The following is a 72,089-nucleotide window of genomic DNA, read 5'->3' as shown; positions in this document are numbered from 1 at the left end:
TGAGACACGGGTAATTACAACGTCACCTACTGGTTCAGAGTAAACTGCCACCACCGCGGTTACCATGGGACCGTGGAGCCCACTAACTGACTGACTAGTCCTGCGAATAAAACGGTTAAACACACGGTATTCTGTCTAGCCAACAACAAACAAACAGTAGCGTATCTTCAGAGACCCGGGATCAGTTCTGTGTGTGGTGATAAGCAGGGTAGCGGACAGTGAATGACTTGGAGAAAGTCGTTTATTCACGCAATATAAATAATTAATATATACAGACAATTATTAAAATCACAATTATTAAGACAGTAATAGCCAGTATAAAAAATAAAAGAAGGGAGAAAAATACTTAGTTCCTGGAAAGATGTCCTTTTTGTGGGAAAACAGAGTTCTGGGTTTCAATTTGAGTTCAGAGTTCAGACCAGGTGGATGCCAGCTAATCCTCAAGCTGGCATCTGAGGAGTTCAAGATGTTTCAGTGTGGAGGACACTGAGTTTGGGTCCTCTGCCATTCTTATGCCCCTGCTTCAGTAGGAGGGAGTGAGGGCGGGGAGCCATACACCCCCTTAGAAGATGAGATGAGCCCTCCCCTTGTCCTGGGGGCTAGAAATCATATCTACCCATATATGGGCTCTATCTCACAGAACCGTACAGGTCAGGGCAGATTTATTAACATTTTCAGGTCTGTCTCGATTTACCCAGCGCCCTGATACCAGACATGAGGGGTGGGACCCCTGTGGTATCATCAGGGCATTTTCAAACTGCCTAACTGGCAGTCCTTACCTCAGAATGTTCTGAAACTTCCTCAGAACCAGCACCGGGGCTCATGCTACACTTCCCCCACGTTTGGCGAAGCTGCCATCTCAGGAACCCCAGAAATATGACAGATCTGGGAAGTTATGGATTATGCTATGAGACTCAGGTTTATTCAGGATGTGTTCTAGCTGCTAACAGCTGACTCCCCTTTGATCTTTACCAGTGAGCAAGGTGTCAAGACCTCCCGGAGATTTGTAGCCTGCCTGGCTGCACCTAGGCATCCTGATCACCCCTTGGTTAATTAACCTCTACATGAGATCAGCTAGGTGTCACCTTATACCTGATGGATGGGCCATCCGCACAGCTTGAAGCCAGGGACTCTCTGGGCCCAGGCTCATTAGCATATCAAAAGAGCCATCCAGCCTTTAGGATGGTGCTCTCTCTCTGCTAAGAAAAGGACTTCAGCTGCCCCTACACACTCAACCCAGATTGTATCGATTTGAAGCGCAATCGATGCAGGGAATCGAGTGCGATCGCTTTTTCTTCACGGGCGGTTCCAGGACGCGCCTGCGGCCCCGCAACCGTCCGTGACAGCCCTCCCTGGGGAGAAGGCAGATAGACATTCATCAGCAAGATGTGTGTCGTTGCCGTTAACCTGCGAGATCTGATCTAGTTCCCCGTTGGCGTTCTGGGGTCGGCTGCCCGCTGCGTGTCGGCCAACCTGGCTGACGGGTCTCGGGTTGCCGGTGCGGCGGGAAAACCTATTGGAGCCTGTGGCTCGGTTCCCCTGGACCGGTCGCGGTCTGCTACCCTCAGGGTTGACCCGACATGGACCGTTCTGGACAGGGCGTTTGCGCCACTGCAGTCGGACGTGGTGTCTGCCGGGACTGCTGACAACGGGCAGTGGGTTGGTTAGGTCAACAGCCAGCCCACGCGGGGTTCCCCTGCTAAGTGGCTGTGGACCTAAGGGAACCCCGCGGGGATCCCTGGACCTTCCCAGCTCCTGACAGACGGCACATGCTCTGCAGTAGTTTGCTACATCCCTGTTCATCCGGGGCCAATAAAACTGTTTCCGAATACCGGCAAGTGTCTTGCGGACCCCTGAGTGCCCTGTCAGAGGATTACCATGTGCGGATTTCAGCACATGTCCCCTGAACGCACTCGGGACCACAAGCCATTTGGTATTCGCATGGGATCTACCTGTAGGGGGCTGTACAGACTCACTGTACAGTCTCCCACCTTCCCAGTACACCTTGAAAGCGGCCCCGTCTGCGAGGGGCTCAGCGGCTTGCTGCCTGAGCACCTCCAGGCTTGGGTCACGTTGTAGTGCGGCTGAGAATACGGCGCTGTCAGTTTCAGCCAACTGGCTCATGTCACACGAGGCCAGCGGCTGAAAGGTCTCATCCCTGCGGTCAGAGGAGGGGGAGGAGGCCGGAACCCCCTCCACCTGTTCTGAGCTCGGGTTCTGAGCAGTGCAGCTGCGCGGTACTGCTAGCACAGGTACACTGTCAGAATGGCACAGACGGACATTACTCAAATCATCATTGCATGCAGTAATAACATTGACAGGTATAGACATTTTTTCATTACAGACAGGTTGTACAGTAAACTCAGGTACAGTTACAGCATCATCACAACAGACAGTCTGTACATTAAACTCAGGTGCCTTTGAAGCAGGCACTATTGAACCTGGTACCCTTGAACTGTGCACATTCAACCCACCTCCCCCTGGTGCTCCCCCAAGTGTATAAAGTACCTGGTGGTGGGTGGAGAGTCCGTCTCCTTCCGTGAGCGACAAGGCGGTCGTGGCAGGTTCATAGTAGGACACAAGCTTGCCCAAATCAGTCCCCAGCAACACAGGGACTGGGAGATCCTTCATAACCCCAACAACCCTTTCTTGGATTCCTCCCACTCCCCAATCCAGCTTCACTGTCGCGTGGGCTATGTGAAAAAGGGTGCCCTCTACTCCAGTAAGGGCAAGGGATCGGCTGGAGCTGATGCTCTCCTTTGGCACAAGATGTGAGTGAACTAACGTGATGTCAGCTCCGGTGTCTCGAAATCCGGTGACAACTTTGCCGTTCACTCTAACAAGTTGCTGCTGGTCGGTTCGGTCGCGGATTTCCTTTCCGCGTGCAAACAGGACAAAATCTGATGATCCAGGCTGTGGTTCGCTGGCGGGTTGCCTCTGCTGTGGGTGAGGTGCAGGTGATGCAGATGATCCAGGTGCTGGTGGTGTCTGTCTCCGCTCCGGACAGTCGAATTTCATGTGTCCGGGCTGGCGGCAGTAGTGACAGGTGACGCTGCAGGCCTGGGTGCAGCAGCTGCGCTGGGTGGCCTCTGTGGCGGACGGCTCACAGGGGCAGGAGAGTCTGCCAAGGTATTGGACTGACCTCCCCTCCAGCTGGATGGTGCGGTTCTGCGTGCATCAGACACCCGGGTAGTTGCAAAGGTCTCCGCGAGGTCTGCAGCGACAGTTGCTGATGCAGGCTTGCGCTCCAACACAAACTGCCGTACATCAGCAGGGCAAATGTTCAGAAATTGTTCGAGGACTATCAAGTCCTCCAGGATGCCATAAGACCCTTTGGTGAGGCCTAGAGTCCACTGCCGTAGTGTGGTGAGCAAGCTGCTGGCCACATCTCGGTACGAATCAGAAGACTTTTTCTGCCAAGCCCTGAACTTTTTCCGATAGGCTTCTGGCGTCAGCTGGTACTTAGTAATGATAGCGTCTTTTATAGCAGCATAATCATTATCCTTCTCCGCAGGCAATTCTGCAAAGGCATCAAGCGCTTTGTAGCGCAGCAAAGGTGTCAGATGTCTGGCCCACTGGTCTTGGGACAGACGATACTGACGGCACGCTTTTTCAAAAGACCGCAAAAACAAGTCAATGTCTGTGTCTTTTTCAATATTAGCAAATTTAAATTTTGCACTTACGGGTGGTGCAGCTCCCTCAGCAGGGAGGCTGGGCGGTGAACTCCGGCTGGCCTGTTGAACCTTTGCCATGTTGAGCTCATGCTGTCGTCTCTCCCGCGCCTCTGCAGATTGGCGCTCCTGTTCTCGCTCAGCGGCATCCCTCTCCGCGTGGCGTTCAGCAGATTGGCGCTCCCGTTCCTCTCGTGCCTCTCGCTTTTGCTCCGCCATGTACTGCAGGTACTTGTCCAGGTCAGTCTCCATCAGCTTTTGTAATGCCTGCTGCATTACCGGGTCAGCACCCATGGACAGTCCAGTACTGGCCGGTTTCAGGCGAGTACTTTCAGAAACTCTGGGATTGGGGTCCATACTGACAGTCTCTGGCGTAACTGTTGCAACAGGGCCCGCAGGATGCTCAACCTCTGTACGCCTGGGATCTTCAGCCTCTGGATCCCCTTGCCTTGAGTCAGATGGGTCAGCGTCTACCTCAGCAGCCACATCCAGCTCCTGCAGTTGCTGGGTATCCCATTGAAACAATTCCGTTACCAGGTCCCCTTGTTTCTTGCGGCCGACATCAATGCCTCTCTCTTGGCAAAGATTTTGCAGGTCCGCCTGGCACATTTTCTTGTAGTTCCCGGACATTTCCACGCCAAATAAAATAAAACTTTTGGGGAGGGGTACTGGCTACACAGTCTCTCTGTATATATAAAAAATATATTGCCTTCCAGCTACACCAACGAATTAGTTCGTTTCTGGATAGCGCTAGCGCTATCTTAGATACTTTCAGCACAACACAGGTCCCAACCGCTGCCTAACACTGTCACAGGAGCCCTAGTGGCTGACCGCACTTAGCCTTCTAAACGGTGCCAGCGCACAGATCGTGCGAACTCTGGTCGCAGTCAATGCGCAGGAACCGTTAAGAATTAGCCGCAGACAACTCAGAAGGGAGCCTGTGAGACACGGGTAATTAAAACGTCACCTACTGGTTCAGAGTAAACTGCCACCACCGCGGTTACCATGGGACCGTGGAGCCCACTAACTGACTGACTAGTCCTGCGAATAAAATGGTTAAACACACGGTATTCTGTCTAGCCAACAACAAACAAACAGTAGCGTACCTTCAGAGACCCGGGATCAGTTCTGTGTGTTCATGATAAGCAGGGTAGCGGACAGCAGGGCCGGGCCGAGGCATAGGCTGGAGAGGCTCCAGCCTCAGGGCGCAGTGTAGGAGGGGGCGCACAATTCATTCAGCTGTCATTCCTAATTGTGTTTGAAGCACAACGAAATAAGAAAAGGGGATACATAGCAGTGACTGCAAGCCAGATAACTAGATATTAAGGTGTTGGGGAGGTTGTGGGCTCTGTGGCACCTCTTAGTCTAAAAGCAATCAGTGTGTGACAGCTGGGGTGGCAGGGATGGAGGGGCGCACTTTGGTGTCTCAGCCTTGGGTGCTGGAGGACCTTGTCCCACCTCTGGCGGACAGTGAATGACTTGGAGAAAGTCGTTTATTCACGCAATATAAATAATTAATATATACAGACAATTATTAAAATCACAATTATTAAGACAGTAATAGCCAGTATAAAAAATAAAAGAAGAGAGAAAAATACTTAGTTCCTGGAAAGATGTCCTTTTTGTGGGAAAACAGAGTTCTGGGTTTCAATTTGAGTTCAGAGTTCAGACCAGGTGGATGCCAGCATATCCTCAAGCTGGCATCTGAGGAGTTCAAGATGTTTCAGTGTGGAGGACACTGAGTTTGGGTCCTCTGCCATTCTTATGCCCCTGCTTCAGTAGGAGGGAGTGAGGGCGGGGAGCCATACACCCCCTTAGAAGATGAGATGAGCCCTCCCCTTGTCCTGGGGGCTAGAAATCATATCTACCCATATATGGGCTCTATCTCACAGAACCGTACAGGTCAGGGCAGATTTATTAACATTTTCAGGTCTGTCTCGATTTACCCAGCACCCTGATACCAGACATGAGGGGTGGGACCCCTGTGGTATCATCAGGGCATTTTCAAACTGCCTAACTGGCAGTCCTTACCTCAGAATGTTCTGAAACTTCCTCAGAACCAGCACCGGGGCTCATGCTACACTTCCCCCACGTTTGGCGAAGCTGCCATCTCAGGAACCCCAGAAATATGACAGATCTGGGAAGTTATGGATTATGCTATGAGACTCAGGTTTATTCAGGATGTGTTCTAGCTGCTAACAGCTGACTCCCCTTTGATCTTTACCAGTGAGCAAGGTGTCAAGACCTCCCGGAGATTTGTAGCCTGCCTGGCTGCACCTAGGCATCCTGATCACCCCTTGGTTAATTAACATCTACATGAGATCAGCTAGGTGTCACCTTATACCTGATGGATGGGCCATCCGCACAGCTTGAAGCCAGGGACTCTCTGGGCCCAGGCTCATTAGCATATCAAAAGAGCCATCCAGCCTTTAGGATGGTGCTCTCTCTCTGCTAAGAAAAGGACTTCAGCTGCCCCTACACACTCAACCCAGATTGTATCGATTTGAAGCGCAATCGATGCAGGGAATCGAGTGCGATCGCTTTTTCTTCACGGGCGGTTCCAGGACGCGCCTGCGGCCCCGCAACCGTCCGTGACAGCCCTCCCTGGGGAGAAGGCAGATAGACATTCATCAGCAAGATGTGTGTCGTTGCCGCTAACCTGCGAGATCTGATCTAGTTCCCCGTTGGCGTTCTGGGGTCGGCTGCCCGCTGCGTGTCGGCCAACCTGGCTGACAGGTCTCGGGTTGCCGGTGCGGCGGGAAAACCTATTGGAGCCTGTGGCTCGGTTCCCCTGGACCGGTCGCGGTCTGCTACCCTCAGGGTTGACCCGACATGGACCGTTCTGGACAGGGCGTTTGCGCCACTGCAGTCGGACGTGGTGTCTGCCGGGACTGCTGACAACGGGCAGTGGGTTGGTTAGGTCAACAGCCAGCCCACGCGGGGTTCCCCTGCTAAGTGGCTGTGGACCTAAGGGAACCCCGCGGGGATCCCTGGACCTTCCCAGCTCCTGACAGATGGCACATGCTCTGCAGTAGTTTGCTACATCCCTGTTCATCCGGGGCCAATAAAACTGTTTCCGAATACCGGCAAGTGTCTTGCGGACCCCTGAGTGCCCTGTCAAAGGATTACCATGTGCGGATTTCAGCACATGTCCCCTGAACGCACTCGGGACCACAAGCCATTTGGTATTCGCGTGGGATCTCCCTTTAGGGGGCTGTACAGACTCACTGTACAGTCTCCCACCTTCCCAGTACACCTTGAAAGCGGCCCCGTCTGCGAGGGGCTCAGCGGCTTGCTGCCTGAGCACCTCCAGGCTTGGGTCACGTTGTAGTGCGGCTGAGAATACGGCGCTGTCAGTTTCAGCCAACTGGCTCATGTCACACGAGGCCAGCGGCTGAAAGGTCTCATCCCTGCGGTCAGAGGAGGGGGAGGAGGCCGGAACCCCCTCCACCTGTTCTGAGCTCGGGTTCTGAGCAGTGCAGCTGCGCGGTACTGCTAGCACAGGTACACTGTCAGAATGGCACAGACGGACATTACTCAAATCATCATTGCATGCAGTAATGACATTGACAGGTATAGACATTTTTTTCATTACAGAGAGGTTGTACAGTAAACTCAGGTACAGTTACAGCATCATCACAACAGACAGTCTGTACATTAAACTCAGGTGCCTTTGAAGCAGGCACTATTGAACCTGGTACCCTTGAACTGGGCACATTCAACCCACCTCCCCCTGGTGCTCCCCCAAGTGTATAAAGTACCTGGTGGTGGGTGGAGAGTCCGTCTCCTTCCGTGAGCGACAAGGCGGTCGTGGCAGGTTCATAGTAGGACACAAGCTTGCCCAAATCAGTCCCCAGCAACACAGGGACTGGGAGATCCTTCATAACCCCAACAACCCTTTCTTGGATTCCTCCCACTCCCCAATCCAGCTTCACTGTCGCGTGGGCTATGTGAAAAAGGGTGCCCTCTACTCCAGTAAGGGCAAGGGATCGGCTGGAGCTGATGCTCTCCTTTGGCACAAGATGTGAGTGAACTAACGTGATGTCAGCTCCGGTGTCTCGAAATCCGGTGACAACTTTGCCGTTCACTCTAACAAGTTGCTGCTGGTCGGTTCGGTCGCGGATTTCCTTTCCGCGTGCAAACAGGACAAAATCTGATGATCCAGGCTGTGGTTCGCTGGCGGGTTGCCTCTGCTGTGGGTGAGGTGCAGGTGATGCAGATGATCCAGGTGCTGGTGGTGTCTGTCTCCGCTCCGGACAGTCGAATTTCATGTGTCCGGGCTGGCGGCAGTAGTGACAGGTGACCTCTCCAGGCGCTGCAGGCCTGGGTGCAGCAGCTGCGCTGGGTGGCCTCTGTGGCGGACGGCTCACAGGGGCAGGAGAGTCTGCCAAGGTATTGGACTGACCTCCCCTCCAGCTGGATGGTGCGGTTCTGCGTGCATCAGACACCCGGGTAGTTGCAAAGGTCTCCGCGAGGTCTGCAGCGACAGTTGCTGATGCAGGCTTGCGCTCCAACACAAACTGCCGTACATCAGCAGGGCAAATGTTCAGAAATTGTTTGAGGACTATCAAGTCCTCCAGGATGCCATAAGACCCTTTGGTGAGGCCTAGAGTCCACTGCCGTAGTGTGGTGAGCAAGCTGCTGGCCACATCTCGGTACGAATCAGAAGACTTTTTCTGCCAGGCCCTGAACTTTTTCCGATAGGCTTCTGGCGTCAGCTGGTACTTAGTAATGATAGCGTCTTTTATAGCAGCATAATCATTATCCTTCTCCGCAGGCAATTCTGCGAAGGCATCAAGCGCTTTGTAGCGCAGCAAAGGTGTCAGATGTCTGGCCCACTGGTCTTGGGACAGACGATACTGACGGCACGCTTTTTCAAAAGACCGCAAAAACAAGTCAATGTCTGTGTCTTTTTCAATATTAGCAAATTTAAATTTTGCACTTACGGGTGGTGCAGCTCCCTCAGCAGGGAGGCTGGGCGGTGAACTCCGGCTGGCCTGTTGAACCTTTGCCATGTTGAGCTCATGCTGTCGTCTCTCCCACGCCTCTGCAGATTGGCGCTCCTGTTCTCGCTCAGCGGCATTACTCTCCGCGTGGCGTTCAGCAGATTGGCGCTCCCGTTCCTCTCGTGCCTCTCGCTTTTGCTCCGCCATGTACTGCAGGTACTTGTCCAGGTCAGTCTCCATCAGCTTTTGTAATGCCTGCTGCATTACCGGGTCAGCACCCATGGACAGTCCAGTACTGGCCGGTTCCAGGCGAGTACTTTCAGAAACTCTGGGATTGGGGTCCATACTGACAGTCTCTGGCGTAACTGTTGCAACAGGGCCCGCAGGATGCTCAACCTCTGTACGCCTAGGATCTTCAGCCTCTGGATCCCCTTGCCTTGAGTCAGATGGGTCAGCGTCTACCTCAGCAGCCACATCCAGCTCCTGCAGTTGCTGGGTATCCCATTGAAACAATTCCGTTACCAGGTCCCCTTGTTTCTTGCGGCCGACATCAATGCCTCTCTCTTGGCAAAGATTTTGCAGGTCCGCCAGGCACATTTTCTTGTAGTTCCCGGACATTTCCACGCCAAATAAAATAAAACTTTTGGGGAGGGGTACTGGCTACACAGTCTCTCTGTATATATAAAAAATATATTGCCTTCCAGCTACACCAACGAATTAGTTCGTTTCTGGATAGCGCTAGCGCTATCTTAGATACTTTCAGCACAACACAGGTCCCAACCGCTGCCTAACACTGTCACAGGAGCCCTAGTGACTGACCGCACTTAGCCTTCTAAACGGTGCCAGCGCACAGATCGTGCGAACTCTGGTCGCAGTCAATGCACAGGAACCGTTAAGAATTAGCCGCAGACAACTCAGAAGGGAGCCTGTGAGACACGGGTAATTACAACGTCACCTACTGGTTCAGAGTAAACTGCCACCACCGCGGTTACCATGGGACCGTGGAGCCCACTAACTGACTGACTAGTCCTGCGAATAAAACGGTTAAACACACGGTATTCTGTCTAGTCAACAACAAACAAACAGTAGCGTATCTTCAGAGACCCGGGATCAGTTCTGTGTGTTCATGATAAGCAGGGTAGCGGACAGTGAATGACTTGGAGAAAGTCGTTTATTCACGCAATATAAATAATTAATATATACAGACAATTATTAAAATCACAATTATTAAGACAGTAATAGCCAGTATAAAAAATAAAAGAAGGGAGAAAAATACTTAGTTCCTGGAAAGATGTCCTTTTTGTGGGAAAACAGAGTTCTGGGTTTCAATTTGAGTTCAGAGTTCAGACCAGGTGGATGCCAGCATATCCTCAAGCTGGCATCTGAGGAGTTCAAGATGTTTCAGTGTGGAGGACACTGAGTTTGGGTCCTCAGCCATTCTTATGCCCCTGCTTCAGTAGGAGGGAGTGAGGGCGGGGAGCCATACACCCCCTTAGAAGATGAGATGAGCCCTCCCCTTGTCCTGGGGGCTAGAAATCATATCTACCCATATATGGGCTCTATCTCACAGAAAAGTACAGGTCAGGGCAGATTTATTAACATTTTCAGGTCTGTCTCGATTTACCCAGCGCCCTGATACCAGACATGAGGGGTGGGACCCCTGTGGTATCATCAGGGCATTTTCAAACTGCCTAACTGGCAGTCTTTACCTCAGAATGTTCTGAAACTTCCTCAGAACCAGCACCGGGGCTCATGCTACACTTCCCCCACGTTTGGCGAAGCTGCCATCTCAGGAACCCCAGAAATATGACAGATCTGGGAAGTTATGGATTATGCTATGAGACTCAGGTTTATTCAGGATGTGTTCTAGCTGCTAACAGCTGACTCCCCTTTGATCTTTACCAGTGAGCAAGGTGTCAAGACCTCCCGGAGATTTGTAGCCTGCCTGGCTGCACCTAGGCATCCTGATCACCCCTTGGTTAATTAACCTCTACATGAGATCAGCTAGGTGTCACCTTATACCTGATGGATGGGCCATCCGCACAGCTTGAAGCCAGGGACTCTCTGGGCCCAGGCTCATTAGCATATCAAAAGAGCCATCCAGCCTTTAGGATGGTGCTCTCTCTCTGCTAAGAAAAGGACTTCAGCTGCCCCTACACACTCAACCCAGATTGTATCGATTTGAAGCGCAATCGATGCAGGGAATCGAGTGCGATCGCTTTTTCTTCACGGGCGGTTCCAGGACGCGCCTGCGGCCCCGCAACTGTCCGTGACAGCCCTCCCTGGGGAGAAGGCAGATAGACATTCATCAGCAAGATGTGTGTCGTTGCTGCTAACCTGCGAGATCTGATCTAGTTCCCCGTTGGCGTTCTGGGGTCGGCTGCCCGCTGCGTGTCGGCCAACCTGGCTGACGGGTCTCGGGTTGCCGGTGCGGCGGGAAAACCTATTGGAGCCTGTGGCTCGGTTCCCCTGGACCGGTCGCGGTCTGCTACCCTCAGGGTTGACCCGACATGGACTGTTCTGGACAGGGCGTTTGCGCCACTGCAGTCCGACGTGGTGTCTGCCGGGACTGCTGACAACGGGCAGTGGGTTGGTTAGGTCAACAGCCAGCCCACGCGGGGTTCCCCTGCTAAGTGGCTGTGGATCTAAGGGAACCCCGCGGGGATCCCTGGACCTTCCCAGCTCCTGACAGACGGCACATGCTCTGCAGTAGTTTGCTACATCCCTGTTCATCCGGGGCCAATAAAACTGTTTCCGAATACCGGCAAGTGTCTTGCGGACCCCTGAGTGCCCTGTCAGAGGATTACCATGTGCGGATTTCAGCACATGTCCCCTGAACGCACTCGGGACCACAAGCCATTTGGTATTCGCGTGGGATCTACCTGTAGGGGGCTGTACAGACTCACTGTACAGTCTCCCACCTTCCCAGTACACCTTGAAAGCGGCCCCGTCTGCGAGGGGCTCAGCGGCTTGCTGCCTGAGCACCTCCAGGCTTGGGTCACGTTGTAGTGCGGCTGAGAATACGGCGCTGTCAGTTTCAGCCAACTGGCTCATGTCACACGAGGCCAGCGGCTGAAAGGTCTCATCCCTGCGGTCAGAGGAGGGGGAGGAGGCCGGAACCCCCTCCACCTGTTCTGAGCTCGGGTTCTGAGCAGTGCAGCTGCGCGGTACTGCTAGCACAGGTACACTGTCAGAATGGCACAGACGGACATTACTCAAATCATCATTGCATGCAGTAATGACATTGACAGGTATAGACATTTTTTCATTACAGACAGGTTGTACAGTAAACTCAGGTACAGTTACAGCATCATCACAACAGACAGTCTGTACATTAAACTCAGGTGCCTTTGAAGCAGGCACTATTGAACCTGGTACCCTTGAACTGGGCACATTCAACCCACCTCCCCCTGGTGCTCCCCCAAGTGTATAAAGTACCTGGTGGTGGGTGGAGAGTCCGTCTCCTTCCGTGAGCGACAAGGCGGTCGTGGCAGGTTCATAGTAGGACACAAGCTTGCCCAAATCAGTCCCCAGCAACACAGGGACTGGGAGATCCTTCATAACCCCAACAACCCTTTCTTGGATTCCTCCCACTCCCCAATCCAGCTTCACTGTCGCGTGGGCTATGTGAAAAAGGGTGCCCTCTACTCCAGTAAGGGCAAGGGATCGGCTGGAGCTGATGCTCTCCTTTGGCACAAGATGTGAGTGAACTAACGTGATGTCAGCTCCTTTGCCGTTCACTCTAACAAGTTGCTGCTGGTCGGTTCGGTCGCGGATTTCCTTTCCGCGTGCAAACAGGACAAAATCTGATGATCCAGGCTGTGGTTCGCTGGCGGGTTGCCTCTGCTGTGGGTGAGGTGCAGGTGATGCAGATGATCCAGGTGCTGGTGGTGTCTGTCTCCGCTCCGGACAGTCGAATTTCATGTGTCCGGGCTGGCGGCAGTAGTGACAGGTGACCTCTCCAGGCGCTGCAGGCCTGGGTGCAGCAGCTGCGCTGGGTGGCCTCTGTGGCGGACGGCTCACAGGGGCAGGAGAGTCTGCCAAGGTATTGGACTGACCTCCCCTCCAGCTGGATGGTGCGGTTCTGCGTGCATCAGACACCCGGGTAGTTGCAAAGGTCTCCGCGAGGTCTGCAGCGACAGTTGCTGATGCAGGCTTGCGCTTCAACACAAACTGCCGTACATCAGCAGGGCAAATGTTCAGAAATTGTTCGAGGACTATCAAGTCCTCCAGGATGCCATAAGATCCTTTGGTGAGGCCTAGAGTCCACTGCCGTAGTGTGGTGAGCAAGCTGCTGGCCACATCTCGGTACGAATCAGAAGACTTTTTCTGCCAGGCCCTGAACTTTTTCCGATAGGCTTCTGGCGTCAGCTGGTACTTAGTAATGATAGCGTCTTTTATAGCAGCATAATCATTATCCTTCTCCGCAGGCAATTCTGCGAAGGCATCAAGCGCTTTGTAGCGCAGCAAAGGTGTCAGATGTCTGGCCCACTGGTCTTGGGACAGACGATACTGACGGCACGCTTTTTCAAAAGACCGCAAAAACAAGTCAATGTCTGTGTCTTTTTCAATATTAGCAAATTTAAATTTTGCACTTACGGGTGGTGCAGCTCCCTCAGCAGGGAGGCTGGGCGGTGAACTCCAGCTGGCCTGTTGAACCTTTGCCATGTTGAGCTCATGCTGTCGTCTCTCCCACGCCTCTGCAGATTGGCGCTCCTGTTCTCGCTCAGCGGCATCCCTCTCCGCGTGGCGTTCAGCAGATTGGCGCTCCCGTTCCTCTCGTGCCTCTCGCTTTTGCTCCGCCATGTACTGCAGGTACTTTTCCAGGTCAGTCTCCATCAGCTTTTGTAATGCCTGCTGCATTACCGGGTCAGCACCCATGGACAGTCCAGTACTGGCCGGTTCCAGGCGAGTACTTTCAGAAACTCTGGGATTGGGGTCCATACTGACAGTCTCTGGTGTAACTGTTGCAACAGGGCCCGCAGGATGCTCAACCTCTGTACGCCTAGGATCTTCAGCCTCTGGATCCCCTTGCCTTGAGTCAGATGGGTCAGCGTCTACCTCAGCAGCCACATCCAGCTCCTGCAGTTGCTGGGTATCCCATTGAAACAATTCCGTTACCAGGTCCCCTTGTTTCTTGCGGCCGACATCAATGCCTCTCTCTTGGCAAAGATTTTGCAGGTCCGCCAGGCACATTTTCTTGTAGTTCCCGGACATTTCCACGCCAAATAAAATAAAACTTTTGGGGGGGGGGGGGTACTGGCTACACAGTCTCTCTGTATATATAAAAAATATATTGCCTTCCAGCTACACCAACAAATTAGTTCGTTTCTGGATAGCGCTAGCGCTATCTTAGATACTTTCAGCACAACACAGGTCCTAACCGCTGCCTAACACTGTCACAGGAGCCCTAGTGGCTGACCGCACTTAGCCTTCTAAACGGTGCCAGCGCACAGATCGTGCGAACTCTGGTCGCAGTCAATGCGCAGGAACCGTTAAGAATTAGCCGCAGACAACTCAGAAGGGAGCCTGTGAGACACGGGTAATTACAACGTCACCTACTGGTTCAGAGTAAACTGCCACCACCGTGGTTACCATGGGACCGTGGAGCCCACTAACTGACTGACTAGTCCTGCGAATAAAACGGTTAAACACACGGTATTCTGTCTAGCCAACAACAAACAAACAGTAGCGTATCTTCAGAGACCCGGGATCAGTTCTGTGTGTGGTGATAAGCAGGGTAGCGGACAGTGAATGACTTGGAGAAAGTCGTTTATTCACGCAATATAAATAATTAATATATACAGACAATTATTAAAATCACAATTATTAAGACAGTAATAGCCAGTATAAAAAATAAAAGAAGGGAGAAAAATACTTAGTTCCTGGAAAGATGTCCTTTTTGTGGGAAAACAGAGTTCTGGGTTTCAATTTGAGTTCAGAGTTCAGACCAGGTGGATGCCAGCATATCCTCAAGCTGGCATCTGAGGAGTTCAAGATGTTTCAGTGTGGAGGACACTGAGTTTGGGTCCTCAGCCATTCTTATGCCCCTGCTTCAGTAGGAGGGAGTGAGGGCGGGGAGCCATACACCCCCTTAGAAGATGAGATGAGCCCTCCCCTTGTCCTGGGGGCTAGAAATCATATCTACCCATATATGGGCTCTATCTCACAGAACCGTACAGGTCAGATTTATTAACATTTTCAGGTCTGTCTCGATTTACCCAGCGCCCTGATACCAGACATGAGGGGTGGGACCCCTGTGGTATCATCAGGGCATTTTCAAACTGCCTAACTGGCAGTCCTTACCTCAGAATGTTCTGAAACTTCCTCAGAACCAGCACCGGGGCTCATGCTACACTTCCCCCACGTTTGGCGAAGCTGCCATCTCAGGAACCCCAGAAATATGACAGATCTGGGAAGTTATGGATTATGCTATGAGACTCAGGTTTATTCAGGATGTGTTCTAGCTGCTAACAGCTGACTCCCCTTTGATCTTTACCAGTGAGCAAGGTGTCAAGACCTCCCGGAGATTTGTAGCCTGCCTGGCTGCACCTAGGCATCCTGATCACCCCTTGGTTAATTAACATCTACATGAGATCAGCTAGGTGTCACCTTATACCTGATGGATGGGCCATCCGCACAGCTTAAAGCCAGGGACTCTCTGGGCCCAGGCTCATTAGCATATCAAAAGAGCCATCCAGCCTTTAGGATGGTGCTCTCTCTCTGCTAAGAAAAGGACTTCAGCTGCCCCTACACACTCAACCCAGATTGTATCGATTTGAAGCGCAATCGATGCAGGGAATCGAGTGCGATCGCTTTTTCTTCACGGGCGGTTCCAGGACGCGCCTGCGGCCCGCAACCGTCCGTGACAGTACCCTCTCCATTCCCTAGTGTATTCTACATGATCGTGTGCTCCTTTCCTATGGCTGCCTTGTACTTGTATTACTGGGCCTACCTAAGCAGCCCAAATCACATGATCATGTATCTTGTACCCTCTCCCTTCCCTAGTGTATTCTACATGGTCGTGTGCTCCTTTCCAATGACCACCTTGTACTTGTCTTACCGGACCTACCTTACCAGCCCCAAATCACATGATCATGTATCTTGTACCCTCTCCCTTCCCTAGTGTATTCTACATGATCGTGTGCTCCTTTCCTATGACCACCTGTACTTGTATTACTGGGACTACCTAACAAGCCCATAATCACATGATCATGTATCTTGTACCCTCTCCCTTCCCTAGTGTATTCTACATGATCCTGTGCTCATTTCCTATGACAGCCTCATACTTGTATTACTGGGCCTACCTAACCAGCCCATATTGCATGATCATGTATTTTGTACCCTCTCCCTTCCCTAGTGTATTGTACATGATCCTGTGCTCCTTTTCTATGACAGCCTCGTACTTGTATTACTAGGTCTACCTAACCAGCCCAAATCACATGATCATGTATCTTGTACCCTCTCCCTTCCCTAGCGTATTCTACATGATCGTGTGCTCCTTTCCTATGACAGTCTTGTACTTGTATTACTAGGTCTACCTAACCAGCCCCAAATCACATGATCATGTATCTTGTACCCCCTCCCTTCCCTAGTGTATTCTACATGATCAAGTGCTCCTTTCCTATGACAGCCAGTACTTGTATTACTGGGCCTACCTAACCAGCCCAAATCACATGATCATGTATCTTGTACCCCCTCCCTTCCCTAGTGTATTCTACATGATCATGTGCTCCTTTCCTATGACAGCCTGTACTTGTATAACTGGGCCTACCTAACCAGCCCAAATCACATGATCATGTATCTTGTACCCTCTCCCTTCCCTAGTGTATTCTACATGATCGTGTGCTCCTTTCCTATGACCACCTGTACTTGTATTACTGGGACTACCTAACAAGCCCATAATCACATGATCATGTATCTTGTACCCTCTCCCTTCCCTAGTGTATTCTACATGATCCTGTGCTCATTTCCTATGACAGCCTCATACTTGTATTACTGGGCCTACCTAACCAGCCCATATTGCATGATCATGTATTTTGTACCCTCTCCCTTCCCTAGTGTATTGTACATGATCCTGTGCTCCTTTTCTATGACAGCCTCGTACTTGTATTACTAGGTCTACCTAACCAGCCCAAATCACATGATCATGTATCTTGTACCCTCTCCCTTCCCTAGCGTATTCTACATGATCGTGTGCTCCTTTCCTATGACAGTCTTGTACTTGTATTACTAGGTCTACCTAACCAGCCCCAAATCACATGATCATGTATCTTGTACCCCCTCCCTTCCCTAGTGTATTCTACATGATCAAGTGCTCCTTTCCTATGACAGCCAGTACTTGTATTACTGGGCCTACCTAACCAGCCCAAATCACATGATCATGTATCTTGTACCCCCTCCCTTCCCTAGTGTATTCTACATGATCATGTGCTCCTTTCCTATGACAGCCTGTACTTGTATAACTGGGCCTACCTAACCAGCCCAAATCACATGATCATGTATCTTGTACCCTCTCCCTTCCCTAGTGTATTCTACAGGATCGTGTGCTCCTTTCCTATGACAGCCTCGTACTTGTATTACTAGGTCTACCTAACCAGCCCAAATCACATGATCATGTATCTTGTACCCTCTCCCTTCCCTAGTGTATTCTACATGATCGTGTGCTCCTTTCCTATGACAGCCTTGTACTTGTATTACTAGGTCTACCTAACCAGCCCAAATCACATGATCATGTATCTTGTACCCTCTCCCTTCCCAAGCGTATTCTACATGATCGTGTGCTCCTTTCCTATGACAGCCTCGTACTTGTATTACTAGATCTACCTAACCAGCCCCAAATCACATGATCATGTATCTTGTACCCTCTCCCTTCCCTAGTGTATTCTACATGATCGTGTGCTCCTTTCCTATGACAGCCTCGTACTTGTATTACTGGGCCTACCTAACCAGCCCAAATCACATGATCATGTATCTTGTACCCTCTCCCTTCCCTAGTGTATTCTACATGATCGTGTGCTCCTTTCCTATGACAGCCTTGTACTTGTATTACTAGGTCTACCTAACCAGCCCAAATCACATGATCATGTATCTTGTACCCTCTCCCTTCCCTAGTGTATTCTACATGATCGTGTGCTCCTTTCCTATGGCTGCCTTGTACTTGTATTACTGGGCCTACCTAACCAGCCCAAATCACATGATCATGTATCTTGCACCCTCTCCCTTCCCTAGTGTATTCTACATGATTGGGTGCTCCTTTCCTATGACAGCCTTGTACTTGTATTACTGGACCTACCTAACCAGCCCATAATCACATGATCATGTATCTTGTACCCTCTCCCTTCCCTAGTGTATTCTACATGATTGTGTGCTCCTTTCCTATGACAGCCTTGTACTTGTATTACTAGGTCTACCTAACCAGCCCAAATCACATGATCATGTATCTTGTACCCTCTCCCTTCCCTAGTGTAATCTACATGATCCTGTGCTCCTTTCCTATGATCGCCTCATACTTGTATTACTGGGCCTACCTAACCAGCCCAAATCACATGATCATGTATCTTTTACCATCTCCCTTCTCTAATGTATTCTACATGATTGTGTGCTCCTTTCCTTTGACCGCCTCGTACTTGTATTACTAGGTCTACCTAACCAGCCCCAAATCACATGATCATGTATCTTGTACCCGCTCCCTTCCCTAGTGTATTCTACATGATCGTGTGCTCCTTTCCTATGACCACCTGTACTTGTATTACTGGGCCTACCTAACCAGCCCATAATCACATGATCATGTATCTTGTACCCTCTCCCTTCCCTAGTGTATTCTACATGATCATGTGCTCATTTCCTATGACAGCCTCATACTTGTATTACTGGAACTACCTAACCAGCCCATATTGCATGATCATGTATTTTGTACCCTCTCCCTTCCCTAGTGTATTGTACATGATCCTGTGCTCCTTTCCTATGACCACCTTGTACTTGTATTACCGGAACTACCTAACCACCCCAAATCACATGATCATGTATCTTGTACCCTCTCCCTTCCCTAGTGCATTCTACAGGATCGTGTGCTCCTTTCCTATGACAGCCTCGTACTTGTATTACTAGGTCTACCTAACCAGCCCAAATCACATGATCATGTATCTTGTACCCTCTCCCTTCCCCAGTGTATTCTACATGATCGTGTGCTCCTTTCCTATGACAGCCTCGTACTTGTATTACTAGGTCTACCTAACCAGCCCAAATCACATGATCATGTATCTTGTACCCTCTCCCTTCCCTAGCGTATTCTACATGATCGTGTGCTCCTTTCCTAAGACAGTCTCGTACTTGTATAACTAGGTCTACCTAACCAGCCCCAAATCACATGATCATGTATCTTGTACCCTCTCCCTTCCCTAGTGTATTCTACATGATCGTGTGCTCCTTTCCTATGACAGCCTCGTACTTGTATTACTGGGCCTACCTAACCAGCCCAAATCACATGATCATGTATCTTGTACCCTCTCCCTTCCCTAGTGTATTCTACATGATCGTGTGCTCCTTTCCTATGACAGCCTCGTAGTTGTATTACTGGGCCTACCTAACCAGCCCAAATCACATGATCATGTATCTTGTAGTACCCTCTCCCTTCCCTAGTGTATTCTACATGATCGTGTGCTCCTTTCCAATGACTGCCTCGTACTTGTATTACTGGGCCTACCTAACCAGCCCAAATCACATGATCATGTATCTTGTACCCTCTCCCTTCCCTAGTGTTTTGTACATGATCGTGTTCTCCTTTCCAATGACAGCCTCGTACTTGTATTACCGGACCTACCTAACCAGCCCAAATCACATGATCATGTATCTTGTACCCTCTCCCTTCCCTAGTGTATTCCACATGGTCGTGTGCTCCTTTACTATGACAGCCTCGTACTTGTATTACTAGGTCTACCTAACCAGCCCAAATCACATGATCATGTATCTTGTACCCTCTCCGTTCCCTAGTGTATTCTACATGATCGTGTGCTCCTTTCCAATGACTGCCTCGTACTTGTATTACTGGACCTACCTAACCAGCCCCAAATCACATGATCATGTATCTTGTACCCTCTCTTTTCCCTAGTGTATTCTACATGATCGTGTGCTCCTTTCCTATGACAGCCTTGTACTTGTATTACTAGGTCTACCTAACCAGCCCAAATCACATGATCATGTATCTTGTACCCTCTCCCTTCCCTAGTGTATTCTACATGATCGTGTGCTCCTTTCCTATGGCTGCCTTGTACTTGTATTACTGGGCCTACCTAACCAGCCCAAATCACATGATCATGTATCTTGCACCCTCTCCCTTCCCTAGTGTATTCTACATGATTGGGTGCTCCTTTCCTATGACAGCCTTGTACTTGTATTACTGGACCTACCTAACCAGCCCATAATCACATGATCATGTATCTTGTACCCTCTCCCTTCCCTAGTGTATTCTACATGATTGTGTGCTCCTTTCCTATGACAGCCTTGTACTTGTATTACTAGGTCTACCTAACCAGCCCAAATCACATGATCATGTATCTTGTACCCTCTCCCTTCCCTAGTGTAATCTACATGATCCTGTGCTCCTTTCCTATGATCGCCTCATACTTGTATTACTGGGCCTACCTAACCAGCCCAAATCACATGATCATGTATCTTTTACCATCTCCCTTCTCTAATGTATTCTACATGATTGTGTGCTCCTTTCCTATGACCGCCTCGTACTTGTATTACTAGGTCTACCTAACCAGCCCCAAATCACATGATCATGTATCTTGTACCCGCTCCCTTCCCTAGTGTATTCTACATGATCGTGTGCTCCTTTCCTATGACCACCTGTACTTGTATTACTGGGCCTACCTAACCAGCCCATAATCACATGATCATGTATCTTGTACCCTCTCCCTTCCCTAGTGTATTCTACATGATCATGTGCTCATTTCCTATGACAGCCTCATACTTGTATTACTGGAACTACCTAACCAGCCCATATTGCATGATCATGTATTTTGTACCCTCTCCCTTCCCTAGTGTATTGTACATGATCCTGTGCTCCTTTCCTATGACCACCTTGTACTTGTATTACCGGAACTACCTAACCACCCCAAATCACATGATCATGTATCTTGTACCCTCTCCCTTCCCTAGTGCATTCTACAGGATCGTGTTCTCCTTTCCTATGACAGCCTCGTACTTGTATTACTAGGTCTACCTAACCAGCCCAAATCACATGATCATATATCTTGTACCCTCTCCCTTCCCCAGTGTATTCTACATGATCGTGTGCTCCTTTCCTATGACAGCCTCGTACTTGTATTACTAGGTCTACCTAACCAGCCCAAATCACATGATCATGTATCTTGTACCCTCTCCCTTCCCTAGCGTATTCTACATGATCGTGTGCTCCTTTCCTAAGACAGTCTCGTACTTGTATAACTAGGTCTACCTAACCAGCCCCAAATCACATGATCATGTATCTTGTACCCTCTCCCTTCCCTAGTGTATTCTACATGATCGTGTGCTCCTTTCCTATGACAGCCTCGTACTTGTATTACTGGGCCTACCTAACCAGCCCAAATCACATGATCATGTATCTTGTACCCTCTCCCTTCCCTAGTGTATTCTACATGATCGTGTGCTCCTTTCCTATGACAGCCTCGTAGTTGTATTACTGGGCCTACCTAACCAGCCCAAATCACATGATCATGTATCTTGTAGTACCCTCTCCCTTCCCTAGTGTATTCTACATGATCGTGTGCTCCTTTCCAATGACTGCCTCGTACTTGTATTACTGGGCCTACCTAACCAGCCCAAATCACATGATCATGTATCTTGTACCCTCTCCCTTCCCTAGTGTTTTGTACATGATCGTGTTCTCCTTTCCTATGACAGCCTCGTACTTGTATTACCGGACCTACCTAACCAGCCCAAATCACATGATCATGTATCTTGTACCCTCTCCCTTCCCTAGTGTATTCCACATGGTCGTGTGCTCCTTTACTATGACAGCCTCGTACTTGTATTACTAGGTCTACCTAACCAGCCCAAATCACATGATCATGTATCTTGTACCCTCTCCGTTCCCTAGTGTATTCTACATGATCGTGTGCTCCTTTCCAATGACTGCCTCGTACTTGTATTACTGGACCTACCTAACCAGCCCCAAATCACATGATCATGTATCTTGTACCCTCTCTTTTCCCTAGTGTATTCTACATGATCGTGTGCTCCTTTCCTATGACAGCCTTGTACTTGTATTACTGGACCTACCTAACCAGCCCAAATCACATGATCATGTATCTTGTACCCTCTCCCTTCCCTAGTGTATTCTACATGATCGTGTGCTCCTTTCCTATGACAGCCTCGTACTTGTATTACTGGGCCTACCTAACCAGCCCCAAATCACATGATCATGTATCTTGTACCCTCTCCCTTCCCTAGTGTATTCTACATGATCGTGTGCTCCTTTCCTATGACAAACCTGTACTTGTATTACTGGACCTACCTAACCAGCCCAAATCACATGATCATGTATCTTGTACCCTCTCCCTTCCCTAGTGCATTCTACATGACCGTGTGCTCCTTTCCTATGACAGCCTCATACTTGTATTACTGGGCCTATCTAACCAGCCCAAATCACATGATCATGTATCTTGTACCCTCTCCCTTCCCTAGTGTATTCTACATGATCGTGTGCTCCTTTCCTATGACAGCCTTGTACTTGTATTACTGGGCCTACCTAACCAGCCCCAAATCACATGATCATGTATCTTGTACCCTCTCCCTTCCCTAGTGTATTCTACATGATCGTGTGCTCCTTTCCTATGACAGCCTTGTACTTGTATTACTAGGTCTACCTAACCAGCCCAAATCACATGATCGTGTATCTTGTACCCTCTCCCTTCCCTAGTGTATTCTACATGATCGTGTGCTCCTTTCCTATGACAGCCTCGTACTTGTATTACTGGACCTACCTAACCAGCCCCAAATCACATGATCATGTATCTTGTACCCTCTCCCTTTTCTAGTGTATTCTACATGATCGTGTGATCCTTTCCTATGACAGCCTCGTACTTGTATTACTAGTCCTACCTAACCAGCCCAAATCACATGGTTATGTATCTTGTACCCTCTCCCTTCTCTAATGTATTCTACATGATCATGTGCTCCTTTCCTATGACCACCTGTACTTGTATTACTGGGCCTACCTAACCAGCACATAATCACATGATCATGTATCTTGTACCCTCTCCCTTTCCTAGTGTATTCTACATGATCAAGTGCTCCTTTCCTATGACCACCTGTACTTGTATTACTGGACCTACCTAACCAGCCCAAATCACATGATCATGTATCTTGTACCCTCTCCCTTCTCTAATGTATTCTACATCAGTGTTTCTCAACATTTTATTGGTATGTACCCCTTTCGAAACCCTGAACTCACGAAGTACGCCCTAGCATAGTAAACATTATCACAAGTACCCCTTGACAAATATATATTGAATCGTAGTACATGATAATTGGTTCTAAACAATTTACAAACATTTACTATGGCTTTTAATTAGCTGAAATACTAATTTGGCTTTGTTTAAATAAGATTTATAACTTTTCTAAAACTCTAAATTTGTTATTCTTGGTTAAGTATATCAAGCCTGAGTACCCCCTGGAACCATCAGAAGTACCCCCTGGGGTACGCGTACCACATGTTGAGAACCTATGTTCTACATGATCGTGTGCTCCTTTCCTATGACAGCCTCGTACTTGTATTACTGGACCTACCTAACCAGCCCAAATCACATGATCATGTATCTTGTACCCTCTCCCTTCCCTAGTGTATTCTACATGATCGTGTGCTCCTTTCCTATGGCTGCCTTGTACTTGTATTACTGGGCCTACCTAAGCAGCCCAAATCACATGATCATGTATCTTGTACCCTCTCCCTTCCCTAGTGTATTCTACATGATAATGTGCTCCTTTCCTATGACTACCTGTACTTGTATTACTGGGCCTACCTAACCAGCCCAAATCACATGATCATGTATCTTGTACTCTCTCCCTTCCCTAGTGTATTCTACATGATCGTGTGCTCCTTTCCAATGACCACCTTGTACTTGTCTTACCGGACCTACCTTACCAGCCCCAAATCACATGATCATGTATCTTGTACCCTCTCCCTTCCCTAGTGTATTCTACATGATCGTGTGCTCCTTTCCTATGACCACCTGTACTTGTATTACTGGGCCTACCTAACCAGCCCAAATCACATGATCATGTATCTTGTACTCTCTCCCTTCCCTAGTGTATTCTACATGATCGTGTGCTCCTTTCCTATGACAGCCTGTACTTGTATTACTGGGCCTACCTAACCAGCCCCAAATCAGATGATCATGTATCTTGTACCCTCTGCCTTCCCTAGTGTATTCTACATGATCGTGTGCTCCTTTCCTATGACCACCTGTACTTGTATTACTGGACCTACCTAACCAGCCCAAATCACATGATCATGTATCTTGTACCCTCTCCCTTCCCTAGTGTATTCTACATGATCGTGTGCTCCTTTCCTATGGCTGCCTTGTACTTGTATTACTGGGCCTACCTAAGCAGCCTAAATCACATGATCATGTATCTTGTACCCTCTCCCTTCCCTAGTGTATTCTACATGATAATGTGCTCCTTTCCTATGACTACCTGTACTTGTATTACTGGGCCTACCTAACCAGCCCAAATCACATGATCATGTATCTTGTACTCTCTCCCTTCCCTAGTGTATTCTACATGATCGTGTGCTCCTTTCCAATGACCACCTTGTACTTGTCTTACCGGACCTACCTTACCAGCCCCAAATCACATGATCATGTATCTTGTACCCTCTCCCTTCCCTAGTGTATTCTACATGATCGTGTGCTCCTTTCCTATGACCACCTGTACTTGTATTACTGGGCCTACCTAACCAGCCCAAATCACATGATCATGTATCTTGTACTCTCTCCCTTCCCTAGTGTATTCTACATGATCGTGTGCTCCTTTCCTATGACAGCCTGTACTTGTATTACTGGGCCTACCTAACCAGCCCCAAATCACATGATCATGTATCTTGTACCCTCTCCGTTCCCTAGTGTATTCTACATGATCGTGTGCTCCTTTCCTATGACTGCCTCATACCTGTATTACTGGGCCTACCTAACCAGCCCAAATCACATGATCATGTATCTTGTACCCTCTCCCTTCCCTAGTGTATTCTTTTTTTTTTTTTTTTTTTTTTTGTTTTTTTGTTTTTTGTTTTACTGATGTTTATTAAAAGATTTTCTTAACAGAAAGGGAAAAACAAAACACAAAGAGAATACACAGTGTTGGGTAAACATAATAATCATGTCAAGGGCTAACAGCGCCTAACATGGTGAGATCAATAACTGTAGACTAGTTCAGGAACAGTTCATCTCAAGAGCGTTAGTCCAGTTCGGAAAAAGTTCTGACGGCTTGGAGTTGTGGTGAACCTGTAACCATCCAACGATTATACAAATATGTATTCTTGATCATCTTGCAGATTAATTTAAGAAAAGTAGAGCAATTCTAGAGGGCAACTTAAATAACATAATTGAATATTATGCACTGGCACTGTTAGCCTAATCAACACTGAAACTGGGGGCATAACAGTATGGGGGGTCACACCAAAGATCAATGGGTAATGGAGGGAAGGCCTATAGGAGGGGGACGGAAGAGATATACCATTGGCCTTCCGATAGGACTAAGGTCGAAGGTTATGTATATGTATGCAGGGGCTTAAAGGTGTAAGTTTGAGTATTTGGCTCTTTAGTGGTGGGATATTCCTGGCCTGTCTATATGTTGTAGGGGAGTGTGTGTATTCTAGGAGTAGGATTGGTGAGTGTGATTTAGGGGGGCCGTAAGTCGGGAGAGGATAGGGACCAAGGGCTCCAGACTTTGTGAAAACTGGATTCATTGTCTCTTAGTGATGCTGTCATTCTTTCCATCTCTTTGGTCCATTCGATCTTATGTTTGACCTCCGTTAATGTCGGGGGAGCAATGTTTTTCCAGGATGAGGCAATTGATAGACGAGTGGCTGTCAAAATGTGAGTGATTAAGCGTATCGTGTGCCTGGGGGTATCTGGGGGAGGTTTACCAAGGACCATATAGACGGGGTCAAAAGGGATTAAAATCCCAGTTTTTAATTGAATGAGGCGTTGTACTTTAGACCATAGTGGGGAGATCTTTGGGCAAAACCAAAAGATATGTTCCAGGCTTCCCTTTTCATTGCAGCCTCTCCAACACAATTGAGAGGATTCTGGATATATCTTTGAAAGCTTAGCTGGAGTAAGATACCACCGGAACATAACTTTGTATATGTTTTCTCTTATCTGTATGCACATAGAGGAGTGCTTGGCGTTTTCCCATATCTCCTCCCAGTCCTCTAATTGTATAGTTTGAGATAGGGCAGATTCCCATTTGGACATATATGTGTGGGCAGGAGTGATTAGTCCTGATTTAGTATGTAGCAGGGTGTAGATCTGAGAAATCAGACCCTTTTGGTAGCCCTCAGAGTTGCACATATGTTCAAAGGGTGTTAGCGGGGGAACAGAGGAGGAGGGAGAATTCCGCAGTAGGGAGAGGAGGAAGTGCTTTGTTTGGGTATATTCTAATATGTATTGGGGTGAGGATGGTATTTTATCTTTTAGGGAGGACCTAGATTGTAAAAGGCCAGTGAGAGGGTCTTTCCAATTAAGCAGGTTAAAGAAATTGAGGTTGTACCATCTAGACATAAAGTCTCTAGACATTCCAGGGGGGAAAGCAGGGTTGCCTAGAATAGGCATTAATGGGGAGGGGGAAGATCTCAAGTTAGCTGATGTAGCCGTTGATCTCCAGATTTGTACAGTGAATTTTATAGTAGGGAGTAGTTGAGATAAGGGTATTTTAGGAGGGTGATTGGACCAAATCAGGGAGGCAAGGGAGGTTGGGAGTAAAGTAAGTGCCTCGATAAGGCCCCATTTAGTGTGAACTTTAAGTTTGAACCATTCACGTAGCTGGCGGAGATGTGCAGCTTGGTAATAGTATCGGAGGAGGGGTAACCCCAAACCCCCTTGTTCCCTAGGGGAAAGGAGGATTGAGGCTCGTATTCTTGGTCGTTTATGATTCCAGACAAATTTAGCGAAGGCTGCTTGCAAAATTGATAACTGGGAGGCTGGGACTAGTACTGGTAGGGTTTCAAAGAGATAAAGGAGTCTTGGGAGTATGTTCATTTTTACTTCCCTAGTGTATTCTACATGATCGTGTGCTCCTTTCCTATGACAGCCTTGTACTTGTATTACAGGGCCTATCTAACCAGCCCAAATCACATGATCATGTATCTTGTACCCTCTCCCTTCCCTAGTGTATTCTACATGATTGTGTGCTCCTTTTCTATGACAGCCTTGTACTTGTATTACTAGGTCTACCTAACCAGCCCAAATCACATGATCATGTATCTTGTAACCTCTCCCATCCCTAGTGTATTCTACATGATCGTGTGCTCATTTCCTATGACAGCCTCGTACTTGTATTACTGGACCTACCTAACCAGCCCCAAATCACATGATCATGTATCTTGTACCCTCTCTCTTCCCCAGTGTATTCTACATGATCGTGTGATCCTTTCCTATGACAGCCTCATACTTGTATTACTAGGTCTACCTAACCAGCCCAAATCACATGATCATGTATCTTGTACTCTCTCCCTTCTCTAATGTATTCTACATGATCGTGTGCTCCTTTCCTATGACAGCCTTGTACTTGTATTACTGGGCCTACCTAACCAGCACATAATCACATGATCATGTATCTTGTATCCTCTCCCTTCCCTAGTGTATTCTACATGATCGTGTGCTCCTTTCCTATGACCACCTGTACTTGTATTACTGGACCTACCTAACCAGCCCAAATCACATGATCATGTATCTTGTACCCTCTCCCTTCTCTAATGTATTCTACATAATTGTGTGCTCCTTTTCTATGACTACCTGTACTTGTATTTAGAGTTGGGCCGAACCTCCGATTTTAGGTTCGCGAACCTGGTTCGCGAACTTCCGCGGAAGGTTCGGTTCGTGTTAAAGTTCACGAACCGCAATAGACTTCAATGGGGATGCGAACTTTGAAAAAAAAAATAATTATGCTGGCCACAAAAGTGATGGAAAAGATGTTTCAAGGGGTCTAACACCTGGAGGGGGGCATGGCGGAGTGGGATACATGCCAAAAGTCCCGGGGAAAAATCTGGATTTGACGCAAAGCAGCGTTTTAAGGGCAGAAATCACATTGAATGCTAAATGACAGGCCTAAAGTGCTTTCAAACATCTTGCATGTGTATACATCAATCAGGTAGTGTAATTAAGGTACTGCTTCACACTGACACACCAAACTCACCGTGTAACGCACCGCAAACAGCTGTTTGTGTAGTGATGGCCGTGCTGAACTGGTGCGCACCATTGCGAGAGTGCAGGTTTTGGTGGCTTTACAGCCCATATGGTCGCCTGGCTGATGTAGCTGAATGACAGAACAGTGACTGTCTAGCTGATCAAATTTGGTCTGACCACAATGAGGCAACGTCCTTATTATCGTGGGTGTGCCCCCCGAGACACTCATCTAGGCGCCGGTCATTGCTTCATTGTGATACGCAAGCCCCTTCACCACGGCAAGGTAATGATCACGAAGGGGAATGGGCGCATGTACATGCCTTTTCTTTTGTTGTTGCAGCTGCCCGCAGTGCAGCCAGAAAAATTAGGCAGTCATGTACACGCACCAGAAAAATTATTACAGCGGCCGCTGCTAGCAGCGGCCTAAAAAATTCAGCAATCCGCCTGGAGTCCCGGACCCTGTTGGTGGTGGCGGAGAAGGTAGTCAAGCGGCCTGCAGGCAGACATGCTATGTGGAGGGACTGGGAGCGACTTAGTCTTCTTGGGGCAGGCCAGGCAGCCAGTCACACGGCGTGCAGGCAGAGATGCTGTGTGTGCGGGGACTGACTTAGTCTTGGGGCGGGCAGCAGCCCTCCGGGATCCATGCCTCATTCATTTTGATAAAGGTGAGGTACTTAACACTTTTGTGACTTAGGCGACTTCTCTTCTCTGTGACAATGCCTCCAGCTGCGCTGAAGGTCCTTTCTGACAGGACGCTTGCGGCAGGGCAGGAGAGAAGTTGGATGGCAAATTGGGACAGCTCTGGCCACAGGTCAAGCCTGCTCACCTAGTAGTTCAAGGGTTCCTCATCGCTGTTCACAGCAGTGTCTACATCCACACTTAAGGCCAGGTAGTCGGCTACCTGCCGTTCCAGGCATTGGTGGAGAGTGGATCCGGAAGGGCTACGGCGAGGCGTTGGACTAAAGAACGTCCGCATGTCCGACATCACCATGAGATCGCTGGAGCGTCCTGTCTTTGACTGCGTGGACACGGGAGGAGGATTAGTGGCAGTGGTACCTTGCTGGCGTTGTGCCGTCACATCACCCTTAAAGGCATTGTAAAGCATAGTTGACAGCTGGTTCTGCATGTGCTGCATCCTTTCCACCTTTCGGTGAGTTGGTAACAGGTCCGCCACTTTGTGCCTGTACCGAGGGTCTAGTAATGTGGCCACCCAGTACAGCTCATTCCCCTTGAGGTTTTTTATACGGGGGTCCCTCAACAGGCAGGACAGCATAAAAGACGACATCTGCACAAAGTCGGATCCAGTACCCTCCATCTCCTCTTGCTCTTCCTCAGTGACGTCAGGTAAGTCAACCTCCTCCCCCCAGCCGCGAACAATACCACGGGAAGGTTGAGCAGCACAAGCCCCTTGCGATGCCTGCTGAGGTTGTTCTCCTGCCGCTGTCCCCTCCTCCTCCTCCTCCTCCCCCAAAGAAACACCTTGCTCATCATCCTCTGAGTCTGACTCGTCTTCTGCACACGACTTCTCTTCTTCCTCCTCCTCCCCCCTCTGTGCTGCCGCAGGTGTTGAGGAAACAGCTGGGTCTGATGAAAATTGGTCCCATGCCTGTTCCTGCCATAACGGTTCCTGGTCACGCCCATTCACAGCTTCATCCGCCACTCTACGCACAGCACGCTCCAAGAAGTAAGCGTAGGGAATTAAGTCGCTGATGGTGCCCTCACTGCGGCTCACCAGGTTGGTCACCTCCTCAAACGGCCGCATGAGCCTGCATGCATTTTCCATCAGTGTCCAGTTGTCGGGCCAGAACATCCCCATCTTCCCAGACTGTTTCATTCTACTGTAGTTGTAGAGGTAGTGGGTCACGGCTTTCTTCTGTTCTAGCAGGCGGGAGAACATGAGCAGGGTCGAGTTCCAGCGAGTCGGGCTATCGCAAATGAGGCGTCTCACCGGCATGTTGTTTTTGCGCTGAATTTCCGCAAAGCGTGCCATGGCTGTGTAAGACCGCCTCAAATGCCCACAGAACTTCCTGGCCTGCTTCAGGACATTCGCTAAGCCAGGGTACTTTGCCACAAATCTTTGAACCACTAGATTCATGACATGTGCCATGCAGGGTATGTGTGTCAGCTTCCCCATATGCAAAGCGGCAAGCAGATTGCTGCCGTTGTCGCACACCACGTTGCCTATCTCCAGGTGGTGCGGGGTCAGCCACTCATCCACCTGTTTCTTAAGAGCAGCCAGGAGAGCTGCTCCAGTGTGACTCTCCGCTTTGAGACAAGACATTTCTAAGATGGCGTGACACCGTCTTACCTGGCATGCAGCATAGGCCCTGCGGAGCTGGGGCTGTGTAGCTGGAGAGGAGAACTGCCACTCAGCCAAGGAGGAGGAGGACAGCGAAGAGCATGTAGCAGAAGGAGAGGAGGTGGCAGGAGGCCTGTCTGCAAGCCGTGGAGGTGTCACAATTTGGTCCGCTGCGCCCTGCTTGCCATCGTTCACCACCAGGTTCACCCAATGGGCTGTGTAGGTAATGTAGCGGCCCTGCCCGTGCTTGGCAGACCAGGCATCCGTGGTCAGGTGTACCCTTGACCCAACGCTCTTCGCAAGAGATGACACCACTTGCCTCTTAACTTCACGGTGCAGTTGGGGTATGGCTTTTCTCGAAAAATAAGTGCGGCCTGGCATCTTCCACTGCGGTGTTCCGATGGCCACAAATTTACGGAAGGCCTCAGAGTCCACCAGCCGGTATGGTAACAGCTGCCGAGCTAACAGTTCCGCCACGCCAGCTGTCAGACGCCGGGCAAGGGGGTGACTGGCCGAAATTGGCTTCTTCCGCTCAAACATTTCCTTCACGGACACCTGACTGCTGCTGTGGGCAGAGGAGCAGGAACCGCTCAAGGGCAGAGGCGGAGTGGAGGAGGGTGCCTGTGAAGGTGGAAGGGAGAAAGCGGCAGAAGCAGATAATGCACCTGATGGAGGAGGAAGAGGAGAAGGAGGGTGGCTTTGCTTTTGTGTGCTGCTGCTGCTTTTGCTCAGGTGGCCATCCCATTGCTGTTTGTGCCTTTTCTCCAGGTGCCTTCGTAAGGCACTTGTCCCTACGTGAGTGTTGGCCTTTCCACGGCTCAATTTTTGTTGGCAGAGCGAACAGATGGCTTTGGTCCGATCTGAGGCACACACATTAAAAAATTTCCACACCGCTGAGCCACCCTGGGATGTGGGCACTATGGGGACCTCAGCAGCTGATGCTGAAGGGCAAGTTGGCTGGCTGTACATAGGTGGCGATACATTGCCTCAGACAAATCCAAACATGCACCATCAGTAGGTCCTTCATCCTCCTTACACGTTACATCCATAGTGTTGCCGGGTAACTCAAATATATGAGCTGGTGAAAATTCATCTGGCTGTAACAATAATGGCTGTGCATCAGTGATTTCAACACTAAATAATTCTTGCGAAGTGTCAAATGCAGCGGAAGTGGTGCTAGTAGTAGCGCTGGTGGCTGAGCAAGATGAGGTGTTCTGTGTCGCTAAATACTCAACCACGTCCTGACAATCTTGGGAGGTGATGGGACGTGCCTTCTTCCGAGCACTGTACTGTGGGCCAGGTCCACACAAAATTACATTTACACGACCTCGCGCAGATCTGCCGGGTGGCCTTCCTCTGGCTCTGGCACTACCTCTTCCTCTACCTGTTTTGTCCATATCGGGTATGCACGGAGTGGTATATCACACTGCGTGCACTCACGTAGGTAGGTGGGTTCACTTAACTGCACAGGTATGCGCACTGATGCGGTGGGTTCACTGAACAGAACAGGTATACAGTGGCGGGTTCACAGAACAGGTATGCAGTGGCAGGTTCACTGAACACAACAGGTATGCAGTGGCAGGTTCACTGAACACAACAGGTATGCAGTGGCGGGTTCACTGAACAGGTATACAGTGGCGGGTTCACTGAACAGAACAGGTATGCAGTGGCGGGTTCACTAAACAGAACAGGTATACAGTGGCGGGTTCACTAAACAGAACAGGTATACAGTGGCGGGTTCACAGAACAGGTATGCAGTGGCAGGTTCACTGAACACAACGGGTATGCAGTGGCAGGTTCACTGAACAGGTATACAGTGGCGGGTCCACTGAACAGAACAGGTATGCAGTGGCGGGTTCACTAAACAGAACAGGTATACAGTGGCGGGTTCACTAAACAGAACAGGTATACAGTGGCGGGTTCACAGAACAGGTATGCAGTGGCAGGTTCACTGAACACAACAGGTATGCAGTGGCAGGTTCACTGAACACAACAGGTATGCAGTGGCGGGTTCACTGAACAGGTATAAAGTGGCGGGTTCACTAAACAGAACAGGTATACAGTGGCGGGTTCACTAAACAGAACAGGTATACAGTGGCGGGTTCACAGAACAGGTATGCAGTGGCAGGTTCACTGAACACAACAGGTATGCAGTGGCGGGTTCACTGAACAGGTATACAGTGGCGGGTCCACTGAACAGAACAGGTATGCAGTGGCAGGTTCACTGAACACAACAGGTATGCAGTGGCAGGTTCACTGAACACAACAGGTATGCAGTGGCGGGTTCACTGAACAGGTATACAGTGGCGGGTCCACTGAACACAACAGGTATGCAGTGGCGGGTTCACTGAACAGGTATACAGTGGCGGGTCCACTGAACAGAACAGGTATGCAGTGGCGGGTTCACTAAACAGAACAGGTATACAGTGGCGGGTTCACTAAACAGAACAGGTATACAGTGGCGGGTTCACAGAACAGGTATGCAGTGGTATGTTCACAGCACAGGTATGCAGTGGTGGGTTCAATGAACAGGTATACAGTGGCGGGTCGACTGAACAGAACAGGTATGCAGTGGCAGGTTCACTGAACAGGTATACAGTGGCGGGTCCACTGAACAGAACAGGTATGCAGTGGCGGGTTCACTGAACAGGTATGCAGTGGTGGGTTCACAGAACAGGTATGCAGTGGTGGGTTCACAGCACAGGTATGCAGTGGTGGGTTCAATGAACAGGTATACAGTGGCGGGTCCACTGAACAGAACAGGTATGCAGTGGCAGGTTCACTGAACAGGTATGCAGTGGTGGGTTCACAGCACAGGTATGCAGTGGTGGGTTCACAGAACAAGTATGCAGTGGTGGGTTCACAGCACAGGTATGCAGTGGTGGGTTCAATGAACAGGTATACAGTGGCGGGTCCACTGAACAGAACAGGTATGCAGTGGCAGGTTCACTGAACAGGTATGCAGTGGTGGGTTCACAGCACAGGTATGCAGTGGTGGGTTCACAGCACAGGTATGCAGTGGTGGGTTCACAGAACAGGTATGCAGTGGTGGGTTCACAGCACAGGTATGCAGTGGCGGGTTCACTGAACAGGTATACAGTGGCGGGTCCACTAAACAGAACAGGTATGCAGTGGCGGGTTCACTGAACAGGTATACAGTGGCGGGTCCACTGTACAGAACAGGTATGCAGTGGCGGGTTCACTAAACAGAACAGGTATACAGTGGCGGGTTCACTAAACAGAACAGGTATACAGTGGCGGGTTCACAGAACAGGTATGCAGTGGCAGGTTCACTGAACACAACAGGTATGCAGTGGCGGGTTCACTGAACAGGTATACAGTGGCGGGTCCACTGAACAGAACAGGTATGCAGTGGCGGGTTCACTGAACAGGTATACAGTGGCGGGTCCACTGAACAGAACAGGTATGCAGTGGCGGGTTCACTAAACAGAACAGGTATACAGTGGCGGGTTCACTAAACAGAACAGGTATACAGTGGCGGGTTCACTAAACAGAACAGGTATACAGTGGTGGGTTCACAGAACAGGTATGCAGTGGTGGGTTCAATGAACAGGTATACAGTGGCGGGTCCACTGAACAGAACAGGTATGCAGTGGCAGGTTCACTGAACAGGTATACAGTGGCGGGTCCACTGAACAGAACAGGTATGCAGTGGCGGGTTCACTGAACAGGTATGCAGTGGTGGGTTCACAGAACAGGTATGCAGTGGTGGGTTCACAGCACAGGTATGCAGTGGTGGGTTCAATGAACAGGTATACAGTGGCGGGTCCACTGAACAGAACAGGTATGCAGTGGCAGGTTCACTGAACAGGTATGCAGTGGTGGGTTCACAGCACAGGTATGCAGTGGTGGGTTCACAGAACAGGTATGCAGTGGTGGGTTCAATGAACAGGTATACAGTGGTGGGTCCACTGAACAGAACAGGTATGCAGTGGCAGGTTCACTGAACAGGTATGCAGTGGTGGGTTCACAGCACAGGTATGCAGTGGTGGGTTCACAGAACAGGTATGCAGTGGTGGGTTCACAGCACAGGTATGCAGTGGTGGGTTCAATGAACAGGTATACAGTGGCGGGTCCACTGAACAGAACAGGTATGCAGTGGCAGGTTCACTGAACAGGTGTGCAGTGGTGGGTTCACAGCACAGGTATGCAGTGGTGGGTTCACTGAACAGGTATGCAGTGGTGGGTTCACAGCACAGGTATGCAGTGGTGGGTTCACAGCACAGGTATGCAGTGGTGGGTTCACAGCACAGGTATGCAGTGGTGGGTTCACAGAACAGGTATGCAGCCAGACAGGAACAAGTTAAGCCTAACTAATCTTTCCCTGAGAGACAGTCTGCAGCAGCTCGCCCTACTCTCACTAACGCAGGCAGCACACGAGTGACCGTAATGGCCGCCGCTGCCTGCCTTATATAAGGGGGGTGGGGCTCCAGGGGCTAGTGTAGCCTAATTGGCTACACTGGGCCTGCTGACTGTGATGTAGAGGGTCAAAGTTGACCCTCCATGTGCATTATGGGGCGAACCGAACTTCCGCAAAGGTTCGCCTGCGGGACGCGAACGCGAACCACTGAAGTTCGCATGGAACCGTTCGCAGGCGAACCGTTCGGCCCAACTCTACTTGTATTACTGGACCTACCTAACCAGCACATAATCACATCACATGATCATGTATCTTGTACCCTCTCCCTTCCCTAGTGTATTCTACATGATCGTGTGCTCCTTTCCTATGACCACCTTGTACTTGTATTATTTTACCTACCTAACCAGCCCAAATGACATGATCATGTATCTTGTACCCTCTCCCTTCCCTAGTGCATTCTACATGATTGTGTGCTCCTTTCCTATGACCACCTGTACTTGTATTACTGGGCCTACCTAGCCAGCCCATAATCACATGATCATGTATCTTGTACCCTCTCCCTTCCCTAGTGTATTCTACATGATAGTGCGCTCCTTTCCAATGACCACCTGTACTTGTCTTACCGGACCTACCTTACCAGCCCCAAATCACATGATCATGTATCTTGTACCCTCTCCCTTCCCTAGTGTATTCTACATGATCGTGTGCTCCTTTCCTCTGACAGCCTCGTACTTATATTACTGGACCTACCTAACAAGCCCCAAATCACATGATCATGTATCTTGTACCCTCCCCCTTCATTAGTGTATTCTACATGATCGTGTGCTCCTTTCCTATGACAGCCTCGTACTTGTATTACTGGACCTACCTAACCAGCCCAAATCACATGATCATGTATCTTGTACCCTCTCCCTTCCCTAGTGTATTCTACATGGTCGTGTGCTCCTTTACTATGACAGCCTTGTACTTGTATTACTGGGCCTATCTAACCAGCCCAAATCACATGATCATGTATCTTGTACCCTCTCCCTTCCCTAGTGTATTCTACATGATCGTGTGCTCCTTTCCTATGACAGCCTCGTACTTGTTTTACTGTGCCTACCTTACCAGCACATAATCACATGATCATGTATCTTGTACCCTCTCCCTTCCCTAGTGTATTCTACATGATTGTGTGCTCCTTTCCTATGACCACCTGTACTTGTATTACTGGACCTACCTAACCAGCCCAAATCACATGATCATGTATCTTGTACCCTCTCCCTTCCCTAGTGCATTCTACATGATCGTGTGCTCCTTTCCTATGACAGCCTCGTACTTGTATTACTGGGCCTACCTTACCAGCACATAATCACATGATCATGTATCTTGTACCCTCTCCCTTTCCTAGTGTATTCTACATGATTGTGTGCTCCTTTCCTTTGACCACCTGTACTTGTATTACTGGACCTACCTAACCAGCCCAAATCTCATGATCATGTATCTTGTACCCTCTCCCTTCTCTAATGTATTCTACATAATTGTGTGCTCCTTTCCTATGACCACCTGTACTTGTATTACTGGACCTACCTAACCAGCACATAATCACATGATCATGTATCTTGTACCCTCTCCCTTCCCTAGTGTATTCTACATGATCGTGTGCTCCTTTCCTATGACCACCTTGTACTTGTATTATTGGACCTACCTAACCATCCCAAATCACATGATCATGTATCTTGTACCCTCTCCCTTCCCTAGTGTATTCTACATGATCGTGTGCTCCTTTCCTATGACTACCTGTACTTGTATTACTGGGCCTACCTAGCCAGCCCATAATCACATGATCCTTTTTTTTTACCATTTGTTTTGTATAGCTTTGTTCTATGTTGTATAACCTTGTTATATCTGTCAATCCTTGTATCATTGTATATATTTATTATCCAGCGCTGCGTAATATGTTGGTGCTTTATAAATACAATACTACATAATAATAATAACAATAATAAGCTCTTTAATAAGCATTTAGAATGCTGAAAAGTTATTCTAAATGGAAGATTAAAAAGTATCTCTTAGGAGAAAACTTGGGAGAAAACGTGAATTGCATCTGGGTCCAATGTCTTAAAAGAATACATTATATTGCTGACATGGAGGAGACCATTTTCACATGACAAGACCAGGGCCCATATGCAATACACATTTTCTCCTGAGCCATCGCCTAGGAATAATTTTTATCTTCTCTTTAAAATAACATTTCATCATTTTGCAATTGAAAAAGTACCAAAAAGTTGGTGAAAAAGTACTCAGAATTATTTTGAGTATTTTCTTGCTTGCTGGTGGCTTAAAAGGCATTTTAATCCAAGGTGTAAAAATATCAACTAGCACAAAGCATGTGAGAAAAAGTGAATTGCATATGGACCCAGATATTTATGGTAAAATGATGAAAAACCTGATGAAGGCGAGGATTCGCTGAAAGGCGTTGTGACGCTGCTTACATCCCAAGGGTCAGCCATCCCTGTCCACATCCATCTGGACCAGGATCACCACAGGCCACGGTGGTCCTGGAAGGCGGCTTTTCCCCCAGGGTTCCAGAACAGGGCTTTTCCCACGTTGATATGCCTTTTTTCACCTACTGTCTAGTAAGTGTAATTTGTTTTATGTGCATTTTAGCAAAATAAATCTGGTTTTACACTATGGAGCGCTTCTCCATTTTCCATGTTTTCTGTCTATGGTAAAACCTGGGCAGTTTGCACTGAGTTGAAACAGTCCATGGATTATAGACAATGCCTGCAGCTGCATGTTCTCCTGGCTGGAATGGCTGAAATTGTTGACATTTTGAGGTAATTTGGGAAATTCATAGTATTAATTGGAATTTTTGACGTTTGCAAAACTATGAGCTTTCTCCATGAGAATGTTTACTTTTATTTAGTTGTTTTTCTAGCTCCTTTACAGGTGGACAGTTTGTACCCCAACTAAATTCCTGAACATAAAATGCCTTTCTTGTTATCTCCGCTGTGCTACTATATGTTATTTTGCAGACTCTTTTGCGTAATCTGTGTATGTATCACAACAGATATCGTCCGTATTTCCTACCAACCATATTAGACGTACCGAATATTTTCTGATTGTCCTCTACTTTTACAAAATGCATACTTTAATATGCTGTCCCTGACACCGTATACTTAATTTCTGGAGTATTGAATATTTCTTACTATTTTTACTTTAATAAACGTCAAACTGTTCATATAGTTTCTCCATCTGTCTACAGCATGACTGAACACCGATGAAGTCTTCATGTTCACTCAGCTATTATAAAGTGATCTATAGATATATATATATATTTTTTTTTTTTTGCTAAGTTGGCCGCTTAAGTTTTCGCTATGTGACTAATTTAGACCTGATATTGAGTTCTGGTCTCAGTAAAATGATGTAACACTTGGGAATGAAGATGCAGCCCAGAAGTCCAGCACTGGAGGCCAAGATGGAGAAGACCTCCACAGCCACCATGTACTTCCCTTTGGTGCTGAGGTAGGCTGGGATGAAGGAGATCCAAACACTGCAGAAGACCAGCATGCTGAAAGAGATGTACTGAGCTTCATTGAAGGTGTCCGGAAGTTTTCTGGCTAAAAACGCTACAAAGAAGCTCAACGCAGCCAGATATCCCATGTAGCCAATCACAATGTAGAAAGCAGTGGTGGAGCCCTCGTTACACTGCAGTATTATCTTCCCCACCTCCACCTGGGTGTTATGTTCTGGGAAAGGTGGTGAGAAGGTCAACCAGAAGACACAGATCACAACTTGCACAGATGAGCAGATAATTAGAAGATAAATAGAGAGATGTCTCCCCAGCCATCTCCTCAGTGTCCAGTTTTGTTTTGTAGCTCTGAAGGCCAAAATAACAGTGACTGTTTTAGCCAAAACTGAAGAAACAGAGATGGAAAAAACAATGCCAAAGGTCGCTTGTCGGAGGAGGCAGGACATCTTTGTAGGACGTCCGATGAACAGCAGAGGAAACAGAAAGGATAAGCTCAGCGAGAGGAGAAGAATGAAGCTGAGACTCTGGTTATTGGCTTTTACAATTGCCGTGCCTTTGTATTTAATAAATATACCAAACACAACAGTGGTGGCAAAATAACAGAATCCAGCAACCACAACAAGGCACAACCCCAGCGTATCTTCATAAGAGAGGAACTCAATGATTCTCGGAATGCAGCTATCTCTTCTCTCATTGGACCATTCATCATCAGGACATTTCAGACATCTCTCCATATCTACAAGGCAAACAAATGAAACAACAGTATTTCAGTACTGATAAAAAGTTACTAAATTGAAAAGTCAAGGCTTTCATTGATGAAGCTAAAAGACTTGATGTAAAGTATTAAATACAGAAGTTTTCAACATTGTCTTAGTGGTAACCTTTATTGGCTCAACGCAACCCAAAAGAGGGATTTGAGCTTTTGCAGGAGTTGGGATTTAGTCACCTGGTGCTCCAGAGAGGATCAAGCAGTCCATATCATAGCAAGCTAGTGGTTCCTCATCTGTGAGATATACCTTAAGATAGTCTAAGAACTGTTGGTTCTTTTAACAATAAGTTACATTCACAGTGGGAGCTTGCATTACACATTCTGCAGGGGAACAGTTGCATTGTGCAATAGATGTGCTGTACAATGTATACAGTGAAGCATACGTAATGTATTTTTCACTGCACCTGTTAAGACACATGTTATGGGGTACTGGACTGCATGCATCATGTTATGCTAACAGACTCCACCACATTGCTAATGGACCTGTGTGAATGCAATGTAACTGTATCCCATTAGCAATTGTCCTGTCTGATGCAATGCACCATAACGTCCCACAGTGAACGTGGTCTTATTCTTCTGTTCTTCTGGTGATGCAAAGTCTTCATGTTAAAGGGAACCTTAACTGTGGGCAAAAAAAAAATTCACTTACCTGAGGCTTTCCCACGCCTCCTGCAGCCGTCCTGTGCCCGCGCCGGTCCTTCGGTGCCCTCCGGTCTCCCTCTGCGGCTAAGTTTCGTTTTCGAATGAGATGGGAATTTGTTCTTAGAGTCACTCAGGGGCGTAGCAATAGGGGTTGCAGAGGTTGCGACCGCATCGGGGCCCTTGGGTTAGAGGGGCCCCAAAGGGCCCTGCCTTAATTACAGTATTAGCTCTCTATTGGTCCTGTGCTCATAATAATCACTTCTATAGATACTTTGAATAGTAGTAATCACTATCAAACTGCTCCCCATCCCCTTCTTGCACCTCTGACACTGTAGTTGCCATTGGCAGGTTTTGGTGCGCCGTATCAATTCTTATGTATAGAGTGCTTGGGGGGCCCCATTGTAAAATTTGCATCGGGGCCCACAGCTCCTTAGCTACGCCACTGGAGTCACTCACCAGTCCTGTTAGTGATTTCCCCTTCTGGGCAGGTGCGGCAGCCATAGCAGCATCTGTGAAAGCCTTCCATGGGAATCTTGTGATACCCCGGGAGGCAGCTGGGGCTACAGGCAGAGGTCGGGGTCTAAAAGAGAAGAAAACCAAGACTTATTTTTAGGCAGTCATTTTGCAGTTACTGTTGAATAATTGCTTTGTTTTATGCAAATAGTCCTTCTAACTTCTTTTTTGTAACTCTGTTTTTTTTTTTTTGTTTTTTTTTCAATTGATTTTTATTGAATTTTTTTCACAGTTTACAAATCCAAAATAAAGGTAATGAGTATCATTCATTTTCAATAATTCTTTAGTTGAACAATGAATTGGAGAACAAAACAGCTATTTACTGTATAGCAACTCAGAAATAATGTATTATAGAACAGTTCTAAATCAGGTGGAATAAGCACCTTCAACTGAGTTAGTACTTGAAGCTCTAATTTTAATATATTTATAAAGAAACAACAATCACCCACGTAAAGTGGGAATATGCCAAACTAATAACATCAACACAACTAGTAGAGAGTGCATAGTGCCTTAATAGATGCTTAGGGCCGAGGATTACAGCCCATGCCGAGTAGTCAATGAATTTACAGAGGTCTAGAGCTAGATCTCAGACTTGAAGAGGTTCAAGTAGATCTAGTCTGGCCTGATAGTAGGACCTGCTAAGTCAAGCGGAAAGGAGATTGGGGGGGGGGGGGGGGGTTATCATTAGTTTAGGATCTCCATGACTGCCCTTGTGACCAGCCTATTCTGTGGAAGGGAATTCTAGTATTAACTGTGTAGTTACATATTGTTAGAGGGTGACCTTATGGGTTTAAGTTCCAGTCAAAGGACCATGTGTGTTGCCATACATTTTGATTGTCTCTGGATCTTAACAGGTATTCCATTCTGAGGTTATATTCTGTTAGGTGGACTACCTGAGTGATGGAAGGTGTGTCAATTGTGTTCCAGTTCGTCAGGAGTAGATGTCTAGCTGCACATAGGATGTGCGTTATTCCTAATCTGAGATGTGGCTGAAAATTATCTATGTTGAGAAGAAATAAAGCTAGGGTTGGTGAGGGGAGTACTTGTGTTTTGGTGATGGAGGATATTATTTTGAAGATGGCTGACCAGTATGTGGTGAGTTTGGGGCAATCCCATAGTACATGGGAAAGTGTGCCCGTTTGTGAACACTCTCTCCAACAATTTGGGGAGTGTTGTGGGGACATCTTGGCCAGGATTCTGGGTGTAAGATACCATTTGCATAGTATTTTTTTTGTGGTTTCTGTGTGGGTGACACATTTAGAGTATTTTTTCAGATTGCTTAGTGCTCTTTTGAGGTCTGTTATAGGGATCGCTTCTTTTAGGTCATATTCCCATATTTTAAGATATTTCAGGATGGGAGAGTGTGTTGGGGTGTTTAGTAGATTGTACCAAAAAGATATCCCCCCCTTGGGTGAGGATTTGGGTTTAAACAAAAATTCCCATACTGCTTGAGGCAATGATTCGTTGGGTAGAGTGTGAGAGGTTAATAAATGGTTAAGTTGGAGGTATGTGAAGTAGTCCTTGTCTGATAATTTGTACTTCCACTTCAGGAATTCAAAAGGTTCCAGTCTTTTCCCAGTCATTATGTCTTCAATATTATTGATACCTGCTCTTATCCAGCTATTGAGATTAATCAAAGGAATATGTGACTTTATTGCTGACATGGGAAGGGGGGATTTCACCGTATTGAGATCTAATGGGGAGAGACTTTTGAAGAGTTCCCATGAGGTTAAGGTTTGGTGGATGATTGGGTGTGAGGTTTTATATGGTGGTAGGTTGGTCCATGTTAAATATAGTAAGTCAATTGGATATTCTTTGATTAGGGATTTTTCCAACTGTGCCCAGTATTTATCTTGAGAGTTTTTGGTCCAAAATTGGGACATGTCTAAAATTGAGGCATGATGATACAGGAGGGGGCTGGGGAGCCCAAAGCCTCCTTATGAGGGGTTCGCAGTTAGAATTTTAAATGCAAGCCTGTGTTTTTTGCCTTTCCATAGGTATTGATTAATTATTTTATTTAATTTTTGGAAGAACTGTGCGGGAAGGGGTACTGGGAGACTTCTGAAGTAATATAAAATTTTTGGGAATATTGCCATTTTGTATGTCGCTATTTTCCCGGATATGGATAGATCCGTAGGAGTCAGTTTTGACAGTTCTGTTTGAATTACTGATAATAGAGGTGGGAAATTTACTTCATAAAGCTCCTTTGTAGTGGACGGTATTTGTATTCCTAAGTAAGAAATGCTTTTTTTGGCCCAGGGGAAGGGGAATTCCCGTGTTATTTTTTCTTTTAATGTTCTGGATATGTTAATACCTAAGAGAGAAGATTTAGTTTCATTAACTTTATATAGGGACACTTTGGAGAAGTCATTTAGGGTGTTGGAGATATGCCGTAGCGATTCTATTGGGTTGGTGATTGATAGGAGGACATCGTCTGCAAAGAGACTGATTTTCGGGGACATTTGGCCTATCTGGACTCCTGTTATCTTTGGATTCGAGCGAATAGCTTCTGCCAGGGTCTCCATAATTAGCACAAATATTAAGGGAGATAGGGGACAGCCCTGTCTGGTGCCATTAGATATAGCAAATTGTTTGGATATGAAGCCAGAGACGTTTACTGATGCCGATGGAGTTTTATAGAGGGCCATGGTAGCTTGGTGGAAGGAGCCTTGAATTCCAAATTTTAGAAGAACTTCACCCAGGAAGTCCCAATGGACTCTGTCAAAGGCCTTCTCCGCATCCAAAGCCAGAAGCAGAGAAGGCCTTCGACACAAATCCAAGGAGTGAAGTATATTAATGATTCTTCTGGTTCCATCCGAAGCTTGGCGTCCCCCCGTAAAACCCACTTGATCCAAAGCAATAACCGTAGGTAAAATGTTAAATAGCCTATTGGCTAGGATCTTCGCATAAAACTTGAGGTCGCAGTTCAATAATGAAATGGGTCAGAAGTTGGAGGGACTGGTTTGATCTTTGCCCGGTTTGGGGATGACTGTGATTATGGCTTTGGTGTACTCAGGGGGGATCTGTCCTGACGATTGGAAGGAGTTAAATAGGGAGGCTAATTTGGGGGAAAATATATGGGCGAAAGTTTTATAGTATTCATTTGGAAAGCCATCTGGGCCCGGGGCCTTATTGGGTTTGGATTTAAGGATGGTGTTTAAGACCTCCGAGACTGTTATCTTCCCATTTAAGATGGATTGTTGTTCTTCTGATATTTTAGGTAGCTTAATTAGTGACAGGAAGTCTTTGATCAGTGCCGGTGTCGGTTGGGGTGTAGCTTTATCATCCTTTAGGTTATAAAGGGCTTTGTAAAAGTCACTAAAGGCGTCAGCAATATCTTGTGGGTTGGTTAAGGGGATTTTTGTGAATGGGTGTATAAGTTTTGCAATTTTTGCTTTAGATTGTTTGTTTTTAATGATTTTGGCCAGCAGCGGGCTGGCTTTGTTATTCTGGTGGTAGTGGTTAAGTCTGAGTCTAGCTAGATTGAAGTCATATTCCTCTGTTAATACTATCTTTAACTTTTGTCTTAGATCAATTAGGGATCGGGCAGTAGTTAGGGAGGGGTCTTGCTTATGTGTAAGTTCCAGGGACTGGATGGCTTTTAGAATGTCGTTGACTTCTTGTTGTTTGATTTTTTTGGTTCGGGCTCCTATTTTAATTAGACAGCCTCTTAAAACTGCTTTATGGGCTAACCAAATTGTAGCCTCTCCAACTTCCTCCCCAGAATTCAGTTTAAAGTATTCATTAATCTGATCAGCAATTATTTGTTTGTTCTCCTCTGAAGATAGAAGAGAAATATTTAGTCTCCAGGGGGGTCTCACATTTCTTAAATTTGGGCCAGTGATGGTGATGGAGACCGGGGCATGGTCTGACCATGTAATGCTGTGGATCTTTGCATCTTTAATCTTCTGTAGGGAGTATCTGTCAGTGAGGAAGAAGTCAATTCTCGAGTAAGACTTGTGAACTTGGGAGAAGAAGGTAAAGTCTTTTTCATTTCCATGGGTAGCTCTCCAGGGGTCGTATAGATCTAATTTGTTTAATAATTTTGCCAACTGCGGCGAGGATTTTTGTTTGCTGGAAGAGTCCATCTTGTTATCATATATACAGTTAAAGTCCCCTCCTATGATAAGGCCCAGAGGTTTTGAGTTAGTTATTCTGGAGAGAAGTTGACGTAGAAATTTCATCTGACCTTGATTCGGGGCATAAAGGTTAAGGAGAGTGGCTGGTGAATTTTACATCTAGATCTTTGTGGAAAGCTATTAGGACTCCACACTTCTTTTTGGGATTATTACTGCAATAGATTTGTGGAAAGCCATTATTGTGGAAGATGGGGGCTTTCCCTTCTTGGAAATGGGTCTCTTGAATGAACAAGATGTCCGATTTTAAACAAGATGCTTCCTTCCACAAGGAGTGTCTTTTGACCGGGATATTTAAGCCTTTCACGTTAAATGATGTGCAGATAAGCATTGTGATGAGAAGAGTGAAAGAAAATGTGTGTGACATTGATGTTTGAGGTGAGCTGGTAAGGTCATTGGGTGGCCATAGAGGTCTATTTTGACTCGAAGGAGGTAGAGAGGGGGGGGGGAGGGGGGAAGCAGGTCTGTCGAGTGTTGAGGCTGAGCATGGGTGCTGAAAATTGGCTATGCAACTGCAATAACAAAACAGGTAAAATAAACCAGTAAGTCAGGCTACCAGGCACTGCCCCAAACGATGGGTGAGTGTGAGGTATTATCCTCAGTGGGAGAAAGCTTGTCTTCATTTAGAAGAGAGATTTAGTGTGGTGGCTCGTGAATCCCTTCACGATACTAGTTTCCAATCCTGCTGGATTTTTGTTGATTGGGCGGGTTTCCTGGGTCTGGTTGCGATTTCTGCTAGTTTTATATTCCAGGACGCTAGCAGTTTGGCGCCTTCTGCGACATTGGATACGATGTATTGGGTACCTGCCTTTTTGATAATTAGCTTGATGGGGAAGCCCCAGTTGTAGGGTATGTTATGATCATGTAAGGTTTTGGTTACTGGCAAAAGAGACTTGCGTTTGGTTAGTGTGGCCTGAGAGAGGTCAGCAAATAGACTGATACCTTTGTATGGCTCAGGAAGTGCTCCATTCTGTTTCAGATATTGGAGGAGAGCTTCTTTTGTGGGATAGAAGAGAAATTTACAGATGACATCTCTCTGTATATTTTCAGGCAGGAAGGAGGGTTTGGGGAGCCTGTGGATGCGTTCTATTGCCATCTCTAGCTCTGTGCATTGTGGAAAGACAGTACGTATTATGGTCTGCACGTATTGCTTAAGCTGTGGCTGTGAGATCGATTCATTAATGCCTCTAAACTTCAAGTTAGACCTGCGGTTCCTGTCTTCTAGGTCAGCTGCTTTTGCTTTCAGCCAGGCTATCTCACTCTGTGTGTCTTCCATACAGTCTACCATCTTATTATGTTCAGTGTTCAATAGAATCACATTCGTTTCCACATCTGCAATCCTGTCACCCAGCAGGCTTACTGATTGCTGCAAGTGATTAGTGACTGCATTAAACTCTGAAGACATGGAGGCTTTTAGTGTGAGAATCAGCTCTTTCATGTAAGCCTGTGTGGGGTTTTGATCTGTGACAGGAAAGGCTGCTAATGCATCCTCTTGTGGGGGGAGAGACTGAGACAGTATAGCTGCTGGTATGTGAGGTGCAGTGATGGCTGCAGCTCCTACCTGATCTTCTGCTGGGGATATCTTCTGTCGTGATTTGACTGGGCTGAGAGAGGCTGGAGAGGCTGTGTTGGAGGATGACTCACCCCCGGGGACTGCTTGTAGAAGTGATGAGTCATCTTGTGCAGAGGAATGTTTCTCAGAATGTTGCAGAGGGAGGGCTGTGGGCACGCTGGAGCCTGCGCCATCTTTGCCTGTTGTTCTGGCCTGGCTCCCTCCAAACATCTCAGGGATTTTTTGCAGCTTCGGCTTCCCCATCTTCCTCTTGAAGGATGTCTTCTGTTCCATCTGTTCCTCCGGCATCTGGAGAGTAGGGGGGTGAGGATTGGAATGCTTTCTAGTAGCTTTTAATTGCTGGGAATCACGGAGCTCTGGAGTTATGCGTCCAGCTTGTCTAAGCAGCAGACACGCCCCCCCCCCCCCCCCCCCCCGTAACTCTGTTTTTTTAAGAGATAACTAGAAACAGGGCCGGCCCGCTCATGAGGCGGGGTGAAACTTTTGCCTCAGGCGGCAAATTTCCAGGGGCGGCACCCGCCCGTCCGTGGGTGCGGGGAGCCGGCCCGCCGAGCTGGAGGGGTAGCTGGCAGGACGGGGGTATTGGGTCAGCGGCGGGGAGGGGGGTCGGACCCCCCCCTCCCTCGCCTGGGTCCCCCGTCCTCCGCTCCCCTCCAGCCTAAATAGACGCAGCCGTATATGTAAGAGGCACGGGCGGGGAGACACTCACCTCCTCCTCGCTCCAGCGTGCGCTCCACTGACATCACTTCCTGCAACGCTGCAGGAAGTGATGTCAGTGGAGCGCATGCTGGGAAGAGGTGAGTGTCCTCCCCGCCCGTGCCTCTTACATATACGGCTGCGTCTATTTAGGCTGGAGGGGAGCGGAGGACGGGGGACCCAGGCGAGGGAGGGGGGGTCCGACCCCCCTCCCCGCCGCTGGCCCAATACCCCCGTCCTGCCAGCTACCCCTCCAGCTCGGCGGCCCCCCAGAGCGGCCCCCCCCGAGGGGGGGGGGGGGGCGGCGGTGGCAATTTTTTTTTTAAAATTTGCCTCAGGCGGCAAAAAGTCTAGGGCCGGCCCTGACTAGAAAAACAAGTTAGTCTAGTTGTACAGGTCAAATCATCAAAATACATATAAAAGATAACAACTTCTTTAGTCTGAGAATGTCAGACTCCAACATAACTTCTACTAAGAAAGCTCGAGAGAGATGAATGTCCAGGAAATTGACTGGAAAGAGTCCATATGATTGTCTCGGGAGTAGCTCAGCATAGGAGTGTCCATATCTTAAAGTTAAAGAATAACATATAGAGACTGGAAAAGCATATAGGTAGCATCTTAGTAATGATTGAAGACAGGAGAAGACTCGAGTTCAGGTTAGAGGAGTCTCTAGTAGTAAGATGAAGTCAAAGGAGTTGGTATCCAAAAGAGGGGGTGGGGTATAGGGGGGTAAGGGGAGAGGGGAGTGAAAGGAGTGGAGAAAAAGGTTGCAGGGGAAATTAATGGGGTACAGTGTTCAGTGACCTCAGCCTGAGGTATTGGAGACAGGAAGAGAGATTGGTGAGTATGGTAATGCAAAGGGTCTGCTATCCATATAATATAGCATAAAGTGGTGCAACCTTGAGAAATTAAGGAGGCATACAGTCTGGTGAGTATAATGACCAAGGACCCAAAATTTGTTGATAAAGGTCCTCAGTATCTCTCAATGCAGCAGTCATTTGTTCCATGGATTTGATCCAATTAATTTTAATTTTAACATCCGAGATACTAGGAGGGGCTATGTTCTTCCAGGCAGACGCAATCGGAAGCCTAGTTGCGGTTAGTATGTGGTTGATCAAACGTTTAGAAAACTTGTTCACACCAGGAATGGATTTTCCTAATAACATAGTGGATGGTTCTAGTGGGACTGGAATATCTAGAATTGATAAAATCAACTGTTGTACTTCTTCCCAAAGTGGTGCAATTACTGGGCAAAACCAAAAGATATACTCTAAGGAGCCTTTAAAGGAGAACTGTAGTGAGAGGTATATAGAGGTTGCCATATTGATTTTCTTTTAAGCAATACCAGTAGCCTGGCTATCCTGCTGACCATCTGCCTCTAATACTTTTTGCCCTAGACCCTGAACAAGCATGCAGCAGATCAGGTGTTTGACATTTTTGTCAGATCTAACAAGATTAGCTGCATGCTTGTTTCTGGTGTGATTTTGCAGGCAGATAGCTGTGCAGGGCTGCCAGGTAACTGGTATTGCTTAAAAGGAAATCAATATGGCAGCCTCCATATACCTCTCACTACAGTTCTCCTTTAAGAGAACATCCCCTCCAATAGGTATCAGGAGTGTGAGGATAGATTTTGGAAAGGACTTCAGGGGTCAGGTAGCATCTGAACAATATTTTATATATATATTTTATTAAATTTGTGTGCATATACAGGATCTTCTCAAAAAAATTAGCATATTGTGATAAAGTTCATTATTTTCTGTAATGTACTGATAAACATTAGACTTTCATATATTTTAGATTCATTACACACAACTGAAGTAGTTCCAAGCCTTTTATTGTTTTAATATTGATTATTTTGGCATACAGCTCATGAAAACCCAAATTTCCTATCTCAAAAAATTAGCATATTTCATCCGACCAATAAAAGAAAAGTGTTTTTAAAACAAAAAAAAGTCAACCTTCAAATAATTATGTTCAGTTATGCACTCAATACTTGGTCGGGAATCCTTTCGCAGAAATGACTGCTTCAACGCGGTGTGGCATGGAGGCAATCAGCCTGTGGCACTGCTCAGGTGTTATGGAGGCCCAGGATGCTTCGATAGCGGCCTTAAGCTCATCCAGAGTGTTGGGTCTTGCATCTCTCAACTCTCTCTTCACAATATCTCACAGATTCTCTATGGGGTTCAGGTCAGGAGAGTTGGCAGGCCAATTGTGCACAGTAATACCATGGTCGGTAAACCATTTACCAGTGGTTTTGGCACTGTGAGCAGGTGCCAGGTCGTGCTGAAAAATGAAATCTTCATCTCCATAAAGCTTTTCAGCAGATAGAAGCATGGACCCACTTTTGAACCAGAAACAGTGGCAGAAGCGCCTGACGTGGGCTACAGAAAAGCAGCACTGGACTGTTGCTCAGTGGTCCAAAGTACTTTTTTCAGATGAAAGCAACTTTTACATGTCATTCGGAAATCAAGGTGCCAGAGTCTGGAGGAAGACTGGGGAGAGGGAAATGCCAAAATGCCTGAAGTCCAATGTCAAGTACCCACAGCCAGTGATGGTCTGGGGTGCCATGTCAGCTGCTGTTGTTGGTCCACTGTGTTTTATCAAGGGCAGGGTCAAAGCAGCTAGCTATCAGGAGATTTTGGAGCACTTCATGCTTCCATCTGCTGAAAAGCTTTATGGAGATGAAGATTTCATTTTTCAGCACGACCTGGCACCTGTTCACAGTGCCAAAACCACTGGTAAATGGTTTACTGACCATGGTATTACTGTGCTCAATAGGCCTGCCAACTCTCCTGACCTGAACCCCATAGAGAATCTGTGGGATATTGTGAAGAGAAAGTTGAGAGACGCAAGACCCAACACTCTGGATGAGCTTAAGGCCGCTATCGAAGCATCCTGGGCCTCCATAACACCTGCGCAGTGCCACAGGCTGATTGCCTCCATGCCACGCCGCATTGAAGCAGTCATTTCTGCAAAAGGACTCCCGACCAAGTATTGAGTGCACAACTGAACATAATTATTTGAAGGTTGACTATTTTCGTTTTAAAAACACTTTTCTTTTATTGGTCGGATGAAATATGCTAATTTTTTGAGATAGGAAATTTGGGTTTTCATGAGCTGTATGCCAAATATTAAAACAATAAAAGGCTTGAACTACTTCAGTTGTGTGTAATGAATCTAAAATATATGAAAGTCTAATGTTTATTAGTACATTACAAAAAATAATGAACTTTATCACAATATGCTAATTTTTTGAGAAGATCCTGTATATGAGTGCTTAGCATTCTCCCAAATATCTTCCCAGTCAGTTTTATCTATGGTTGTTGAGAAAGCATTTTCCCATTTTTTTCATGTAAGGGTGGGAGGCCTCTAAAGAACCTGAGTTTGACTGCAATAGAGAATATATGTGGGTGATTAAGCCTTTTTGATGTCCTCTATGTATACACAGCCTTTAAAAGGTAGTAAAAGAGGATAGAGAGGATGTCCCCCTAGTGTACACTTGTAAAAAATGGTAGATTTGATTCATTTCCAAAAGTGTTAGAGAGGAGAGGGTTTTTTTTTCCTTGTAATGAGGACGGGCAAGAAGCTTATCAGAGGCAGGATCCGTCCAATTTTTAAGGCTAAAATACCCTAGTTGATATCATCTAGCGACGAAGGTAGTGCTAGTACCTGAGGGAAACATGGGGTTTCCCAGTATGAGAAATAGTGGGGAAGGGTGGGATTTCAGGCCTGGAGTTCGTGCTGTGGTCTTCCAAATTTTAAGTGTAAAAGATATAGTAGGGAGTATATCTTTATGAGGTAGTTTAGGAGAGTTCTTGAAACATAGAAAAGAGGCTAAAAATAATGGGGGGACTTCCATGGCCTCAATTATTGCCCATTTGTAGAAGACTCTGAGGTCAGATCATTCGGTCAGCTGTCATAGATGTGCTGCCTAATAATAATGTTTTAAGTGAGGTAAACCTAGACCACCCTGTTCTCTAGAACAGTATTTCCCAACCTTTTCCGGCCCAGGGAACACTGTCCGGTCAAATTTTTCTCCGGGGAACGGCGCTCTCGCGCGGGGGGGGGGGGATGCGGCCCCCGGTTGTTTGCGCGACCTAGTGGACAGTGCCGTGCACATCAGGCTATGGGGGGAGGGGGCTGGGGTGCGGCTGCATAGCTGGCATAGTTGTCCCAGTGTAGGGAGTTTAGTTGCCTCAGTATAGCTAGTATAGTGCCCCAGTATAGCCAGTATAGTGCCCCAGTATAGCTAGTATAGTGCCCCAGTATAGTGCCCCAGTATAGCCAGAATAGTGCCCCAGTATAGCCAGAATAGTGCCCCAGTACAGAATAGTGCCCCAGTATAGCTAGTATAGTGCCCCAGTATAGCCAGTATAGTGCCCCAGTATAGCCAGTATAGTGCCCCAGTATAGTCAGTATAGTGCCCCAGTATAGTCAGTATAGTGCCCCAGTATAGTGCCCCAGTATAGCCAGAATAGTGCCCCAGTATAGCCAGAATAGTGCCCCAGTATAGCCAGAATAGTGCCCCAGTATAGCTAGTATAGTGACCCAGTATAGCCAGTATAGTGCCCCGGTATAGCCAGAATAGTGCCCCAGTATAGCTAGTATAGTGCCCCAGTATAGCCAGTATAGTGCCCCGGTATAGCCAGAATAGTGCCCCAGTATAGCTAGTATAGTGCCCCAGTATAGCCAGAATAGTGCCCCAGTATAGCCAGAATAGTGCCCCAGTATAGCTAGTATAGTGCCCCAGTATAGCCAGTATAGTGCCCCGGTATAGCCAGAATAGTGCCCCAGTATAGCTAGTATAGTGCCCCAGTATAGCCAGAATAGTGCCCCAGTATAGCCAGAATAGTGCCCCAGTATAGCTAGTATAGTGCCCCAGTATAGCCAGAATAGTGCCCCAGTATAGCCAGAATAGTGCCCCAGTATAGCTAGTATAGTGCCCCGGTATAGCCAGAATAGTGCCCCAGTATAGCCAGAATAGTGCCCCAGTATAGCCAGTATATTGCCCCAGTATAGCTAGTATAGTGCCCAAGTATAGTGCCCCAGTATAGCCAGTATAGTGCCCCAGTATAGCCAGTATAGTGCCCCAGTATAGCCAGTATTGTGCCCCAGTATAGCCAGTATAGTGCCCCAGTATAGCCAGTATAGTGCCCCAGTATAGCCAGTATAGTGCCCCAGTATAGCCAGTATAGTGCCCCAGTATAGCCAGTATAGTGCCCCAGTATAGCCAGTATTGTGCCCCAGTATAGCCAGTATAGTGCCCCAGTATAGCCAGTATAGTGCCCCAGTATAGCCAGTATAGTGCCCCAGTATAGCCAGTATAGTGCCCCAGTATAGCCAGTATAGTGCCCCAGTATAGCCAGTATTGTGCCCCAGTATAGCCAGAATAGTGCCCCAGTATAGCTAGTATAGTGCCCCAGTATAGTGCCCCAGTATAGCCAGTATAGTGCCCCAGTATAGCCAGAATAGTGCCCCAGTATAGCTAGTATAGTGCCCCAGTATAGTGCCCCAGTATAGCCAGAATAGTGCCCCAGTATAGCCAGAATAGTGCCCCAGTATAGCTAGTATAGTGCCCCAGTATAGCCAGTATAGTGCCCCAGTATAGCCAGTATAGTGCCCCAGTATAGTCAGTATAGTGCCCCAGTATAGTGCCCCAGTATAGCCAGAATAGTGCCCCAGTATAGCCAGAATAGTGCCCCAGTATAGTCAGAATAGTGCCCCAGTATAGCTAGTATAGTGCCCCAGTATAGCCAGTATAGTGCCCCGGTATAGCCAGAATAGTGCCCCAGTATAGCTAGTATAGTGCCCCAGTATAGCTAGTATAGTGCCCAAGTATAGTGCCCCAGTATAGCCAGTATAGTGCCCCAGTATAGCCAGTATAGTGCCCCAGTATAGCCAGTATAGTGCCCCAGTATAGCCAGTATAGTGCCCCAGTATAGCCAGTATTGTGCCCCAGTATAGCCAGTATAGTGCCCCAGTATAGCCAGTATAGTGCCCCAGTATAGCCAGTATAGTGCCCCAGTATAGCCAGTATAGTGCCCCAGTATAGCCAGTATAGTGCCCCAGTATAGCCAGTATAGTGCCCCAGTATAGCCAGTATAGTGCCCCAGTATAGCCAGTATAGTGCCCCAGTATAGCCAGTATAGTGCCCCAGTATAGCGTGCCAGTATAGTGCCCCAGTATAGCCAGTATTGTGCCCCAGTATAGCCAGTATAGTGCCCCAGTATAGCGTGCCAGTATAGTGCCCCAGTATAGCCAGTATAGTGCCCCAGTATAGCCAGTATAGTGCCCCAGTATAGCCAGTATAGTGCCCCAGTATAGCCAGTATAGTGCCCCAGTATAGCGTGCCAGTATAGTGCCCCAGTATAGCCAGTATAGTGCCCCAGTATAGCCAGTATAGTGCCCCAGTATAGCCAGTATAGTGCCCCAGTATAGCCAGTATAGTGCCCCAGTATAGCGTGCCAGTATAGTGCCCCAGTATAGCCAGTATTGTGCCCCAGTATAGCGTGCCAGTATTGTGCCCCAGTATAGCCAGTATAGTGCCCCAGTATAGCCAGTATTGTGCCCCAGTATAGCAAGTATACTACAAAAGCAGAAATGTACGTAAGCGCTCACAGGGAGTGGAAAATGGTTAAATCACTTTAAAAGACATTTTGTAAACACCAGTCCATACACGGTGGAGTGCTGCCTGGCTATTAGTGAGAATAGCTTATTAAATGCAAAACAACAGTTGGATAAGCGCTCAAAACAAAAAGTCTCTTTTAAAAAGTTCAGGTGTAATCAATGATTCCTGGTATCACAGAACATCACAGGGACATAACCCCCCCCCAATGTGGAGAGACTCACCGGACTTTGCGGCCTAAATGGGCCCGACAGCGCCTCAGGGGTATAGGCCACCCCTCAGCCTCTCTGGCAACCTCCGGAATGCTGCAGTCTCCACTTCCAACTTGCTTGGCCAATTTTAGATAGATGCCACCTCCATACAAACACAGAAGCCGCACATAGCGTAAAAGTACCAAAGGGAGTAGTCCCACTTTTATTAAAAAACTTAAAATAACAGGCACAGCCTGAACGGATATAGCTCTGGCGGCTACGCAGGAGTGGGGGACAGCAACAGCTACTTGCTAAGTGCTTTGTCATCCCGGCGTCTCCCCACTGTATAGCCAGTTTAGTGCCCCAGGATAGCCAGTATAGTACCCCAGAATAGTGCCCCAGGATAGCCAGTTTAGTGCCCCAGGATAGCCAGTATAGTACCCCAGAATAGTGCCCCAGTATAGCCAGTTTAGTACCCTCCCGCCCATCCCCGCGGCCGCCGCTGTTATTACCTTAGCAGCGGCCGCTCTCCCCTCTCCGGCGCCTGTAATTATTCAAGCAGCGTATCTCCGGCTGCTCTGTGTGATGCACTGATGCGGAAGGAAGGAGGGCAGCGGCTTCCTGTAACGGCGATATGTATCGCCGTTACTATGGTAACCGAGCCCTGCCTCCTGCGCATCAGTGCATCACACAGAGCAGCCGGAGATACGCTGCTTGAATATACAGGCGCCGGAGAGGGGAGAGCGGCCGCTGCTAAGGTAATAACAGCGGCGGCCGCGGGGACAGGCGGGAGGGGGGATAAGAGCACGGCACACCAGGCAACGTTCCGCGGCACACTAGTGTGCCGCGGAACAGCGGTTGGGAAACACTGCCATAGAAGAAAGCAGAACCTTTTAGAGACTCTTGGGCGTTTGTGGTTCCAGACAAGTTTTTAAAAGGCATATTGTAGTCTAGACAGCTGAATTGAAGGGACTTGGACCGGAAGAGTCTCAAATAGGTATAGTATGCATGGTAATATATTTATTTGTAACTAACTGGACGCCCGGCGTTGCCCGGGTATGTATTTGGCTAGTGTTGGCTCCGCCCACTTTTCCTAACCCTAACACACAATTACTTAATGACCAAGTATGTGAGCTTTGCGGTCTTTAGCATCAATAATTAGCAATGAAATAAATTTAATCTGATTGGATGTGGCTCCACCCTTTTCTGAATTTGAACCCCAATAACCCAATGGCCATCTGTACCAGGTACACGTCATTAACAGTGCAATAATGGTAGCAATTAAATATTCCCCTTAAAAATCAATAGGTGGATTTTGATTGGCTTTTATAGGCTCCACCCACTTTTCTGAATATTAATCCCAGTCACCCAGTGACCAACTGTGCAAAGTTTGAGAACCCTGCCATTAACAGTATAAGAATGGCTGCAGTTTACATTTGCGCAATGAAATTTGTATTTTTCTCCACCCACTTATTTCCTAACAGTGTTCAGGTATGTATTTGGCTGCTGTTGGCTCCGCCTACTATTTCTAACCCTAACACACAATTACTCAAAAACCAACTTTGTGAGCCTTGCGGTTTTGGCATCAATAATTTGCATTGAGAAAAGTTTGGGCCACATTTCATCCAGAAATCCTTGAAATCCCCGGGCCCCCCTGCAAAAAAAAAATCCGCCCCCCCCCCCCATTCAGGGGCAGGAGGGGTCGCAGCTTAAGAGTAGAGTGTGGCAGATCGGTGGGGAGGGGAGAAATTCCCCCCCCCCCCTCCCTCACCTTGGGCTCTCCTCTCAGCGCTCCCCTCCTGCAAACATTGGTGGCAGCGGGCAGGCAGCAGCAGCAGCGGCGGTGGTGGCAGGATGATACATTACCTCCTTCTTCCTGGAGGACTTCCGTACTCTAAGAGCAACTTCCTGTTTACACAGGAAGTTGCAAGAAGCTCTCTTAGAGAACGGAAGTCCTCCAGCGAGAAGGAGGTAATGTATTCATCCTGCCGCCACCTCCGCTGCTGCTGCCTGCCCGCTACCACCAATGTTTGCAGGAGGGGAGCGCTGAGAGGAGAGCCCGAGGTGAGGGAGGGGGGGGGGAATTTCCCTCCTGCCCCTGAATAGGGGGGGGGGGGGGCCCGGATTTTTTTCTTTGCAGGGGGGCCCGGGGATTTCAAGGTACGCCCCTGGATGAAATGTGGCCCAAACTGCATTTATTATCTGATGAAATGTGGCCCAAACTGCGTTTATTATCGAATGAAATGTCGCCTGAACTGTGTTTAATTATCTGATGAGATGTGGCCTGAACTGTGTTTAATTATCTGATGAGATGTGGCCCAAACTGCGTTTATTATCTGATGAAATGTCGCCTGAACTGCGTTTATTATCTGCTGAAATGTGGGACAAATTGTGTTTAATATTTGCTGAAATGTGGGCCAAACTGCGTTTATTATCTGATGAAATGTCGCCTGAATTGCATTTGTTTTCTGCTGAAATGTCGCCCGAATTGCGTTTGTTTTCTGCTGAAATGTGGGCCGAATTGCGTTTATTTTCTGGTGTCTGGGGTAACTGTTGCTGCATTTATTATTTAATTGGCTATATTTGCTGCTTTGGGGTTATGGACGGTTACGCTCCACCCATACAATGTCATGGCCACACCCATTTTTCAGCGCGGCCCCACGCCAATTTTTTGATGTGCTAACTCCCCCCAATCCCCCCTTACCACTCGACCCACATGTCATGGCTAGTGTTGGGCGAACACCTAGATGTTCGGGTTCGCGAACGTTCGCCGAACATCGCCGCGATGTTCGGGTGTTCGACCCGAACGCCGAACATAATGGAAGTCAATATGGAACCCGAACTTTTGTGCTTTGTAAAGCTTCCTTACATGCTACATACCCCAAATTTGCAGGGTATGTGCACCTTGGGAGTGGGTACAAGAGGAAAAAAAAATTAGCAAAAAGAGCTTATAGTTTTTGAGAAAATCGATTTTAAAGTTTCAAAGGGAAAACTGTCTTTTAAATGCGGGAAATGTCTGTTTTCTTTGCACAGGTAACATGCTTTTTGTCGGCATGCAGTCATAAATGTAATACATATAAGAGGTTCCAGGAAAAGGGACCGGTAACGCTAACCCAGCAGCAGCACACGTGATGGAACAGGAGGAGGGTGGCGCAGGAGGAGAAGGCCACGCTTTGAGACACAACAACCCAGGCTTTGCATGAGGACAAGAAGCGTGCGGATAGCAATTTGCGTTTTGTCGCCATGCAGTCATAAATTTAATACATATGAGAGGTTCAATAAACAGGGACCGGAAACGCTAACCCATCACAGATGTTCATTGTTCATGTTACTTGGTTGGGGTCCGGGAGTGTTGCGTAGTCGTTTCCAATCCAGGATTGATTCATTTTAATTTGAGTCAGACGGTCTGCATTTTCTGTGGAGAGGCGGATACGCCGATCTGTGACTATGCCTCCGGCAGCACTAAAACAGCGTTCCGACATAACGCTGGCTGCCGGGCAAGCCAGCACCTCTATTGCGTACATTGCCAGTTTGTGCCAGGTGTCTAGCTTCGATACCCAATAGTTGAAGGGTGCAGATGGATTTTTCAACACAGCTATGCCATCTGACATGTAGTCCTTGACCATCTTCTCCAGGCGATCGGTGTTGGAGGTGGATCTGCACGCTTGCTGTTCTGTGTGCTGCTGCCGATACCATTCCCTTTTGGGCACTAGCTGCGGCTTGTGTTGTTTGCTGCCCTCCTGGTCGTCCTGGGTTTGCGGAAGTCAGTCTGTCGGCGTACAACTGGCTAGAGGAGGGGGAGGATGTCAATCTCCTCTCTAAAGTCTCCACAAGGGCCTGCTGGTATTCTTCCATTTTGACCTGTCGGACTCTTTCTTCAAGCAGTTTTGGAACATTGTGTTTGTACCGTGGATCCAGAAGGGTATAAACCCAGTAATTGGTGTTGTCCAGAATGCGCACAATGCCTGGGTCGCGTTCAATGCAGTCCTAGGCCGAAGAGGTCATAGCCTAGGGTCACAAAAACCTGTTTATTTGGGCTATTTCAATGGTAGTGATGGTGACGTACATAAATCTCAGCCATGGCCGTTAGCAACGTCTGAATTTCACGAAATGTCTCATACAGGTAGAAGACATATTGTTAGACTTGGATTCCAAAGATGGGGTCCCTACATCTCTGCAAACCAGAGTTACAGGGGTCCAAAATTGGTAAAATCCCCCATAGACTTTCATTGCCTCCCTATTTCACTTTCCAAAATCTCACATCTTTTCAAAGGGCAATGGCTCAGCAGTACCAAATTTTCTAGCATTGTAGGGACCCTTAGGGGGAACATGACTGGTGAGTTTCGGGCCCCTAGGCCAAAGAGGTCATAGCCTAGGGTCACAAAAACCTGTTTATTTGGGCTATTTCAATGGTAGTGATGGTGACGTACATAAATCTCAGCTATGGCCGTTAGCAACGTCTGAATTTCACGAAATGTCTCATGCAGGTAGAAGACATATTGTTAGACTTGGATTCCAAAGATGGGGTCCCTACATCTCTGCAAACTAGAGTTACAGGGGTCAAAAATTGGTAAAATCCCCCATAGACTTTCATTGCCTCCCTATTTCACTTTCCAAAATCTCACATCTTTTCAAAGGGCAATGGCTCAGCAGTGGCACATTTTCTAGCATTGTAGGGACCCTTAGGGGGAACATGACTGGTGAGTTTCGGGCCCCTAGGCCGAAGAGGTCATAGCCTAGGGTCACAAAAACCTGTTTATTTGGGCTATTTCAATGGTAGTGATGGTGACGTACATAAATCTCAGCTATGGCCGTTAGCAACGTCTGAATTTCACGAAATGTCTCATGCAGGTAGAAGACATATTGTTAGACTTGGATTCCAAAGATGGGGTCCCTACATCTCTGCAAACCAGAGTTACAGGGGTCAAAAATTGGTAAAATCCCCCATAGACTTTCATTGCCTCCCTATTTCACTTTCCAAAATCTCACATCTTTTCAAAGGGCAATGGCTCAGCAGTACCAAATTTTCTAGCATTGTAGGGACCCTTAGGGGGAACATGACTGGTGAGTTTCGGGCCCCTAGGCCAAAGAGGTCATAGCCTAGGGTCACAAAAACACTGGAAGGAGGGCAGGATAGGAGTTCCAGGGCGTACTGGGAAAGCTCGCTCCAGATGTCCAGTCTCTTGACCCAGTACTCCAAGGGGTCTACGGGGCTGTCGGTGTCATTGAGCCCGCTGGATGACCCCATATAGTCAGACACCATGGTGGTCAGTCGTTGCTTGTGCTGGTTGGTGGTGGATGCTGTGGCGGGTACCTCTGTTCTGGGCTGCTGCACTGCATACAGGCTCTTGCTTAGGCTCTTCAGGTCTCCGGGGCGCCAGTTGCTGCTGCTGCTGCTGGTGGTGGTTGTTGTGCTGCTAGTGGCAATGGCAGGCACCTCTTGCTGGCTTGGCAGAGCAGTTACAGTGGGGGTGGAAGGCTGGGGGAATGCTTCCAGTAGTCTGCGCACAAGGGCCTCTTTCAACTCCCTTGTGCGTTGCTCGGTGGTGGATGGCGTCATTAAGTCTCCCAGCTTCCCCTTCAGACGGGGATCAAGCATCAAGGTAATCCAGATGTCCTCCCTTGAACGCATCTGGATCACCCGGGGGTCCCTGCGAAGGCAGCGCAACATGTGCACAGCCATGGGAAACAAGTGGGCCCTGCCAGCAAGATCTTCCTCGTCCTCGCCATTGTCCCATAACGCATGCCTGTCCTCTTCCTGTGCCATGTCGTTGTCCTCCTCAAACCGCCATCCACGTACAACGCCTGCTGCACTCTGCTCCTACTCCTCCTCCTCCTCATTCAGGTTAGGGATCTCCAACTCTTCCACTACCTGCTGTGAGCCCTCCTCTGAGCTGGACTGTGCTGCCATCTGCTCCTGTTCTTCCAACTGCCTCAGGGCTTCATCCCCACGCTCAATTAAATTGTCCATTACCTGCTTCAGTAGACAAACCAAGGGCACCCACTGGCACACAGAGGTCCGCTCCTCACTGACCATCTTGGTTGCCTCCAGGAAGGGACTCAGCACCAGGCATACTTGCTGCATCAGTGTCCACTGCGTGGCAGTAATCATGGGGACTTGCTGGTTGCTGGGGACACTTGGGTCTAGCATGTAGGCCCTAAGAGCCAGCCTGTGCTGACACAGCCGCTCCAACATGGCCAGAGTCGAATTCCAGCGAACTGGCATGTCGATGATCAGCCGGTGTTGTGGCCTTCCATACTGCTGCTGTAAGGTGGACAAGAGTGCAGAGGCAGTGGCTGACAGGCGGAAAAAGCGTACCACCGCCCGGGCATTCTGCAGCAGCTCGCTCATCCCCTGGTAGGTGCGCAAGAAGCGCTGCACCACAAGATTGAGCACATGGGCCAAGCAGGGGATGTGCTGGAGGTTTCCCTGCTGCACTGCTGCCACCAGGTTGGCCCCGTTATCGGCTGCCACATACCCCACTTCCAGGCCTCTGGGGGTCAGCCACCTCCGCTCCTGCTTCCTGAGGGCGGCCAGGACGTTGGTGGCCATAAGCCTCTCCTTCCCCAGGGTCACCAATTTTAAAAAGGGCTTGGCAGTGCCGAGGCTTGGCGCTTCTGCTGCCGAGGCGGGCTTGCTTTACGGGTGCAGAGGGACTGTCGTGACAGGACCCTTTTGCATCCCCCCGATCCCGCGTGGTGGCACCACTAGCTGGGCTGATGCGCTCTTGTCCTCCCTCCCTTCCATCAGTGTCACCCAGTGGGCCGTAAAGGACAGGTAGCGACCTGTCCCAAATCTGCTACTCCACGAGTCCATGGTCACGTGGACCCGCTTGTCCACAGAGTAGTCCAGGGAACGGGCCACGTTTTCCACCGCAAACTTGTGGAGTGCTGGGATCGCGCTCCTGCTGAAATAGTGGCGACTGGGGACTTGCCACTCGGGGATGCCAAATTGGAGCAGCGTTCGCATGGCGCTCCCCTCCTGCACCAGGGAGTAGGGAAGCAGCTGTGATGCCATGGCCCGGGCCAGCAAGCCATTTAGTTTGCGGATCTGCCTGTGGCTTGGAGGCAGAGGCTTGGTCAGACCCTGAAAGGTGTCGCTCAGCAGGGTCTGACGACGCTCGGATGCAGGGGAGACAGAGGAGAGAGACGACCACTGGCTGCCAGCCTCAATATCTGTGTCCTGAGTAGCCGAGGTGGAAGAGCGCTTGCGTGCTACTACTGCTGCTGCTGTGGGGGATTCACGACCCTGAGGGAGGGATGATGCTGCTGTGCTGGTGGGCCTTCTGCTCTCAGGAACCCCTGACAGCAGTGCCTGCTTCCTCTTAAACTCCGCATACTCGCGGCAGTGGCAGCTTCTCAGGTGGCCCTGGAGGGATGAGGTACCCATCTTGCTCAGACTTTTCCCATGGCTCAATCTTTTGCTGCATAACCTGCACACCACATACCTTTTGTCATCAGTACATTCGTCAAAGCAATCCCACACTGGTGACTTTAATTTACTGCGGCCCCCACTAGCAGAGGGTGCAGCGGAACAATGTGTGGTAGTAGTTGCCGGGGGTTGCATGGTGGTGGTGCCGGCTGAAGCAGTGTCCTGTCTACTTCCTCCACGCCCACTGCTGCCGATGCCCCTGCCCCTGCCTGACATATGGCGATATCCTTGCCTAGGCCGAGGTGACTCATCATCCTGCTCTGACCATTCTTCCACGGACTCAGCAGGCTGCGCATAGTTAGGGTCCACAACGTCATCATCATCAGCAACATCATCATAATCCAGCTCTTCCTCTGAGTCCCCCGCCTCCTCTTCTGTCACTACATCCCCAGACACAGACCCCTCTTCTTCATCACCAGAACTCAACAACGCTTGTGATTGTGGCCCGATCTCAATCTCTGCCACATCAGTCCCCAGTAAGTCCTGAGCTTCTTGCATCAGCAGGTTCCCAGATGCCGGACTGAGGGACAGAACACTGTCATCCTGGGAGGGCTGCTGACCAGTGGGTGCTGGGGTGGATGTCACAACAAGCGTGGGACGTTGGCTGCTGCTGCTGCTGCTGCTGCTTGGAGTGGTGCTCACAGTAGAGGTCTGGGAGGAAGTCATGATGTCCATAAGTACGTCAGGTTCCATTTGCTCAACCACCACACGGGGACCAGAAACTTTAAAATATTTGGACAATGGAGTCCGCTGACTCGGCCTAGGCTTTGCTGCCCCCCTTTCTGCTGCATCACGACCACGTACAGCTGGGCGTCCTCTCCCTGGATGTGGAGTAGTCCCAGAAGTGGCTGAGGCAATTGAACTCCCTTTCCTCTCACCCCGCGAAACCCTGCCAGACATGTTGCTAGTAATGAATCACTGGATGCAGTGGGCACAGTACAAGGTCACTGAAGGAGGAACCAGGCACAGTATAACGGCACTGCAGGATGCAGTGGGCACAGTACAAGGTCACTGAAGGATGCAGTGGGCACAGCAGTGGGCACTGGATATACAACTAGGTCACTGAAGGATGCAGTGGGCACAGTACAAGGTCACTGAAGGATGCAGTGGGCACAGCAGTGGGCACTGGATATACAACTAGGTCACTGAAGGATGAAGTGGGCACAGCAGTGGGCACTGGATATACAACTAGGTCAATGAAGGATGCAGTGGGCACAGTACAAGGTCACTGAAGGATGCAGTGGGCACAGCAGTGGGCACTGGATATACAACTAGGTCACTGAAGGATGCAGTGGGCACAGTACAAGGTCACTGAAGGATGCAGTGGGCACAGCAGTGGGCACTGGATATACAACTAGGTCACTGAAGGATGCAGTGGGCACAGTACAAGGTCACTGAAGGAATCAGTGGGCACAGCAGTGGGCACTGGATATACAACTAGGTCACTGAAGGATGCAGTGGGCACACAAGGATGTCACACTGTGTAATGAGATGCTTATATGCCAGCGAGCGAGCAGTCGGCACTGGGCACGGCACAAGGTCACTGACAGAATGAATGAACAGCTCTGGCAGAGAGTGGCGGTGCCGGCGGTGTGACTGGCTGCCTGCAAATAGTACAAGTGTATAACTGTCACTGGAATATACAAGTGAACACTGCAGCTGCACTAACCTGCCTGCCTGCACTACACACAGATAATCCCCACTCCCACTACACTGACTACACTGCAGCACTGAACCTGCCTGCACTACACACAGTTAAATAATCACTAGACTCCCACACTCCCACTACACTACACTGACTACAACTAACTACAGCAATCACTCACTGACTAGCTAACTGTGTACAGTATAAGAGCAGTGTTTGCAAAAAAAACGCTTTGTTTTTAACACAATAAATGCACTTGCTCAAACAACAATGGCCTGGAGATAATCCTCTCAGCACCACAGTCTAGCAAGGACAGAGCTTTTCCATCATGGCCGCCGCTTTATATTCAGGAGGGGAGGGCATAGCTCCCCTCCTGTGATTGGTTGCAAGGGCCTGGCTGGGGCCCTCTGATTGGCCTGCAATGTGTCACTTCCGCATAGTTTGACGCATTTCCGCTAACCACGACTTCAGCGCCGGGTTTCACGAGCATGAATGCGGATTTCTGTCCGCATTCACGCGAAGCCGAAGCAGATTTTCGTGTTGAAAATCTATTCACGGCTTAGCGTGTCCGAGGCGGAATGCGTCAAAATGGTCGTGAATCCACGCGTAAGCGTGATCACGACCTGGCGGTGAGCACCACTGATGGCAGCTACCATATACCTCTCACTTCAGTTCCCTTTTCAGTATTGCTTGAAGGAAATATTAATGTGTCCACTTACTTACCTGATGCTTTTTTCAGCCCTTGAAGTCCTTCTGCTCCCTCGCCATCATTCCATACTGCTCCATTCCTCCGCTGTCCTGCTCTGAAAGCTGGGTGACTCAGCCAGTCGCCGTCTACGTGGCCGTACACCTCTTTACTTCTCCTCTTGTTTCCAGGACCATTCTGTGCATGTGCAGTTGCAATTTTTTACTTGCGTAAAAGCTATTCCTAGGATGTCCCTATTAAGTCTGATGGCCCTAGCCAAGGGCTCTATACTGATGGCAAATAGTAGAGGAGGTAGAGGACAGTCCTGCCTAGTGCCATTGTTAATACTAAATGGGAGAGGGGAGACATAGGGTAGTTTGACTGTAGAAGTAGAGGAGGAGTATAAGAATTTAAGAAGGGTAATAAAGGGACCAGAGAAACCTTGATGCTGGAGCACCCTGAAGAGAAAAGGCCAGGAAAGACTATCAAAGGCTTTTTCCACGTCTAGACTCAGAAGAAGAGAAGGTTTTCCATCTCTGTTCATAATTAAAATTAGAGATGTCGCAAACCTCCTATTTTCCCGACCGGGTTCGCGAACTTCCGCAGAAGGTTCGGTTCGCGGGAAAATTCGCGAACCGCAATAGACTTCAATGGGGAGGCGAACTTTGAAAAATAGAAAAAATTATGCTGGCCACAAAAGTGATGGAAAAGATGTTTCAAGGGGTCTAACACCTGTAGGGGGGCATGGTGGAGTGGGATACATGCCAAAAGTCCCGGTGAAAAATCTGGATGTGACGCAAAGCAGCGTTTTAAGGGCAGAAATCACATTGAATGCTAAATTGCAGGCCTAACGTGCTTTCAAACATCTTGCATGTGTATACATCAAACAGGGAGTGTAATTAGAGTACTGCTTCACACTGACACACCAAACTCACTGTGTAACGCACCGCAAACAGCTGTTTGTGTAGTGACGGCCATGCTGGACTACTGCGCAACATGGCGTGATTGCTCTTCCTCACTCAGTGATGTCAGGTAATGTGTGACTTCCTTCTCAACTTTCCATGGCATTGTTAAAAAGCTTACATTTTGTTTTTAATTTACATTTTCTACTTGCTGTGTACTTGTTCAGTACCGCTACAATGAGAATCCTGTGGAGGCGGGCAAGTCTGCCATTGTGACCCCGGGTAATGGCCGGGGAATGAGGGATGGAATCCGGTGTGGAGCCTGAGAAACGGCTACCACTACACATCCAAGGAGGGCAGCAGGTAGGCATGCACGCCCGCCCCGAGGTAGTGACCAAAAATAACAATACAGGAGGCGGACTTTCGAGGCCCTGCTGTGTATTTGAAATGAATTAACTTTAAATCCTTTAACGGGAATCCGTTATGGAGGGCAAGTCTGCCATTGTCACCGTGGGGAATGAAGGTTGGATTGCAGCCCGAAGTGGGAGCCTGCTGAGACCCATGCTGTAGCTGCCCTGACCGTGCTTTGCAGACCAGGCATCTGTGGTCAGATGGACCCTTGAGCCAGCGGAAGACAAATCAAGTCGAAAGCATTTGCCAAGAATGTTTTACGGAGGGCAAGTTTTTTTGCCCTTTTTTTAAATTTTTTGAAAATGATAGATGGTTGTATTTTTAAATTGTTTGAAAGTTTAGATGGTTGTATTTTTAAATTGTTTGAAAGTTTAGATGGTTGTATTTTTAAATTGTTTGAAAGTTTAGATGGTTGTATTTTTAAATTGTTTAAAAGTGTATCCATTCTTCCTCCCCACAGCCACGAACAATACCATGGGAACGTGGAGCAGCAGAAGCCCCCTGTGACGGCTGCCACGGTTGTTCTCCGCTGCTTGTCTTTTGAGGGGTGCTGCTTTTCCTCAGGTGTTCTTGCCATAGCTGTTTGTGCCTTCTCTCCAGGTGCCTTCGTAAAGCACTTGTCCCTACGTGACAGTTGGCCTTTCCACGGCTCAATTTTTTCTGGCAGAGACAACAGATGGCTTTGCTCCGATTTGAGACACACACGTGAAAAAATTTCCAAACCGCTGAGCCCCCCTGGGGTGATGGCGCTACGGTGGCATCAGCAGCAGCTGACGTTGAAGGGCATGTGTGCTCCCTGGCCATAGCTGGCGATACATGGCACCGGACACTGCCCCCAGCTGTTTCTGAGGACAAGCTCCCTCTGCTTCTATCATGGAGTCGTCTCCTCCTACTCCTCTCTGACTCCTCCTCTGAACTGTCCCCCTGGTCATCTCCTCTACCGGGAACATATGTGGTATCCGTATAATCGTCATCATAATCCTCCTGGCCAGCTGCGCTTTCCTCAGACACCTCCTCAAGTGCACCAACTTCAGGTGGTCCACCATCATCCCCATCCACACACGTTACGTCCATACTATCGCCACCTAACTCAGTCGTATGAGGTGGTGTACCTGCGCCTTCTTGCTGTTGTTGCAGTAGTGGCTGGGAATCAGTGATTTCACCACCACCACCAAATAACTCCTGCGAAGTGTCAAATGCAGCGGATGTGGTGCTTGTTGTAGCGCTGGTGGCTGCGGGAGATGAGGTGTTCTGTGTTAAATACTCAATCACCTCCTCACGATTTTGGGAAGTGATGGCACGTGCCTTCTTCTGAGCACTGTATTTTGGGGCACGTCCGCATGAAATCACAGCAACACCACCTCGCACAGCCACAGACCTGCCGGTGCCTGGTGGCCTTCCTCTGGGTCTGCCTCTACCTCTTCCTCTACCTGGTTTGTCCATTTTGTCCATCTCGGGGGTATGCTAGCTATATGCAGTGAGGTGGGTTCTCACTCAACACAACAGGTAGTTAGATGCAGTGAGGTGGCCAGGTGGGTTCACACTCAACACAACAGGTAGTTAGATGCAGTGAGCTGGGTTCACTCAACAGTAAAGGTACTTAAGATGCAGTGAGGTGGGTTCTCACTCAACACAACAGGTAGTTAGATGCAGTGAGGTGGCCAGGTGGGTTCACACTCAACACAACAGGTAGTTAGATGCAGTGAGCTGGGTTCACTCAACAGTAAAGGTACTTAAGATGCAGTGAGGTGGGTTCTCACTCAACACAACAGGTAGTTAGATGCAGTGAGGTGGCCAGGTGGGTTCACACTCAACACAACAGGTAGTTAGATGCAGTGAGCTGGGTTCACTCAACAGTAAAGGTACTTAAGATGCAGTGAGGTGGGTTCTCACTCAACACAACAGGTAATTAGATGCAGTGAGCTGGGTTCACTCAACACAAGGCTAGGTATATGCAGTGATGATGTGGGTTAAGTAAACACAACAGGTACTGGGTAGTTAGATGCAGTGAGCTGGGTTCACTGAACAGTATACAGTAAAGGTACTTAAAGTGAACCAGAGACGAAGCACCCTCATGTATTTTACCATAGAAATCAGTGGGAACATTAGAGAAAACACCTACCCTGCCCTCTGTTTCATCCTCACTGCTAAAAGTGTCTGTTATCTAGCTGAGATAAGAATCCCGGACTGTGCATTGAGTCTGGCTTTGCTATAATGACTCAGCTATAATGATTTCTGAGCAAAGCCAGCAGGGGGCAGGCTTGGACTTGAAAAGACACCAAAGACCACAGTCTCAGCTATAATCTTTCTGTAGCAAATCCAGCCGACTGCTTAGTCGGGATTCTTATCTTAGAGGTGATAACAGGCAAATTAAACAGAGAACAGTGTAACAAAGAGCAGATTAGGTGTTTACTGTCATGTTCCCACTGATTTATAAGGTAAAATACATGAGGGTGCTTCATCTCTGGTTCTCTTCAAGATGCAGTGAGGTGGGTTCTCACTCAACACAACAGGTAGTTAGACTTAGATGCAGTGAGCTGGGTTCACTCAACACAACGCTAGGTATATGCAGTGATGAGGTGGGTTAAGTAAACACAACAGGTACTGGGTAGTTAGATGCAGTGAGCTGGGTTCACTCAACACAAAGCTAGGTATATGCAGTGATGAGGTGGGTTAAGTAAACACAACAGGTACTGGGGTATATGCAGTACTGGGTAGTACAATGTGCAGCTCCCTGTCACACACACAGGCAGTCAGTCACTGAATGTGCTGGGCTGCTGGCAGTGGCACACACACTATCAATTAGCAAGGCTGTGCATGCAACAAAAGTGTCAGGAAAAAAAATGTACAGGTTGAGCTCTGAAAAGAGCTGTTGCTGGGTGCTTTAAAAGCAATATTAATCAGTCAGGAACAAGCAAAGCAGCCTAGAACCTAACTAATCTGTCCCTAAGAGAAAAAGTCTGTAGCAGCTGTCCCTTTCCTCTCTCTAGCAGGCACACGAGTGACTGTAATGGCCGCCGGAGGCTGCCTTATATAAGGGGGGGTGGGGCTCCAGGGCTTACTGTAGCCTGAATGGCTACAATGTGCCTGCTGACTGTGATGCAGAGGGTCAAAGTGGACCCTCATAGTGCATTATGGGGCGAATCGAACTTCCGGAAAAGTTCGCCTGGCGCAGGCGAACGCGAACCCCCAATGTTCGCCTGGAACCGTTCGCCGGCGAACCGTTCGGTACACCTCTAATTAAAATGAGATCTATTGCTTTCCTGGTGTTGTCTCCAGCCTGACACCCCAGGATGAAGCCCACTTGGTCATTATTTATTAAGGTTGTGAGCATTGGGTTTAAACGGTTGGCCAGGGCTTTAGTTATTATCTTCAGGTCAGAATTTAAAATAAATATTGGTCTATAGCTTTGAGGTAAGTGGGGATCCTTTCCGTCTTTAGGAATTACAGTAAGGAGGGAGGCTAACATTGTGGGGGGAGGAATATGGCCATCCATTATTTTAGAGGCTAGAGAGGCTAGGTGAGGGAGTAGGATGTGTTGATATGTTTTATAATAAGAGTAGGGTAGTCCGTCAGGTCAAGGGGATTTTGAGGAGGGGAGTGATTTTAGGACCTCGGTCAATTCTGCTGTAGTTATAGAAGAGTTAAGTAAGGCTCAGTAAGCTGGGGTAGGTTTAGGCGTGTCAAAAAATGAGTCAACTTTAGACGAGAAATTGGGGTCTGTGTTATGATCAGGCAAATTATATAATTGTTTGTAATAATTAGTGAAGATTTGGGCAATTTTGTGGGGATTGTATTGTATGTGACCTTCAGAATCTTTCATGGCATAAATGGATTGCTGGGAGCTTTTTGGGTTTAGTTTTCTGGCCAAAATTATGTGAGGTTTGTTTCCTCTTTCATAGAAGAGCTGTCTAAACCAGCAGAGGCTTTTTTCAATTTGAGCAGATTGTAGAGAGCGGATATTTTGTTTAAAGGAATACTGTAGGGGGTCGGGGGAAAATGAGCTGAACTTACCCGGGGCTTCTAATGGTCCCCCGCAGACATCCTGTGTTGGCGCAGCCACTCCCCAATGCTCCGGCCCCGCCTCCGGTTCACTTCTGGAATTTCTGACTTTAAAGTCAGAAAACCACTGCGCCTGCGTTGCCATGTCCTCGCTCCCGCTGATGTCACCAGGAGTGTACTGCGCAGACACAGACCATACTGGGCCTGCGCTGTGTGCTCTTGGAGGAAGTGGTGTTTGGTTGGAGTTAACAAAACAAATTTTGGGCTTTAGATAAAGCTGTGTGGAGGAATAGTAGTTTTTGGGAAGATATTTTTTTTTCCTCCTGGACCCTTCTGCTATAAAAAAGGCCCCTAATAAAGGCCTTGTGTGATTCCCAAAAGATTCCGTAGGATGAGACTGGGTCAGCATTAGTATGGAAAAATGATTGCAGCTCTTTGGCAATTTCAGAAATAAGGGCTTTGTCCTGGAGTAGTGTCTCGTTTAATCTCCAGTGAAGAGGTTTATGTGGTTTATGTAACCAATCTAGGTCGAGAGAAACACTATGGTGATCAGACCAGGCTACTGGATGAATTTCAGACTTCTTGATCAAAGGGATTAGAGTGGCTTCAGAGAAAAAGTAGTCCAGTCTTGAGTGAGAGGCATGGGGGGGAGAGTAGAAAGTACATTCTGTTTAAGTAGGGTTATTCATTCTCCAAATATTGAGCAGTCTATACTTTCTCATTAACATTCTGAATTTGCAAGAATTGCGATCAGGTGTAGCAGCTGAAGATGTTGCAGTGGGGGAGCTATGATCCATAGAGGAGGAAAATGCTAAATTAAAGTTGCCTCCTAAAAGAAGAGTGCCATTGTAATAAATGGCGAAAACGCCGCCAGGACTAGGAGTGGCATGGCGGCGGGTTCCGCATCGCAGGCGGTGGGTTCCGCAGCACAGGCGGCGAACTCCACCATGCCGGCGGTTTACACATCACAGGCGGCGGACTCCGCCATGTCAGCGAATGCCACAGCGCAGTTACATGCTGCTGCTCTGCCTGGTCCTTCTGTTGCACATAGATGGGGGGCTACGCGCGCGCGCGCCAGGCGACAGGACCTTTATGCGAATAGAAGGGGAGTCAGCTGATCTGCCAAGACTCCAACGGTACTTTGGACCAACAGGTACCGAATCAGCAAGCAGGAGGAATTTTGGAGGAAATTTGGCCCACTCATCTTTGCAGAATTGTTGTAATTCAGCTTTATTTGAGGATTTTCTAGCATGAACTGCCTTTTTAAGGTCATGCCACAACATCTCAATAGGATTCAGGTCAGGACTTTGACTAGGCCACTCCAAAGTCTTCATTTTGTTTTTCTTCAGCCATTCAGAAGTGGATTTGCTGGTGTGTTTTGGGTCATTGTCCTGCTGCAGCATCCAAGATCGCTTCAGCTTGAGTTGACGAACAGATGGCCGGACATTCTCCTTCAGGATTTTTTGGTAGACAGTAGAATTCATGGTTCCATCTATCACAGCAAGCCTTCCGGGTCCTGAAGCAGCAAAACAACCCCAGACCATCACACTACTTTTGTCTCGTCGGTTCACAAGGTATTTTCCCCAAAGTCTTGCCAATCATTGAGATGTTTTTCTAGCAAAATTGAGACGAGCCTTAATGTTCTTTTTGCTTAAAAGTGGTTTGCGCCTTGGATATCTGCCATGCAGACCGTTTTTGCCCAGTCTCTTTCTTATGGTGGAGTCATGAACAATGACCTTAATTGAGGCAAGTGAGGCCTGCAGTTCTTTAGATGTTGTCCTGGGGTCTTTTGTGGCCTCTCGGATGAGTTTTCTCTGCGCTCTTGGGGTAATTTTGGTCGGCCAGCCACTCCTGGGAAGGTTCATCACTGTTCCATGTTTTTGCCATTTGTGGATAATGGCTCTCACTGTGGTTCGCTGGAGTCCCAAAGCTTTAGAAATGTCTTTATAACCTTTACCAGACCGATAGATCTCAATTACAGTACTTTGTTCTCATTTGTTCCTGAATTTCTTTGGATCTTGGCATGATGTCTAGCTTTTGAGGTGCTTTTGGTCTACTTCTCTGTGTCAGATAGCTCCTATTTAAGTGATTTCTTGATTGAAACAGGTGTGGCAGTAATCAGGCCTGAGGGTGACTACAGAAATTGAACTCAGGTGCAGTGGCGTACGTAGGGCATTTGACACCCGGTGCTGGGTATTAAAAGACACCCCCCCCCCCAAAAAAAATGGGCGTGGCTATAAATTGCGGCGCGCAAAGCGCGCTGTGGTGGAAAATGGGCATGGCCATGACCAGATGAGGGCGGAGCTAACTAATTTAAAGTGAACCCGGGATGAGAGTGATATGGAGGCTGTACCCCCAGGAGGGGGAAGCAGGGCTAGATGGAGGAGCTGTAGAGGCAGCGGTGGGGAGGGGGGACATATCCCCCCCTCCCTCACCTGGGACCCCTCCTTCTGCCTCTCTCTTCCCCCTCCAGAATAGCGGCCCCAGTATAGCTAGTATAGTTGCCCCCAAAATACCTAGTATAGTTGCCCTTAGTGTAGGTAATATAGTTGCCCCCAGTATAGCTGCCCCCAGTATAGCTAGTACAGTTGCCCCCAGTGTAGCTAGTTGCCCCCAATGAAGTTAGTATAGTTGTCCCAGTATAGCTAGTATGGTCGCCCCAGCCAGTATAGCTAGTGTAGTTGCCCCCAGACAGTATAGCTAGTATAGTTGCCCCCAGACAGTATAGCTAGTATAGTTGCCCCCAGCCAGTACAGCTAGTATAGTTGCCCCCAGCCAGTACAGCTAGTATAGTTGCCCCCAGCCAGTATAGCTAGTATAGTTGCCCCCCAGCCAGGATAGCTGCCCCCAGTATAGCTAGTATAGTTGCCCCAGCCAGTATAGCTAGTATAGTTTGGTTGCCCCCAGTATAGCTAGTATAGTTTAGTTGCCCCCAGTATAGCTGGTATAGTTTAGTTGCCCCCAGTATGGCTAGTATAGTTGCCCCCAGTAAGCTAGTATAGTTGCCCCCAGTATGGCTAGTATAGTTGCCCCCAGTATGGCTAGTATAGTTGCCCCCAGTATAGCTGGTATAGTTGCCCCCAGTATGGCTAGTATAGTTGCCCCCAGTAAGCTAGTATAGTTGCCCCCTGTGTAGGTGCCCCAGGAGGGGGAAGCAGGGCTAGATGGAGGGGCTGTGGAGGTAGTGGTGGGGAGATCCAAGTGTCATGACGTTACAGGTCTCCGCCTCCAATGCCGCCCACTGTGCTTCCGCTAATCAGGAAGCACAGTGGGCGGCATTGAAGACGGAGACCTGTAACGTCATCATGACGCTGCGCTCCACGCTTGGAACGCGGAAATCAAGTAAGTAATTGTCCATACGCCCAGGGGTGAGAGCCTGGGGTGCCTGGCACCTGGGTGCAAGATTTTCTCTGGCGCCTATGGGAGTGGTTAAATTAACCGCGCCCAACCACATAACCACACCCATGTCCTGCCTCATCACACCCACACCTTCCACCTCTTTACGCATGCATGCGATACTCCATTCCTACCCCTCTTCCATGGGCTTGCTCCTGGCTGGCTTTGGCTGCCTGCGAGTCTCTGGACTGATTCAGGCTGAGAGGCTCTGCGAGTGCGACACAGTCACACACTGCGTATTTATG

The 72,089-nt window shown here is 48.3% G+C and overlaps 1 protein-coding gene across 1 annotated transcript; it reads right to left on the bottom strand.

Annotated features, from left to right (window-relative positions):
• Positions 1–30,861: 30,861 nt before the first annotated feature.
• LOC137571129 (vomeronasal type-2 receptor 26-like) lies at positions 30,862–46,222 on the bottom strand (the record flags this gene model as incomplete). Its single annotated transcript, XM_068279855.1, has 4 exons — positions 45,848–46,222; positions 40,094–40,217; positions 38,089–38,962; positions 30,862–30,874 (listed from the first exon to the last, which is right to left on the bottom strand). Coding segments are annotated over exons 1-4 (1,311 nt in total), but the record flags the coding sequence as incomplete, so codon positions are not given.
• Between the last annotated feature and the right edge of the window lie 25,867 nt (positions 46,223–72,089).

The sequence above is a fragment of the Hyperolius riggenbachi genome, chromosome 4 (assembly GCF_040937935.1).
Source record: "Hyperolius riggenbachi isolate aHypRig1 chromosome 4, aHypRig1.pri, whole genome shotgun sequence".
Classification (NCBI taxonomy): domain Eukaryota; kingdom Metazoa; phylum Chordata; class Amphibia; order Anura; family Hyperoliidae; genus Hyperolius; species Hyperolius riggenbachi.
Note: the sequence above shows the minus strand (reverse complement) of the source record. Positions and strands in the feature narration are given on the sequence as shown.